Source organism: Lepus europaeus, chromosome 17 (genome assembly GCF_033115175.1).
Source record: "Lepus europaeus isolate LE1 chromosome 17, mLepTim1.pri, whole genome shotgun sequence".
NCBI lineage: Eukaryota > Metazoa > Chordata > Mammalia > Lagomorpha > Leporidae > Lepus > Lepus europaeus.
The window spans coordinates 79645343-79715113 of NC_084843.1; the positions used below are offsets into that span (position 1 = coordinate 79645343).

General features: G+C 40.9%; 3 protein-coding genes across 3 annotated transcripts; all 3 read left to right on the forward strand.

Moving 5' to 3' along the window:
* The first annotated feature begins 9837 nt into the window (after positions 1 to 9837).
* Positions 9838 to 30591, forward strand: LOC133775834 (olfactory receptor 6C4-like). The gene is given in 3 exon segments (XM_062214318.1): positions 9838 to 9893; positions 23871 to 24842; positions 30462 to 30591. Coding segments are annotated over 3 exon segments (1158 nt in total).
* A 6872-nt stretch (positions 30592 to 37463) lies between these two features.
* On the forward strand, positions 37464 to 38486 carry LOC133775835 (olfactory receptor 2AP1-like). Its single transcript, XM_062214320.1, has one exon. It carries the CDS (start codon positions 37464 to 37466, stop codon positions 38484 to 38486), a length of 1023 nt encoding a protein of 340 aa, XP_062070304.1.
* A 21613-nt stretch (positions 38487 to 60099) lies between these two features.
* On the forward strand, positions 60100 to 61047 carry LOC133775836 (olfactory receptor 6C4-like). The gene has a single exon (XM_062214321.1). It carries the CDS (start codon positions 60100 to 60102, stop codon positions 61045 to 61047), a length of 948 nt encoding a protein of 315 aa, XP_062070305.1.
* Positions 61048 to 69771: the final 8724 nt, after the last annotated feature.

Genomic DNA, 69771 nt, shown 5'->3' on the forward strand with positions numbered 1-69771 from the left:
TGCTGCAGGTAGAGGCTTAACCTTCTACGCCACAATATGCCCCCTGGAGTCACTTTCAACCCGGAAGCATCATGGAGGAAAGGGGCTAAGAATCAGGACTTTGTTAGGAAGAGCATCATTGCCAGAGAGAAATCACCAGGAACTCTAGAGATATTCTTGAGTGGAACAGGAAAAATTGAAGAGCCAAGATTTAAGAGAGAAGGAAAAGAAAAAAGAATAAGCCAGATGCATGGACAATTTTCCTTTTAAGATATTTGAATTCTGAAGCTTCACAGAAAAGGGGGTGGGACAACTGAAAAGTAGGTAAATATTTTCAGCAAGCTCAACTAGGAGAAAGGGCCCAGTGGTGCATTCCCTGGATACCCTGGGCTCTCAGCCGGAATTACTGCAGAACACTGACCAAGGAACATGTGTTAACCACAAGAAGACGAAGCCTTTTTTAATTACTTTTTTTTTATTTGAAAGGCAGAGTAACTGAAAAAGGAAGAAACAAAGAGAGCTCGTTCCTCCACTGGTTTACTATCCGAATGAGAAATGGAGTAGCTGGGACTCGAACTGGCACTGAGATGCCAGTGTCGCAGGTGGCAGCTTAACTCACTGCACCACACATTGGCCCCCAGATGGATCTTTCTAAAACTGTAGGTATATTTGACTCAGACAAGTGCCTGCTCAGAATAAAGTAGGCATCCAACACCCACCTTCTCACGTAAGAAAAGTAAGTTTTATTATTTTATACACAATGTGTGCCACTCAATCAACACTTCTGAGGATGAAACAATCAATAACCTTGGGAGAGAGACCACAATAAATTAAAAAGATCCAGAGGTGAAACACCTCCTGGAGTGGGCAAAGGTTCTAAGATGGGCTAATTAGGGGCTGCTGTTGCTGTTCAAGTCTCTGCCTGTGATGCTGGCATCCCATCCCAGAATGTTGCTCCGAGTCCAAGCTGCTTCACTTCCAATCCAGTTCCCTGCTAATGCCCCTGGGAAGTCAGCAGATGGTGGCCCAAGTGCTTATGTTTCTGCCCCCAGTTTGGGAGACCTGGATGGATTTCCTGACTTCTGACTTCAGTGAGGTCCAGCCCTGGCTGTTGTGGCCATTTGGGAAGCAAGTTAGCACATGGCAGATCTCTCTCTCTCTCTCTCTCTCTCTCTCTCTCTCTTGCTCTCACTCTCGTTCTCTCTGTTTCTCTCCCCTCTCTGTCTCTCTACCTCTGTCTATAAAGTAAACAAATAAATCTTTAAACAGTAGGCTACTTAAAAGGATTAACATGCCCAGGGTATATAGAAGACAATGAAGGATTTTCACAAGATAATTTTGATTTAATAGATAATCTAGGGCGGAGCCAAGATGGCGGATAGTGAGGACGTGCGCCTTAGTTTGGGAAAATAAAGTTTCATAAAAGTGGAATTACTGTAGCCTAGGGAAAGACTCAAGAAAAAAACTGCAGAGGAAACGCTTCCAGATCTAGTGGATGTGACACAGAGGACCTACAGGGAGCCCACCGCGTGGAAACCCAACCGCGGGAGACGAGCCGAGCCGCAGGAGACAAGCCACAGAATCTCGCTAGCGCGGGAACCAACGGGAGGTAAGAAAAAGACCTCAGAAACCCGAGACATTGCGGGGGGGAACAGAGGCCTCTCCCTTCACTCACCAAGCAAAACAAAGAGCACCGCCATTTTACATATGTAAAGCGCAGCCAAACTCAGTAACTTTAGCGAAAGGAAACTCCAGAACACATTGAGGGCTGCATAAACTCTTTGTGTGGTCCCAGGGGTAGATCAAACGAATACTCACAGAGGCCAGATTTCAACTACCCTCAATTCCACTCCCAACTGAGTCAAAAAAATAAGAGAGAGAGAGAGAGAGCGATCCAGCAAGGAGCAAGGGAGTGAACAATCTGGGAGAGTCACTCTTTGCACAGCCTTAAACCTGAAGAATCAAGCATAGCTCTCTGGCCACACCCATCACAGCCCCTAAGGATCCAACAAAGCAGACAGCCCACTTAGAGGCATAGTATAACGAGAAAAAAAACACCACAGCAAAAAATAAATAAATAAAAAATAAATTATCTCCAACATGCCAAACAACAAACATAGAAGCCGAGGTAACAAGAGCAAGGAAGACACTATGATGCCCCCAAATGAACAAGACACCCCAATGCAAGATTATGAAGATGATGAGATCGAAGAAATGCAAGAAGCAGATCTCAAAAAAATTGATAAGAACATTAAGAAGTTCTCAAAAACAAATTCTTGAACTACAGAAATCCTTAATGGACAAGATAGAAAATCTCTCGCGTGAAAATGAAATATTAAGGAGGAATCAAAATGAAATGAAACAACTAGTAGAACATGAAACTGTGATAGTGACAAAAAACCACAATGAAATGAAGAACTCAATAGGTCAAATGATTAGACAGCCTTAAAAACAGAATGGGTGAAGCAGAAGAGAGAATATCAGACTTAGAAGACAGAGAACAGGAAAGGAAACAGTCAAATCAAAGAAAAGAAGAAGAAATCAGAAATCTAAAAAATACTGTCAGGAATCTACAGGATACTATTAAAAAACCCAACAGTCGGGTTCTAGGAGTTCCTGAAGGCATGGAGAGGGAGAAAGGATTAGAAGGCATTTTCAGTGAGATACTAGCAGAAAATTTCCCAGGTTTGGAGAAGGACAGAGACATCCTAGTACAGGAAGCTCATAGAACCCCTAATAAACATGATCAAAAGAGATCCTCACCACGACACGTCGTAATCAAACTCACCACAATGAAACACAAAGAAAAGATCCTAAAATGTGCAAGAGAGAAACGCCAGATTACTCTCAGAGGATCTCCAATTAGACTCACAGCTGACTTCTCATCAGAAACCCTACAAGCGAGGAGGGAATGGTGAGATATAGCCCAGGTACTAAGAGAGAAAAACTGGGAGTCCAGAATAGTATATCCTGCAAAGCTCTCATTTATGAATGAAGGTGAAATAAAGACCTTTCACAGCAAACAGAAATTGAAAGAATTTGTTGCCACTCGTCCAGCCCTGCAAAAGATGCTTAAAGATGTGTTACATACAGAAACACAGAAACATGGTAACCAATATGAAAGAAGATAAAGGAAGGAAACCTCACAGCAAAAGATCACAGGAATCTCAAACCATATATTAGAAAATATCTTTGGCAAATGGCAGGGCAAAGTTACTCCTTCTCAATAGTCACATTGAATGTTAATGGCTTGAACTGTCCAGTTAAAAGACACCGATTGGCTAATTGGGTTAAGGAACAAAACCCAGTATTTGCTGCTTACAAGAAACTCATCTTTCCAACAATGATCCATACAGGCTGAAAGTGAAAGGCTGGAAAAAGATATACCATGCCAACAGAAATGAAAAAAGAGCGGGCGTAGCCATCTTAATATCAGACAACATAAACTTTACCACAAAAACTGTCAGGAGAGACAAAGAGGGGCACTATATAATGATTAAGGGATCCATTCAACAGGAAGATATAACAATTATCAATGTATATGCACCTAATAACAGGGCACCAGCTTATTTAAAAGACTTATTAAGAGAATTAAAGGGAGACTTAGACACCAATACAATAGTACTGGGGGACTTCAATACTCCACTCTCAGAGATAGACAGATCAACAGGACAGAAGATCAACAAGGAGACAGCAGATTTAAATGACACTATAGCCCAAATGGATCTAACAGATAACTACAGAACATTTTATCCTACACCTAAGGACTTTACATTCTTCTAAGCAGTACATGGAACCTTCTCTAGGATTGACCACATACTAGGCCATGAAGCAAGTCTCAGCAAATTCAAGAGAATTAGAATCATACCATGCAGCTTCTCAGACCACAAAGGAATGAAATTGGAAATTAGCAACTTGGGAATCTCCAGAGCACGTGCAAACACATGGAGACTGAACAACATGCTCCTGAATGAACAATGGGTCATAGAAGAAATTAAAAGAGAAATCAAAAATTTTCTGGAAGTGAATGAGGATAACAGCACAACATACCAAAACCTATGGGATACAGCAAAAGCAGTGTTAAGAGGAAAATTTATATCAATAGGTACCTACATCAAGAAATTGGAAAGGCACCAAATAGATGAGCTTTCAAGTCATCTCAAGGATCTAGAAAATCTGCAGCAAACCAAACCCAAACCCAGAGGGAGAAGAGAAATAATTAAAATCAAAGAAGAAATCAACAGGATTGAATCCAAAAAAAAAAACATTACAAAAAATCAGCCAAAAGAGGAGCTGGTTTTTTGAAAAAATAAACAAAATTGACACCCCATTGGCCCAACTAACTAAAAAAAGAAGAGAAAAGACCCAAATCAATAGGATCATAGATGAAAAGGGAAACATAACAACAGACACCACAGAAATAAAAAGAATCATCAGAAATTACTACAAGGACTTGTATGCCAGCAAACAGGGAAATCTATCAGAAATGGACAGATTCTTGGACACATACAACCTACCTAAATTGAGCCAGGAAGACATAGAAAACCTAAGCAGACCCATAACTGACACAGAAATTGAAACAGTAATAAAGGCCCTCCCAACAAAGAAAAGCCCAGGACCAGATGGATTCACTGCTGAGTTCTACCAGACATTTAGAGAAGAACTAACTCCAATTCTTCTCAAACTATTCAGGGCAATCAAAAAAGAGGGAATCCTCCCAAACTCTTTCTATGAAGCCAGCATCACCTTAATTCCTAAGCCAGAAAAAGATGCAGCATTGAAAGAGAATTACAGACCAATATCCCTGATGAACATAGATGCAAAAATACTCAATAAACTTCTGGCCAATAGAATGCAACAACACATCAGAAAGATCATCCACCCAGACCAAGTGGGATTTATCCCTGGTATGTAGGGATGGTTCAACATTCACAAAACAATCAATGTAATACACTACATTTACAGACTGCAGAAGAAAAACCATATGATTCTCTCAATAGATGCAGAGAAAGCATTTGATAAAATACAACACCCTTTCATGATGAAAACTCTAAGCAAACTGGGTATGGAAGGAACATTCCTCAATACAATCAAAGCAATATATGAAAAACCCACGGCCAACATCCTATTGAATGGGGAAAAGTTGGAAGCATTTCCACTGAGATCTGGTAGCAGACAGGGATGCCCACTCTCACCACTGCTCTTCAATATAGTTCTGGAAGTTTTAGCCAGAGCTATTAGGCAAGAAAAAGAAATTAAAGGGATGCAAATTGGGAAGGAAGAACTCAAACTATCCCTCTTTGCAGATGATATGATTCTTTATTTAGGGTACCCAAAGAACTCTACTAAGAGACTACTGGAACTCATCGAAGAGTTTGGCAAAGTAGCAGGATATAAAATCAATGAACAAAAATCAACAGCCTTTGTATACACAGGCAATGCCACAGCTGAGGAAGAATTTCAAAGATCAATTCCATTCACAATAGCTACAAAAACAATCAAATACCTTGGAATAAACTTAACCAAGGACGTTAAAGATCTCTACGATGAAAACTACAAAACCTTAAAGAAAGAAATAGAAGAGGATACCAAAAAATGGAGGAATCTTCCATGCTCATGGATTCAAGAATCCACATCATCAAAATGTGAATTCTCCCAAAAGCAATTTATACATTCAATGCAATACCAATCAAGATACCAAAGGCATTCTTCTCAGATATGGAAAAAATGATGCTGAAATTCATATGGAGACACAGAAGACCGCGAATAGCCAAAGCAATCTTGTACAACAAAAACAAAGCCGGAGGCATCACAATACCAGATTTCAGGACATACTACAGGGCAGTTGTTATCAAAACAGCATGGTACTGGTACGGAAACAGATGGATAGACCAATGGAACAGAATAGAAACACCAGAAATCAATCCAAACATCTACAGCCAACTTATATTTGATCAAAGATCCAAAACTAATCCCTGGAATAAGGACAGCCTATTCAATAAATGGTGCTGGGAAAATTGGATTTCCACGTGCAGAAGCTTGAAGCAAGATCCCTACCTTTCACCTTACACAAAAATTCACTCAACATGGATTAAAGACTTAAATCTACAACCAGACACCATCAAATTATTAGAGAGCATTGGAGAATCCCTGCAAGATATAGGTACAGGCAAAATTTCTTGGAAAAGACCCCAGGAGCACAGGCAGTCAAAACCAAAATTAACATTTGGGATTGCATCAAATTGAGAAGTTTCTGTACTTCAAAAGAAACAGTCAGGAAAGTGAAGAGGCAACCGACAGAATGGGAAAAAATATTTGCAAACTATACTACAGATAAAGGGTTGATAACCAGAATCTACAAAGAAATCAAGAAACTCCACAACAACAGAACAAACAACCCACTTAAGAGATGGGCCAAGGACCTCAATAGACATTTTTTGAAAGAGGAAATCCAAATGGCCAACAGACACATGAAAAAATGTTCAATATCACTAGCAATCAGAGAAATGCAAATCAAAACCACAATGAGGTTTCACATCACCCCTGTGAGAATGGCTCACATCCAGAAATCTACCAACAATTGATGCTGGAGAGGATGTGGGGAAAAAGGGACACTAACCCACTGTTGGTGGGAATGCAAACTGGTTAAGCCACTATGGAAGTCAGTCTGGAGATTCCTCAGAAACCTGAACATAACCCTACCATACAACCCAGCCATCCCACTCCTTGGAATTTACCCAAAGGAAATTAATTTGGCTAATAAAAAAGCCATCTGCACATTAATGTTTATTGCAGCTCAATTCACAATAGCTAAGACCTGGAACCAACCCAAATGCCCATCAACAGTAACCTGGATAAAGAAATTATGGGACATGTACTCCATAGAATACTATACAGCAGTAAGGAACAATGAAACCTAGTCATTTGCAGTAAGATGGAGGAATCTGGAAAACATCATGTTGAGTGAATTAAGCCAGTCCCAAAGAGACAAATATCATTTGTTTTCCCTAATCGGCGACAACTGAACACCAAAGGGGAAACCTGTTGAAGTGAAATGGACACTATAAGAAACAATGACCTGATCATCTCTTGTCCTGACTTTAGATGTACAATGTAATACTTTATCCTTTTTAGTATTTTTGTTGTTGTTGTTGTTCTAGTACTAGTGGTTGAACTCTGTAATTAACACACAATTATTCTTAGGTGTTTAAATTTTAACTGAAAAGTGATCCCTGTTAAATTTAAGAGTGGAAAAAGAGAGGGAGGAGATGTACAATTTGGGACATGCACAATCAGACTTGCCCCAAATGATGGAGTTAGAAATGTGCCAGGGGATTCCAATACAATCCCATCAAGGTGGCATGTACCAATGCCATCTCACTAGTCCAAGTGATCAATTTCAGTTCACATTCGATGGCTCGGATAGGTCTAAGAATCAAAGGGATCACACAAACAAGACAAGTGTCTGCTAATACTAACTGATAGAATCAAAAAGGGAGAGAAAGATCCAACATGGGAAGTGGGATACACAGCAGACTCATAGAATGGCAGACGTCCTAAACAACACTCTGGCCTCAGAATCAGCCCTTAAGGCATTCGGATCTGGCTGAAGAGCCCATGAGAGTATTGTAGGCATGGAAAGCCATGATACCATGGAAAAGAAAAAAAAAAGAAGACCTAAATGAAAGATCTCTGTGAGTGAGATCCCAATGGAAAGAACGGGGCCATCAAAGAAGGAGGTACCTTTCTCCAAAGGGAGGAGAGAACTTCCACTTTGACTATGACCCTATCGGTATAAGATCAAAGTCAGCGAACTCTAAAGGCTTCCATAGCCCTGGCAACTCGTGACTAGAGCCTAGGGAGATTACTGACGCCATGAACAGGAGTGTCAAATTGTTAAGTCAGCAACAGAAGTCACTGTGTACTTACATCCCATGTGGGAACTGTCCTTAATGTGTTGTCTAATGTGCAGTGATGCTATAACTAGTACTGAAACAGTATTTTTACACTTTGTGTTTCTGCGTGGGTACAAACTGATGAGATCTTTACTAATTATATACTGAATCAATCTTCTGTATATAAAGATAATTGGAAATGAAAAAAAAAACCTGGTGTTAAATTGGAAATGGCATAGAAAATTAATTAATTTTTTAAAAAATATTATGTAGGATCTCTGTCTTTAATGTGCTGTACACTCTTATTTAATGCTATAACTAGTACTCCAACAGTATTTTTTTTTCACTTTGTGTTGCTATATGGGGGCAAACTGTTGAAATCGTTACCTAATATATACTAAACTGATCTTTTGTATATAAAGAGAATTGAAAATGAATCATGATGTGCTTGGAAAGGGAGAGGGAGCGGGAAAGTGGAGGGTTGTTGGTGGGAGGGAAGTTTTGGGAGGGGGAAGCCATTGTAACCCATAAGCTGTACTTTGGAAATTTATATTCATTAAATAAAAGTTTAATTAAAAAAATAGATAATCTAGTTGCTACTTTAAGACAGAAATACACAATATTCAAAATTCATAACTGAAAACAATGTATTTAACAACCAGATTAGACACAGTAGGAGAAAAGTTTGGAGATTAGGAGGCACAGCAACAGAATATATTCAAACTGAAGCCCAGAAGAAAATCAAAGAGTGTAAGAAATATGAAGCTCACAGTGAACAAAACATGTAATTAGAGACATGGAAACAAACAAAACAGAAGAAATAAAACAGGGAAGAAATATTTGGGGAAAAAAGTGAAAAAATTATCCAGTCTGATGAAGAGATGAACCTGTAGACTGAGGAAGCTCTGTGAGGATAGGGCATCTGGCCTGTCAGGTAAGACACCAGGGAGGAGGGCAGATCCCATGTCAGATTCATGCCTGGCTCCAGCTCCTGGCTCCTGCTTCCTGCATGGACCCCAGGAGGCAGTGGTGATGACTCAGGTGGTTGGGGGTCTGCCACCCACATGGGAACCTGCAGTGAGTTCTGGTGGGCATCTGGGCAGTAGACAAGCAGAGGGGAGCTCTCTTGCTCTCTCTGTATCTGAAATAAAGAAAATTTTACATAAATAAGAAGCTCTGTGAATGACAAGTAGGTGAAAAAGAAATAAAAATACACCTAAATATATCATACTGAAACTTCAGAAATGCAAAGGTGACCATAAAATGTGAAGAGCAACAAGAGAAAATTAACTTTAAAGAAGAACAAACAAATTGACATTTAGTTCTGGATAGAAAGGAAGAAATATAAATGACAGTACAATGGTCTCTAAAGTGCTGAAAGTAACTGTCAACTTAGGATAATGCACTGAGCAACACTTGTCTATCCCTCAGAAACATAGATAAAAATCAAGATATTTCCAGACACCAAAAAACTGTCATCAACAACTGTGCACAAAGGAACAGCAAAGGGGTATCTTTAGGTGGAGGACAAATGATGCTAGATGGAAACGCAGAACACAGCGGGGAATAAAGGGACACAGGACTCTGACACAGCCCCTTGTTATGGGTCTTCTCCTACACATCACTTTCTGTTCATCGGCAACGTCCCAGCTCGGTCCGACATGGCAGCCCTGCCCTTCTCTCACCCCTCACGCACAGTCACAGTGGTGTCCAGGCAAGTCATGCCCTTGGAGCTCACTCATCTTCACAGCTTCTGGGCTCATTCATCCTTTTCTGTCTGTACCCACTGCTGCACATGCTTGTTGGGAAGTCGTTCAGTGCACAAGGATTCTCGTTGAAGGATGATGGGATTGAATCCCCCTTCTCCTTGGCTCTGGATGCTGGTTGTGCTGGGAAGGGTCTTGTTGACTGGGAAGAAAGGACTTCCTCCTGAATTTAGCAACCTCTGATCCATGCACTATCCATGGGGCCACACTGTGGCACTGCAGATGAAGCTGCCATCTATGAGGCTCACATCCTGTATTGGCGTGCCAGTTCATGCCCCAACTGTGCTGCTTCCCGTCATGCTCCCTGCCAATGCACCGAGGAAAGGCAGCAGTAGACGCAAGTGCTTAGGCCCTTGCCACCCCTGTGGGAGATCAGACAAAGTTTTTGGACCCTGGCTCTGGCCTGGCCCAGTCCGAACGTCCTGACCTGGCTGTTTTGGGAGTGAACCAGTGGAAAGAACCTTGCTCTCCTGCTCCTCCCACCCTGCCCATCACTCTGCCTTTCAAATAAACAGTCAATCTTTTAAAAAAGAATACAAAATTTATTATCTATTGGGGCCAGTGCTGTGGCGCAGTGGGTTAGCACCTTGACCTGAGGTGCCAGCTCCCTTATGGGCACCAGTCCAAGGCCCAGCTGCTCCACTTCTGATCCAACTCTCCTCTATGGCTTTGGTAAGCAGTAGAAGATGGTCCAAGTCCTTGGGCCCCTGGACCCACGTGAGAGACCCGGAGGAAGCTCCTGGCTCCTGGCTTTGGATCAGCTCATTTCCTGCCGTTGCAGCCGATTGGGGAGTTAACCAGTGGATGGAAGATATCTCTCTCTCTCTCTCTCTCTCTCTCTCTCTCTCTCTCTCTCCCTTCCTCTCTCTCTCTGCCTCTCTTCTCTCTGTGTAACTCTGACTTTCAAATAAATAAAAATATGTTATCTATAACCTTATTTCACATAAAAAGCCCACAAAGTTATTTGATTCCTGCTTCATATTCTGTCCTCCAACAGTGCTAACCCCTGGAATGTCCCAAAATGTGATATGCTATTTACAATTTTCACACCTTTTAGAAACTGCTCTCTCTCCACCTGGAATCCCCTTCCTCTGCCCCGAGCCAGGTGGACTTCAAGATCATTCCCAGTCATCTCATGTTCACATCCTGGTGTGTCTCCTTCCTGGAGCGAGGCAGGGGCTATGAGGGGATTCTAACCAATACACAAAGCCAGCAAGAGATAGGTTAGTAGCAAGACAAAAGTGAGAATCTTATGTAAAGTAGGCCTGGAAGCCATGCTCTTGCTGGCTTTGTGTGAGGCAAACTGATGTGGTGATCTGTTATGTGAAGAGACCCACAAGGCAAGAAGCTAAGGGGGGAGGGACAAGAAACTAGGCCTGGGCAAATATCAGGAGCTTCTTAAGAGGTTAGATGTTCCCCGGAGTCCAGCGGGCAGGACGTTCTCTGGGAAGGAAAAGTCAATCCCCTTCAGAGAATCTCTAGGCACGCCCAGAGCAGAGCTGCCCCTCCCCTCCAGGAAACCTCTGGGCGCGCCCAGAGCAGAGCTGCCCCTCCCCTTCGGAGAGTCTCTAGGCGCGCACTTATGATGTCACTGCGATCGGCCAATCCTGTAACACCTCAGCACTCTCCCTCAGCACTCTCCCTCAGCATTCTCCGGTATGCTAATTGTCCCTCCAAACTAGCCAATCCCGTGCCACCTCTGCATTTTCCACCAGCACTCTCCACCAGCATTCTTCACCAGCGTTCTCCCATATGCTAATGGTCCCTCTGAACTGACCAATCCTATGCATGCGCATTAGGAATATGCTAATTCGTTGCCTATATAACCTGTGTGAAACTGCCGCTCAGGGCTCCTCACTGCCTGAGGTGGGGGCCCGTTTGCGCAAACGTTCAATAAAAACCTCGTGCTTTTTGCATCAACTCATCTGGAGTCTGGATCTTTGGGCGTCCTCCCGAGCAAGTGGGCATCTCTGCAACTGAGAGGTCCAACAGCTTCTGGCCAACAGACACCTGAAATCAAAGGGCCTCCATCTGACAAACACCAAGGTACTGGATTCCATCTGTAGACATGTCCTCTTGGAAGGGTGTCCAGTCCCAGCTGAGCCTGAGATGAGGTTGCAAGCTGGTAAACTACTTGACTGCAGCCTGGTGGAAGACTGAAGCAGAGGGCCTTGGTCAGCCGTGTCTGAACTCAACTCCCAGATATTGTGAGACGACACATCTGTGTTGTTCTAGCCGCTAAGCTTATAGTGATTTGTCATTAGTACAGCCCCTAAATTCAGAAAATTGCTGGTATCACAATTTGGGATGTTCCTTCCTCCTGATTTCAATTCACCGTGAGCATCTCCCATCATAGCAACCAGAGAAAACAATGCACATCACATTCTTTCTTCTTTGTGTAGCTTTATTCTTTTTCTCTACACTCTGGAAGGGCTTCTTAAGCTTGCTTTCACTTCACTCTGTCGTCTACACTATCTGTATTTCTCTCTGCTGCCTTCAACATGAACTTCAATGGCTTGAATTTCAATTTTAGATTTAGGTACTTTCTATTTTGGGATGTCCTTGCCACCACAGACTGCAGCTCACTGTCAAGTACATAGAATATTCATAGTCTAGAAGTGTGTCAGTGTTGGGCAGCATCTAGTCAGATCTGATGGACAAAGGTCTCTCCTTGTCAGTACCTGGAAGACAACTGGGAGCCATGTTGCACAGGATCCCTTGAAGGTCCTGATGGGATTGGGTTCTTTTGCTCTCAGCCTTTCTATCTTTTCTAAGCCTCCCAAAGGCCTCCCTTCCACTCTCTGAGATTTCCTTCCAAGCCAATTACCAAGATAAATTGTCTTGCTTGGCTTTTGCTTAGCATCCTAAGCTAAGTATACTCATCCATTTTAATTTCACAATAGTGTTTCCTGCCCATTGCTCTTGAGTATTTGGCAACAACCTGGACAACTTGAAAGTATATTCTTGCCCAGGGGCTCCAGAAAAGAACCAGCCTGCATAGCACCTTGACTTTGGTCTTGTAAGACCCCAAGCAGAAGACCTAGTGGATTCAGACTTTTGACCAAGAAAACTGTATTGCTTCAAGTTACTTTCTGATATCTGGTTTTATTATTGATCATGAGCCACAGGAGCAGACCAAGACAGGAGGGGAGAAGAGAGGGGGAAAGGAGAGAAGAGAAAAGGGTAGGGGAGGGGAAGGGATGGAGGGAGGGGGAGAGGGAGAAGGAGAGATGAGGGGAGGGAAAGGGAGGGGAGAACAGGAGGAAAGGGCGGAGAGGGGAGAGGAAAGGGGGTAAGGAGAGGAGAGGGGAAGGGAGGGGAGGGGGGAAGAAGAGAGGGGAAGCAAGGGGAGGGGAGAGAAGAGAGGGAAAGGAGAGAGAGGAGAGGAGGGGAGGGGAGAGGGGGAAAGAAGAGGAGAGTGGAGGGGAGGCAAGGTGAGGTGAGGGAAGGGAAAGGGAGGGGAGGAGCCAAGAGGGAAGGGGAGGAGAGGCAAGGCCAGGAGAGTGGAGGGAGGGAAGAGGAGCTGAGAGGGGAAGGGAGGGGAGGAGGGAAGAATCTAAAGGCACTCACAGGCCCAAATCATAGGAAAGTGCATCCATAATGGATCACTGAGGACTGGTATCAGACGTGCAGAAAATTGGCTGGGCAGAGAGACAAGCTGAGGCTGTCAGTATCCATCACCTGGAAGGAACTGCTTGGTCCTAGTGGCCTGTGCTGTAGAAGACACTGGCATCTTTTGTCACAGAGGGAACCAAGAGGCATTCCTGTTGGGGACGCCCAGGGAGAGAAATTTTGATGAACACAGCTACCCCCGAAGAAGGAGCCATTGTTGTATAACTCTGGGACTGGAATTGTCTCGTACTCCATCCGTGGGTGCCCCAGACCCAGGGTCTTGGCTTCTTGCATGCTCCTGCTCGATGGCTGTGCTGCATGCACCCATACCTCAGACTCTGGAGTCCCCCCCACAGTAGGTAGCTTGTACCCTGGGCCGTGGACCAAGGTCTCTCTGTGCCTGTGGCTTGCAGGGCTGGCTCAGCTGCATTGGAGAACTAGGCTCCGCCTGTGACAGAGGCAGTGCAGCACTGTACAACCCATGCTTACATCCTGCTGCCTGGCTGTTCCCCAGGCACCTGGCACTTGCATACCTCACTACCTGGAAGTGTGTGTAACTCTGCCCTGGGCATTGGTCCGGTTACCTTCCCAAACCCAAAATTGCAGTTCTCATGCTACATGCCTCAGATCAGTGTCTCCTCTCTGAGTGCCACTCATCAGCCCACAGGGCCACTGCCACCACGAGAAGGCCTGAGAACCACACAATGACAAGAAGGAAGCCCTTAAACAACGTCCCCCGTGGAGTAGAAGAGGTTATGAAACCTTTGGAGGCATTGCAATAGATACCACAGCAACTCCTATTGCCACTGTGGACGTCCAAAGTGTTGGTTTCTAAGGACCCAGGCATGTGTTGTGAATACCAATATCAGCAGGCAGAGCTGTTTAGGCTACACGGCTGCAGCCTCAGTGGTGCAGAACTGCTGAGATCCCTCTTGAGTGCTCTTCCACTCCACCTTTCTCTAGGGGAAGACTTCTCCTCACCAAAACCAGTCTAACAGCACAGCTTACTGACTCAGCAAATGCAGGACATCAGTGTGAGGCCACAAAGCAAGGAGAAACTTGACCAGTCTTGAACGTAATATTCCAGTAAGTGACCCCAAAGAACTGGACATTTATAAGCTAACTGATAATGAATTCAGAAGCATTACTTTAGGAAAGCTTGGGTAATGTTAGGAAAATGCAGAGAAACAATTTAATATATCAGGAAAACAAGAAATCACCCAGAAATAAGTTTAACAAGAGAGTGAAATCATAGAACCAACACAAATTCTGTCATGGAGAAGTACAATGAATGTAATGAAAAAAGTGCCACAGAGTATCAATAGCAGACCAGATTGTACTGAAGAAAATTATGAACTTGAACACAGGTTATTTGAAAACATGAAATCAGAAGAGAAAATAAGAATACTCCAGAAGCAGTGAAAATCCCACAGGAGATTCAGACAGCATTGAAAGACACAAGTATTTTTATCTAGAAAGTATTGAAGACCAGAAATAGAAATGAACATGAAGATCAAAGTGCTCCAATCTGATTGAATCTAAAAATACGTTAAAGTATATGATAATCAAATTCAAAAACCCAAGACAAAGAGAGGACCCCTAGAGCAGTAGAATAAAGAAGCATATTACATACTAGGGAGCTCTAATAAGTCTAGTGACAGGTTTACAGCTGGGTTCTCACAGGTCAGAGAGAGTCAGGTGGTAGAGTAAACATGACTGAGAAGAAGGCTTCTGATCAAGAACATTGTACCTGGGGCAGCCGTCCTTCAGAGATGCATGGGAAGCAGAGAAAATCTGTGGGATTCACTCCTACAGAGCTTCCTTAAGTGAAATGCTAAGGGCACTCTGCAAGCTAAGAGAACAGACACTAAGCAACAACATCAGAACACAGAGACAGAAAACTCACAGGAAAAACAAGTAGAGTCAATTTGGAGCACCTTAGTACTGTAATCTAGATGTGTGAGTCAGTTATGTTTTGGCATAAAGATTAAAAGGCAAAACTATGCAAATATTGCCAATAATATGTAAAGAGCCATAAAATAATAAAAGGCAATCATGAGATAAAAACCAACAAAATGCAGGGAGAATGGAATATGTGATCAAAGTTAGGTAAGCTTAAAATACCTTGTTACACTATTGTATATTTTGTCTAAGGCTCATGGTAGCTGAAAAACAGCAAAATCCTAAAATAAATAAAAAAATAAAAAGAAGACTGAAACAATGTCACCTTAAGACATCGTCTCATCACAAATGCATAGGAGGAAAGATCCAATACAGCAAGATACCAGCTAATGGATTGGGTTCTCCAGTGAGGGATGGGCATCTGGTAAAATGCTTACGTCCCTGCTTGGGATGCCAGCATCTCTGGTGAGTGTCCAGGCTGAGTTCCAGCTTTGATTCTGACAGCTTCCTGGTAATGCTCAGGGGCAGAAGACAGCAGGTGATGGTTTTGTGTCCCTGTCACCCATGTGGGGTGCCTGGACTGAGTTCTTCTCTGATTGTCAACCTCTCCTAACCTCAGCTGTTGTGAGCTCTTGAGGGTTTACCCGTGGGTGGATAAACAATTTGAGCCATCCTCTGCTGCTTTCCCCAGGTCATCCACAGGGAGATGGCCTGGAAATGGAGCAGCCAGGACAGGGACCAGTGCCCATGTGGCATAGCATTGCAGGCAGTGGCTTTACCCTCTTCGCCACAATGACCTCTCCCAGAGGACGTTTTATAGTGATAAACATTTTTATCAAAAGAAAAGACAAAAACCAAATAAAAGAATGAACGTTATATCTCAAGGAAATAGAAAAAGAAGACTAAATCAAGCTCAAAATTATTCAAAGAAAGGAAATGAAAAATGTCAGAGCAAAAACAGGTGAGAAGTGAGAAAATGAGAGGTGAGAAAAATAACAGAAAATGTCCACAAAATTGATTAGTAGTATGAAATGATGAAAAATCAATAAAATTTAGATGGACTGTAAACATAGAGAGAAGGTTCTCATAAATAAAACTAGAATTCAAGTAGGAAGGAAAATAAGTGATTCCAACATTGCAAAGTAAAATCATAGGTTACTGTGAACAAATTTTCACCATAAATGGATAATCTAGAAGAAATGGACAAACTCCTAGACATATATAACCCACTTTGCTGAATCTGAAGAAATAAAACTAAGACTGATCCTATATTAGTATAAGATTGAAGCAGTCTGTGATCAAAGACCTCTCAGTGGGGTAAAGTGGGACCTAGGGCTTTACTGGTGAATTGTACCAATCATTTGTGCTCAAGAACAATTAATAGCAACTCCCCTCAAGCTCTTCCAAAAAATAATAAATGTTGAAGTAAGACTTCTGAATTCCCTCTGCAAGGCCAGCATTACCTTGATATCAAACCAGATAAGGACAGCACAAAATTAAATGATAGGTCAGTATCAACACTGGACATGGCATAGATTTCTGAAGAAAATTCTTAGTAAACTAGGTTCATCAGCACACTAAAAGGGTCATTTACCATGATCAAGCAGGTTTCATTCCAAGATATTTCACATGCACAAATCAGTACTTGTGACATACCACATTAACAAAGATCAGATGATCACCTCCGTAGCTGTAGAAAAGTATGTTGGTAAAATTCAAACTATATTCATGATAAAAAATCTCAACCAACTGCATGGAAAAAATGTACCTCAGTATGCCTGTGAGTGCTTTTCAATGGCGAACGCTCCTGGGCTTTTCCAAATGTAGATGGATGATTGACGACCTAAGAACTGATGACCCCTCCTCCCTTGGCATATGTAAATCAGTTTGCTATGCAGGTGAAATGTTTTATTTTCTTTCACCCACAAAAGATGTATAAATCCTGATATAATGCAAGCAGTGACATCAGAAAAGGCCAGTTTTAACAGTATCTTGTTCTCATATTTCATCAGGTACCTGGTTATAAGAAATCATCTAATTGATTGACAGAGGAACTAATTCAGGTGAGGTTGTGGAGCAGGGGGAATGCTTACACACTCAATCTTGGTGGGAATATAAATTAGTGCCTCCACTGTGGAAAACAGTATGGAGATCATTTTTAAAAGTAGAAGCAGACTTCCCGTATGATCCAGGAATTCCACTACTGGGTATGTGCACAAAAGACACCAACTGGTTGTATCAAAGAGATACTTGCACCACAATGTTTATAGTAACAGTATTCTCAGGAATCAAAATATGGAATCAACCAAGCTGTCCATCTGATGAATAAATAATGAAAATGTATACATTTATACGCATATCACAGTATTATATTATTCAGCTATAAAGATAATGGAGTTCTCCCATTTGTATCACCATGAATACAACTGGAGGACATCATGTAAAGTGAAATAAGCCAGACACAAAGTGACAAATCCCACAAGTTCTCCCTTAGATGTGAGAGCTAAAATTAAAAAAAAAAAAAGTATAAAAAATAAAACAAAGAAGAAGCAAATGCCTGTCTCAGTATTGCTGCAAATAGAGCTTTGTCAAACTTTGTTTTACGTCTTTGTCAAACCAATGGTAAATCATGTTATTCTATAATTATAGTGTATTATGATCTCTGATTATGTCAGCATGTATTTCATATGGGGTACATGGTCATCTTTCCAATTATTACTTAGAAGCCCTTGCCTACATTCCCACTGAACTGGAGTCTGTTTACTTGTTGAACTATCTCATGGAGCACTAAGCCCTTGACTGTAATATAAATAAAAATATGTTATCTCAAAAAGAAAGAAAAAACAGAGGGAAAGAAGAGAGAAATAAAGGGGGCAAGGAGAAGGGTGGAGGAATTGTATCTATGAACGATCTTGAATCTGTCCTCTTTGTCTTAACACCACATTAATGTGAAAACATGAAGTAAAAATAAATTCCCATCACAAGAAATATCCTTCATGTTGCCTCTTAGAGCTACATATATTTCTATCTTGATATTTTTTCATGCAATAACTTCAAGCTGCCTATATTTTCATATTCTGCATTTCAGTAGACATCACATAGTTGTTCTAAGTTTCTTAATCCATTTATTCAACTTGTTTTTAATTGGTATATGTAGACCATTCACAGTTAATGTAATCACATGGTTTGATGCTTTATGGCTTAAATACCATAACATTGTTTTTGTTTTCTGTTTTCTGCTTGCATTTTCCTGTTTTGTTTTTCCTGCCTTCACTATGTGGCTTTATTAACTTGTTTCTTTAAGACTCCCAACTTGATTAATCTAAAACACTATTCAGTGTATCTGCTAGCACAACACTCTTAGCAATTCCTCTAAAGATCATTTACTTTCTGTTCAGAGAGCTTCATTTGAACCTTTATTTAGGAAGAATATTCTTGTGATAAATTCTTGGTCTTCCTTCATCTTAGATGATTTTATTTTCTCTTTATTTCTATGATATTTAGAGTTTTGTATACTCACAGTGTTTTTTAAGCACTTGAAAAATATTGTGTCATTTCTTCCTATGCTCTCTGATGAGAAATGCACTTTCATTTAGTTATTTTTTCTCATAGGTACTGTATTGTTTGTCTTTTTCTGCTTTTACATTTTTATTTTTGTCTCCCATTACCAGAAGTTTGCCTACACTGTGCCTGTGTGTGGATTTACTGAGTTTACCCTATTTGGAGTTCATCTTTTCCTTGAGTCTATAGGGTGTGCTTTTTTCCACATGTGGCAATCACTGTCCCCTCTTTCTGCTGTGCGCAGGACCCCAGAGAAACGAGTGATCTGTTCCCCTGTCTGTAGACCCACAAGGTCTGCTCACTTTGTATCACTCTACTTTCTTCTGATGAGCTGGTGATTAATTTATCCTATATTACAGTTCACTAATGTTTTCCTCTGTACCATCCTTCTGCTGTTGAGCTCATCACTGAGTTCTTAAATCTTCAGGTACGGTATTTTTCAGCTCCAGAATTTTTGTTTGACACTTCTTGGTGTCTCTAGTTTCTTGAGTTAAACTTTCTATATTTTTGCTATATTTTCAATTTTTCAAAACTTACTTTAAGCTCTTTAGTAATGCTGATTGAAGCATTTTAATGATGCCTCCTTTAAACTCTCCTGTGTCATTCAAATCTCTTCACCCTGATGTTAACATCTGTTGAATGACTTTTTAAATTCAAATTGAGACTTTTTAGTTTTGATATAGGAAGTGATTTTCAATGAAACCCAGACATATATTTTGGTTATTTTCTTATTAATCTTTAAATTTCAATTTTAATAGATTCAGTATGACTTCTAGATATAAGTCCAAGAGCACAAAGATACTCCCTTTTTCCCTCTCTTCCTTCCACCCTCTCGAACCTCTTTTTTTGTTTGTTTGTTTTTGACATAACATATATCAAATTTACTTTGCAGTAAAAAGGCTTGATATTTCATTGAATAAGAAGCTTAACAAGCAAAAGGCAAAAAGACCTTGGTTTAGTGGGATCAATGGTGATAAACAATTATTGAATGGAAAAATGGATTTTATCTGACGTGGCACGGCTGTTGCAGAGTTAGGGGGAGTTCCATCTCATTGTTGCCGGGAGAGCATCGGTGTTTCCTATAGGACCTCCCCAGCACCAGCTTAGGAACATAACATACTTCAGGCACTTTACCTAAAATATTTCCATGAGGCATAACTCAGAATGAGCCGACATTACTATATTTGCAATAACATGGAGAGGCAACTATGATGTTTGTGAAACACTTATCTATTTCCAACAGTGCCAATTAACTGCCACCAGGGATTCTAGAGAGAAATTGGTCTCTAGATGTCTTTGTTCCATCTTCTAAGGATCCTGCATCAAATTAGCCTGATGGCTCTTGATTGGTGTCAAGAGACAGTCCAATGCAAAACAAAGCATTGGACAAGTCCATGTAACTTTGACTTCTGCTGTCAGCATCATGGTATCCACCACAGTGTGCACAGGTGAAGAGCAGCTAGCCTAGAGTCCTGGAACGCATTTTAGAGACACAGTCGATGTTGAAGGCACTGGGGTAAATGAGGCTGTATTTCTCATGTCCCTGCTGCCAATTATTTTTCCCCATGAAGTAGGGTCTTTGCTGGGGATGGTAGGTTCAGGACAGGATCAATTTTAGGAACTCTGAGACATGCGACCTTCAAGGAGACTGTGAGATTCCTTAGGGAGAGCCAGTGGACTCACAGGCTCTTTCTGGAAGACAGAAAAAGGATCTGCTCCCTCTCCTTATCCCAATTGCACATTTGCCACTGAATTATCATTTTTGTTTCCCCTAGTTTGGAAAGCTCTGAATAATTAGCAGACAGGATGCACATGTTGACATATTCTCTGGGACAGATTGGGCACATCTGAGGCTCAAGTGTTTCTTTTGTTACATTTCCAACTACCTAGCACAGCATCTTGATTTGCAGAAGAGTGAAGAGTTGAAGTCAGATCTTTGGTGACCCGTGGCTACATGTGGGTGAGTATGTGGGCTTACTGTGAGTGAGTCAACTCATCATTTATTTTTTGTAAACCAAAGCAGAGTTTGTTCCTCTTGGGCAGATCTCATACAGTAAAAGGCTTGGGGCTCTTGAATTTGATGAAATTAGAGAATAGTTCAGCCATGTGAGAGTTGACCAATGTGACAAAGACTCTCCCAAGAGAAGTCTGTGGATTTAAACGTAAAAGGCCAGCGCCGCGGCTCACTAGCCTAATCCTCTGCCTGCGGCACCTATACCCCAGGTTCAAGTCACGGTTGGGGCACCGGACTCTATCCTGTTTGCTCCTCTTGCAGTCCAGCTGTTTGCTATGGCCCGAGAAGGCAGTGGAGGATGGCCAAGTACTTGGGCCCTGCACCCCCATGGGAGACCAGGAGGAAGCACCTGGCTCCTGGCTTCAGATCGGCTCAGTGCACCACCCGTAGCGGCCATTTGGGGGTGAACCAATGGAAGGAAGACCTTTCTCTCTGTCTCTCTCTCTCTCTCTGTCTAACTCTGTCAAAAAACAAAAAACAATGAAAGTAAATATTGGTTCTACAATATTGGTTCTACATAGGTAGACAGCAGGAGAGATAAGAAAACAGAAATGGATTGTTGGAGTCAAGCCAAGTCACATTATTGCCTTTTCTATTTTATAGGGACTGGGAAGTTTGGAAGACAAAGATTCTTCCTGGATGATCACTTGGCATGGGATTTGGGAAAAGCCACCTATCTCACTGACTGATTCCAGTCTTAGATCAATAAAGTCTGGGCTGAGTTTCAACATTCTATGTAGTGCGGGTCTGTGACTTTACTAATGTAACTCATTTCAACCAGCTGCTATTTGGCCACAGATGTTTGTCTCCATGATATTACATCCTCAACTTTTGAAACTAACTCTAAACATGATAAGAGTTTCTTGTATGTGGGAGTACAGAATTCCATGGCCATAATATTTTTAGGGTACAATTTTTGTTTTGCAGTATTCATCATGTGTCTTTCCAATTGATTGTTTTCTTACCAGGAATAAGTGGCATGATGAGACACATTGACAAATAAGTAATTTTTCTCAGTTTTGCAGTACACTATATAGAAAATTTATCAATTTTATTAAAATTATCATTTAATTAAACATAAGTATTTATTTGAAAGGCAGGGCAAAAGAGAGAGAGAGAGAGGAAGGGGGGGTGCACACACATACACTCAGAGAAAGAGACAGAGCAATAGAAAGACAGAGAGAGCTCTATCATGCTTTTGTTTGTTCACTGCCAAAATGGCTTCAATAGTCAAGGTCGATTAGGAGGAAATGGAGCCAGAACTCCATCCAGGTCTCCCACATGCTGGCCAGGTTCCTCAGCAACTGCTTTATTATTATCTGCTTCCCTAGGCATTAGCAGAAAGGTGGGTTTGAAGGGGAGTAGCCAGGCCTTGAATATCACTCTGACATGTGGTGCCAGTAACATAACTGGAGGTTTGTCTGTTGTGCAACAGTGCTGGCTCCTACATCATTCTTTATTAAGATTATGAATTACAAGCACAGTAGCACAGTTCTAAATCATCTAGGCTTTTAGCTTACATGTATTATACTCATAGATAAAATAACCTATTTTTATTTAACAATGAGAAGAAGCTATATAAAATACAAGGTTTTAAAAAATGAAATGTTGGGGCCAGCATTGTGGTGTAGAATGCTAAGCCTCTGCCTGCTGCGCCAGCATCCCATGTGGATCCCATATGTGTCAGGAGTGCTCCTTATCCATCCCAGCTCTCTGCTTTGCCTTGGGAAAGCAGTAGAAGATGGCCCAAGTGCTTGGGCCCCTGCACTAACATGGAAGATGTGGAAGAAGGTCCTTACTCCTGGCTTTGGATTGGCCCAGCTCTGTCCATTGTGGCCATTTGGAGAGTGAATCAGTGGATGAAACACATCTCTGTCTCCCTCTCTCTATAATTCTACCTCAAAAATAAATAGAACTAAAAATAAAAAAGACAATGAAAGCTCTATCAGCGAATTGACTGAAAAATTACTACAGGTTGAGCATTTGGCTTAATGGTTAACATGTGAGTTGGAATGCCAAGTTCCCATAAATGGGTTCCTACTTCAAGTCCTGGCTACACTGTGAATTCCAGCTCTCTGCTAGTGTGCACCTGAGGAGGCAGTAGGTGAAGGCTCAAGTAATTGTGTCCCTGTCATCCATGTGGAATAACTGAATGAGTTCATATCACTGGACTGGGCCAGTTCCAGCTGCTACAGACATCTGGGGGTTGGGTGATCAATGGATAACACCTCTCCCACTGTTGGGGCATATATACACAATGGGATATTATTCCTCTATAAAAAGAATGAAATTCTACCAATTCAGCAAAATGGATACAACTGGAGGATATCAAGTTGACTTCAATAACCCAGGCACAGGAAAACAAATACTGAATGTTCTCCCTCATACGTGGAGGTAAAATTAAAAGGAAAAAAAATCAAAAAAAGAAAAAAAAATTCCAGTTTGTATCAATATTGATGTTAATACAGTTTTGTCAATCTTTGTTTCATGCTTTTGTCAGAAAGTGGTTAAACATGTTATACTACTAAAGTTTTAATGATCTGTGAGTAAGTTAACATTTATTGGATATGGGTGCATTGTTTGTCTTTCCTTTCAATTACTATTTATAGCCCTTCCCTCTTTTCCTGCTGAACTAGGGTCTCTTTGCTTTTTACTTGTTGAAGGCATTATTTGGTGGAGTATAAGCTGTAGAGCATATTGTAAATTAAAACACATAATCTCAAAAATGAGAGGGAGGAAGGAAGGAAGGAAGGAAGGAAGGAAGGAAGGGAGGGAGGGAGGAAGGAAGGAAGGAAGAAAGAAAGAAAGAAAGAAAGAAAGAAAGAAAGAAAGAAAGAAAGAAAGAAAGAAAGAAAGAAAGAAAGAAAGAGGAGGAAGGAAGGGAAGGAGGGGGAGAGGGAGGAAGGAAGGAAGGAAGGTTAGAAGGAAAGAAGAAAGGAAGGAAGGGGATAGAAGAGATGGAGAGGAAAGGAGAATATTTTTATAATCTTAGAATTGCATCCATGAATGATATTGAAACTATTAACAACTAATAACCAAAAATAAATAAACAAGTAAATAATAAAGTAAGTATATTTGGGAAAAAAGTCCAATTGAACAAGCCGTCATTTGATTAATGAAATGAAGTTCTCCGTTATGCAGTTGTGACACAGCAGATGGCTCAGTGAGAGCTGAAGAAGAAACTGAGAAGCTGGTGATGTGGGATGCAGGGAACAGGACTGAAGTCCAGGAGTTCATCCTGGAGGGCTTCCCCGCTGTCCAACACCTGGGGAAAATCTTATTCCTGGTGAACCTGCTGGCGTACCTGGCCTCCATCATGGGAAACACGCTCATCATCAGCATCACCTGGGCTGACCATCGCCTCCACACACCCATGTACTTCTTCCTCAGCACTTTCTCCTTTGTGGAATGCTGCTTCATAACCACGGTGATTCCTAAACTGCTGGCCATCTTCCTGTCAGGGAGGCAAGTGATTTCCTTTGCTGCCTGCTTCACACAAGCATTTTTCTTTTTTTTCCTGGGGTCAACAACTTTCTTCCTTATGGGAGTGCTGTCTCTGGATCGGTACCTGGCCATTTGCAGACCTCTGCGTTACTCCAGCATCATGAGCCCCAGGGTGTGCTCCCTCCTGGTCACTGCCTGCTTCACTTTGGGATTTGTCTTAGCAGTGACTCCAGTTGTCCATCTTTCCCAGTTGTCCTTCTGTGGTCCCAATGTCATCCCCCACTTCTTCTGTGATTTTGGGCCCTTGGCTAAGCTCTCCTGTTCTGACAGCAGATCTACTGAGATGTTGTTCTTCAATGTTGCATTTTTGGCTATTTTTATACCCATCCTTTTCACTGTCATCGCATACTGCAACATCGTGGTCACCATTGTGAGGCTCCCGTCAGCCAAGGAGCGACAGAAAGCTTTCTCCACCTGCTCGTCTCACCTCATCGTCCTCTCTCTCATGTACGGCAGCTGTCTTTTCATCTATGTGAAACCAAAGCAGACGAGCAGGGTGGACTTCAACAGACAAGCTGCTCTGGTGAACACGGTGCTGACCCCAGTGCTGAACCCTGTCATCTACACCCTGCGCAACAAGCAGGTACACCGGGCTCTCAGGGGTGCTCTGTGCAGGGGGAATTAGAACCATTGGCTCTCAGTGGAGGGTGCAGCTTTTCACCAATTGAATCCAGAATTTCCTCAATGTATCCAATCTTCTACACACTTGCCAATTTTGTATGTGTTACTTTTTTCATGTTTGATTGTTTATGTTAAATTAAGGGCTAACCTGTTAATCATTTCTGGAAACTCTAAACATATTCCTTTTATTGAGATAAATATATTATCCATCATCTGTTTTCATTTGTTGTAAATCATTAAGATAAACGACTTTAATGAAGATCCTTTAATACACAAATCTATTTGATGCTGGTGGAATCTCAAAGCTGACAAGCTATGGATTCCTGTATCTATTTGTGGTAGTTGTAAGGAAGTAGAGAATAACATTCCTGGTAGTAAGAATATCAGTTCATTCAAGGATAGCTGACCAGGGTCATGATACTGAATGGTGAATACCAACACACTCACACAAACACAAACACACACACTCACACATTGACGTCTGACTGTCCTTCAATCTGTAACTCATTGAAGAGGCTCAATGCTGTTCTTTTTAATGTTGAAAATCTGTATATAAAAAGAATATAACATTTACATAATTATAAACATATATATATATAATATTTACAATTCTAGTTCTCCCTCTCTTGCCTCTGGTTGAAGTGAAGTCATTGTTGACTTCAACTTCATTGGTTTGCCAGGTTGGTTTCATAAGCAAATGACTGAAGTTGAATTGCCTCAAGTAAAGATATATTGTAAACTGTGAAGTACAGAACTGAAGAGTTAAGATTTTTTTCCCTACCATACAAAAGTTTGTTTAAGATTGGGGGAAATCTAATGAGGTGGAAGAAGTCTGCTTGTGGCTGTGATGCTGTCCAAATGCACATATGACTAAGTGTGTCAGTTGTGTAGTAAGAGGTTAGGTGGTGATCACCTTTAGGCATCATTTTAGTACCACTGTGAGTGACAGTAGTGATGCTTTGTGTGACATGACACTTTTTAAAAAGCAGAACGTGAGCATGGCACAGGGAGAATGGTGAGATGATTTAATGGTAAAATTAATATTATAATTGTCACTTAGTTACTCAAGGCTTTGATCAGAAATGATAGATTAGAGGAAAAACACAGTATCTACAGTTCATATGTTATAGTTGTTTAATGACAATGGCCATGCTTTTCTTTTTTTCATAGAAAGGTTTTATTTAATAAATATAAATTTCGTAAGTACAACTGTTGTATTATAGTGGTTTTTCTCCCTACACCCACCTTCCTACCTCCAAACAATCCCACTTCCTATTCCCTCTCCCATCCCATTCTTCATTAAGAATCATTTTAATTATCTTCGTACACAGAAGATCAACTCTCTACTAAGTAAAGATTTCAACAGTTCGCACCCCCCACGCACACAAAGAAGAAAGTACTGTTTGAAGGCTAGTTTTACCATTAAGTCTCACAGTACAACACATTAAGGTCAGAGGTCCTATATGGGGAGCAAGTGTACAGTGACTCCTGTTGTTGATTTAACAGTTGACAATCTTATTTATGATGTCAATAATCTCCTGAGGCTCTTGTCATGAGCTGCCAAGGCTATGAAAGCCTCTTGAGTCCACAAACTCAGACATTATTTAGACAAGGCCATAATCAAAGTGGAAATTCTCTCTTCCCTTCAGAGAAAGGCACCCCCTTCTTTGATGGCCCATTCTTTCCGCTGGGATCTCACTCACAGAGATCTTTCATGTAAGTCATTTTTTGCCACAGTGTCTTGGCTTTTGATGCCTGAAATGCTCTCATGGGATTTTAGCCAGATCCGATGCCTTAAGGGCTGATTCTGAGGCCATAGTGCTGTTTAGGGCATTTGGCATGTTATGAGTTTGCTGTATGCCCTGCTTCCCATGTTAGATTGTTCTCTCGTTTTTAATTCTTCTTTTTTTTTTTTTTTTTTGGCCAGGCAGAGTTATACATTGTGATAGAGACAGAGAGAGAGAGAGAGAGAGAGAGAGAGAGAGTTATTGACAATGAGAGAGACAGAGAGAAAAGTCTTCCTTCCATTGGTTCACTCCCCTAATGGCTGCTACTGCCAGCACTGTGCCGATCTGAAGCCATGAACAGTAGACTGGATAAAGAAGTTATGGCACTCGTACTCTATAGAATACTATACAGCTGTAAAAAACAATGAAATCTGGTCATTTGCAACAAAATGGAGGAATCTGGAACACATTATGCTGAGTGAATTAAGCCAGTCCCAAAGGGACAAATATCATATGTTCTCCCTGATCAGTGACAACTAACCGAGCACCAAAAAGGAAACCTGTTGAAGTGAAATGGACACTATGAGAAACAGTGACTTGATCAGCCCTTGTCCTGACTGTTGATGAAAAACTTAATACTTTATCCCTTTTAGTATTTTTTGGTTCTATTAATACTATTGGTTGAACTCTGTAATTAACACACAATTATTCTTAGGTGTTTAAATTTAACTGAAAAGGGATCCCTGTTAAATATAAGAGTGGAAATAAGAGAAGGAGGAGATGTACAATTTGGGACATGCTCAATCAGACTTGCTCCAAACAGTAGAGTTAGACACGTGCCAGGGAATTCCAATTCAATCCTGTCAAGGTGGCATGTACCAATGCCATCTCACTAGTCCAGGTGATCAATTTCAGTTCACAATAGATCATAATGATAGGTCTAAGAGTCAAAGGGATCACATAAACAAGACTAGTGTCGGCTAATACTAACTGATAGAATAAAAAAGGGAGAGAATGATCCAACATGGGAATTGGATACACAGCAGACTCATAGAATGGCAGATGTCCTAAACAGCACTGTGGCCTCAGAATCAGCCCTTAAGGTATTCGGATCTGACTTAACAGCCCATGAGAGTATTTCAGGCATGGAAAGCCAAGACACTCTGGCAAAAAAAAAAAAAACCACACCTAAATGAAAGAGTGGAAAAAACAGGCCATCAAAGAAGGAGGTACCTTTCTCTGAAAGAAGGAGAGAACTTCCACTTTGACTATGGCCTTGTCTAAATAAGATTGGAGTTGGCAAACTCAAGAGGATTCCATAGCCTTGGCAACTCATGACAAGAGCCTAGGGTGATTACTGATGCCTGAATTTAGATGGTTCAGACCTGGCTGGCAGTGGCCATCTGGGGAGGAACCTATGCATGGAAGTTCTCTCTTTCTCTGTCTCTTTCCTTTTCTTTATTCCTCTGCCTTTCCAAATAAATAAATAAACCTTGAAAAAAGACAGATTTGAACAAACCCAATTATATGCAGACTAAAAGTAACTTGTTTTAATTTCAGGGCACGTAAAGTCATCAAGTGAAGGAAAAGAAAAAGATATTCCATGCACATGGTAACAAAAAAAGGCAATGGAAATCACTCTATCTAATCATATGAAGAATAATTCAAATCAAAAACTAAAATAAGAGAAAGTCATGATAAAGATGTATGCACTCTACATTTAGAGTACTTAAATTTATAAATGAAATATTAATAATTTGAAGAGTGAGATAAAGTATGAAAGAATAATGATGTGGAAACAATAGGAGACTTCAATACTTCATATTCAGTGATAGACACAAAATCAATAAGGGCTTATTGAACCTGAAGTAAGCTTCAGACCTAATGGACACACAGGTTATTTGCAAAATATTCCATGCAGTGGTCACTCAGCACACAATCTTCTCCAGTGTACATTCAATTTTTGTTTTCAGGATAGGTCATGTTAGGCTACAAACCACATCTTAACAAATGTAAGAAAACTGGAATCATACTAGTTTTCTTTTCTAATCACCATGGTATCAAGATAGAAATTAACAGTAGGGGGAACTTTTGAAAATTCACAAGTATGTTGACATTCATCAACCTGCTTCTAAGCAACAAGTGAATTGAAGATCAATTTTTTTAAAGATTTTATTTTATTTTATTTTATTTTTTTGACAGGCAGAGTGGACAGTGAGAGAGAGACAGAGAGAAAGGTCTTTCTTTTGCCGTTGGTTCACCCTCCAATGGCCACCGCGGTAGGCGCGCTGCGGCCGGCGCACCGCGCTGTGAAGATCAAATTTTTTAAAAATTGAATAATATCTATGACAAATGAAAACAAGCACAATCTAGCAAAATTTATGGATCCATAAAGACAGAGCTAAGAGGCAGTTTAAAAAAATTGTTTGGAAATCAGAATTATAGAGAGAAGTAGGAGATAGAGTGAGAATGAGAGAGAGCGTGAGAAGGAGAGTTCAAGAGCAAGAGAGAGAAAGAGAGAGAGATTTTCCATTGGCTGCTGCATTTCCCAGATGTTTGCAAAAAGCTGGGGCTGGGCCAGGCCAAAGCCATGCTCCAGGAGATTCTTCCTGGTCTCCCACATGGTTGGCAAGGGACAAAGAACTTGAGCTATCCTCCACTGCTTTCCACAGGTCATCAACAGGGAGATGGCCTGGAAATGGAGCATCCAGGACAGGACCCTGTGCCCACATGGCATACTATTGCAGGCAGTGGCTTTACCCTCTTCACCACAATGACCTCTCCCATAGGACATTTTATAGTGAGAAATATTTGTATCAAACGAGAATACAAAAACCAAATAAAAAAGAATGAATATTATATCTCAAGGAAATAGAAAAAGAAGACTAAACCAAGCTTAAAATTATTATTATTATTATTGACAGGCAGAGTGGACAGTGAGAAAGAGATAGAGAGAAAGGTCCTCCCCCTTGCCATTGGTTCACCCTCCAATGGCCGCCACAGTAGGCGTGCAGCGGCTGGTGCACCGCGCTGATCCGATGGCAGGAGCCAGGTGCTTCTCCTGGTCTCCCACGGGGTGCAGGACCCAAGCACTTGGGCCATCCTCCACTGCACTCCCGGGCCACAGCAGAGAGCTGGCCTGGAAGAGGGGCAACCGGGACAGGATCGGTGCCCCGACCGGGACTAGAACCTAGTGTGCCGGCGCCACAAGGCGGAAGATTAGCCTATTGAGCACGGTGCCAGCCAAGCTTAAAATTATTCAAAGAAAGTTAATGACAAATATCAGAGCAAAAACAGGTGAGAGATGGGAAAATGAGAGGTGAGAAAAATAACAGAAAATGTCCACAAAATTGATTAGTATTATGAAATGATGGAAAGTCAATAAAATTTACATGGACTATAAACACAGAGAGAAGGTCCTCATAAAGGAAATTAGAATTCAAACAGGAAGGAAAAAAATTTCAAAAATACAGAGTAAAATAATAGATTATTTTGAACAATTTTTCACCATAAATGGATAATCTAGAAGTAATGGATAAACTCCTAGAAACATAGAATCCAGTCTGCTGAATCATAAAGAAATAAAAACACAAATGATGCACTCACTAGTAAGAGATTGAAGCGATCTGTGCTCAAAGACCTCTCAAGGACGTGAAGTGGGACCATATTCCTTTACTGGTGAATTGTACCCATCATCTGTGCTTAAAGAACAATTAATAACAATTTCACTCAAGACCTTACAGTAAAAAACAGTGATAAAGTAACAGTTCTGAATTCATTCTGCAAGGCCAGCATTACCTTGATATCAAACCAGATAAGGACAGTACAAAATTAAATGATAGGTCAATATCAACACTGGACACGGTGTATATTTTTCAAGAAAATACTTAGTAAACTAAATTCATCAGCACATCAAAAGTCATTTACCATCATTAAGTGGGTTTCATTCCCAGGTATTTCACATGCACAAATCAGTACTTGTGACATACCACATTAACAAAGACCAATGATCATCTCACTAGGTGTAGAAAATTAAGTTTGGTAAAATTCAAACTGTATTCATGATAACAATTCTCACCAAATTATGCATGGAAAGAATGCACCTCAATACGTCCATGAGTGCTTTTCCATGGCGAACACTCCTGGGCTTTTCCAAATGTAGATGGATGATTGATGACCTAAGAACTGATGACCCCTCCTCCCTTGGCATATGTAAATCAGTTTGCTATGCAGGTGAAATGTTTTATTTTCTTTCACCCACAAAAGATGTATAAATCCTGATATAATGCAAGCAGTGACATCAGAAAAGGCCAGTTTTAACAGTATCTTGTTCTCATATTTCAACATGTACCCAGTTATAAGAAAATCATCTAATTGATTGACAGAGGAACTAATGCAGGTGAGGTTGTGGAGCAGGGAGAATGCTTACACACTCAATCTTGGTGGGAATATAAATTAGTGCCTCCACTGTGGAAAACAGTATGGCGATCATTTTAAAAAGTTGAAATAGACTTCCTGTATGATCCAGCCATTCCACTAGTATTTTTTTTTACTTTTTGACAGGCAGAGGGGACAGTGAGAGAGAGAGAGACAGAGAGAAAGGTCTTCCTTTTGCCGCTGGTTCACCCTCCAATGGCCGCCGTGGCCAGCGCGCTGCGGCCGGCGCACCGCGCTGATCCAAAGCCAGGAGCCAGGTGCTTCTCCTGGTCTCCCATGGGGTGCAGGGCCCAAACACTTGGGCCATCCTCCACTGCACTCCCGGGCCATAGCAGAAAGCTGGCCTGGAAGAGGAGCAACCGGGACAGACTCCGGCGCCCTGACAGGGACTAGAACCCGGTGTGCCGGCGCCGCTAGGTGGAGGATTAGCCTGTTGAGCCACAGCACCGGCTATAGTAACAGTATTCTCAGGAGTCAAAATATGGAATCAACCAAGATGTCTGTCATCAGATGAATGAATAATGAAAATATATACATATATACAAACATACACAATATTATATTATTCATCTATAAAGAGAATGGAATTCTCTCTTTTGTGTCACAGTGGATGCAACTAAGGACATCATGTTAAGCCAGACAGAAAAAGACAAATCCCACAAGTTCTCCCTTATATGTGGGAGCTAAAATTTAAAAAATATATAAAAAATCAAAAAAGAAAAACAAAGAAGAAAAGAAGCAAATGCCTGTGTGTCTTAGTATTGCTGCAAATACAGCTTTTTCAAACTTGGTTTTACATATTTATCAAACCAATGGTAAAGGATATTATAATACTATAGTATAGTAGAGTGCACTATGATTTCTGATTATGCTAATATTTATTGTATAAGGGTGAAATGGTCATCTTTTCTGTTGATTATTTTATAGTCTTTGCCTATATTCCCCCTGAACTAGTCTGTTTATTGTTGAATTCTTTATCTAATGGAGCATTAAGGCTTTGACTGTAATATAAATAAAAATATGTTCTCCAAGAAAGAAAGAAAGAAATTAAGGAAGGAAGAAAGGAAGGAAGAAAGGGAGGGAGGAAGGAAGGAAGGAGGGAAGGAGGGAAGGAGGGAGGGAGGGAAGGAAGGAAGGAGCGAAGGAAGAGAGAAAGCAGGGGGGGGCAGGAAGGAGGGTGCAAGAACTGTACCTACGAACTACCTTGAATCTGTCCTCTTTGTCTTAACACCACATTAATGTGGGAACATAAAGTAGGAGAAAAACATTTCCATCAGCAGAACTTATTTCTCGTTGCCTCCTAGATCCTCCTACACTTCTATTTTGATATTTTTCCATGCAATAACTTTCAAGTTGCAATTATTTTATATTCAACGTGTCTGTAGACATCACATAGTTGTTCTAAGTTTCTTAATCCATTTATTCAACTTGTTTTAATTGGTATATCTAGACCATTCACAGATAATGTAATCATGTAGTTTGAAGGTTTAGGGTTTAACTATCATTTTTTGTTTTCTGTTTTCTGCTTCTCATTTTCTTGTTTTGTTTTTCTTGCCTAGACCATGCAGTGCCATGAACTTCTTTCTTTTAGACTCCCAGTTTGATTCATCTGAAACACTTGTCAGTGTATCTGCTAGTGTGGCACTCTTATCAATTCTAGAGATCATTTACTTTCTGTTCAGAGAGCTTCACTTGAACCTTCTTTTAGGAAGAATACTCTTGTGATAAATGCTTGGTTTTCTTTCATCTGAAAATGCCTTTATTTTCTCTTTATTACTATGGTATTTAGAGTTCTGTATACTGACAGTTCTTGACCACTTGAAAGATATTGCGACATTTCTTCCTAAGTTCTCTGATGAGAAATGCACTCTTGCTTAGTTATTTTTCCTCCTAGGTACTATATTATTTCTCTGTTTCTGTTTTCCCACCTTTATCTTTGCCTTTCATTACCAGACGTTTGCCTACACTGTGCCTGGGTGTGGATTTACTGAGTTTACCCTATTTGGAATTCATCTTTCTCCTTAAGTCTATAGGGTGTGCTTTTTTCCAGATGTGGCAACCACTGTCCCCTCTTTCTGCTGTACACAGGTCTCCAGAGAAATGAGTGATCTGTTCCCCTATCTCAAGGATGCATGAGGTTCTGCTCACTTTTTATCACTCTACTTTCTTCTGATGAGATGGTGATTAATTTATCCTGTATTACAGTTCACTAATGTTTTCTTTTGTACCATCCTTCTGCTGTTCAGCTCATCACTGAATGCTTAAATCTTCAGTTAATGCATTTTCAGCTCCAAAATTTTTCTTTGATACTTCTTTGTGTCTCCAGTTTCATTGCTTAACCTATTTTTTTTACTTTCTATTTTTCAAAACTTATTGCAAACACATGTGTAATGCTGGTTGAAGCATTTTCATGATGCCTACTTTAAACTCTTGGCTGTGTCATTCAAATCTCTTCACCTTGATGCTGATATCTGTTGAATGCTTTTTTAAATTCAAATAGACACTTTTTAGTTTTTGGTATAACAAGTGGTTTTTAATAAAACCTGGACATTTATTTTGGCTATTATGTTTTAATTTCAGTTTTAATAGGTTCAGTATGACTTGTAGATACAAGTCCAAGGGCACAAAGATAGCCCCTTCCTCCCTGCATTCCTTGCATCCTCTACTCCCTCTGTCTTTTGCTTAGTTTTTGTTGTATTTCATCTCTACACTGCAGTAAAAAGGCTTAGAAGCTCCTGGCTCCTGGCTTTGGATCAGCTCAGCTCTGGTCGTTGCGAAATTTTGGGAGTGAACCAGCAGATGGAGGACATTTATCTCTGTCTCTCCTTCTCACTGTCTGTAACTCTGCCTCTCAAATAAATAAATAAAATATTTTTTAAAAAGGCTTAATACTTCACTGAATAAGAAGTTTAACAATAAAAAGTGAAAAGACCCTAGTTTAGTGGGAACAATGGCTATAAAAATAATTGAATGGAAGAATGGGTTTTATCTGACTTGGCACTGCTGTTGCAGATTTAGGGGGTATACCATGTCATTGTTGCCAGGAGAGGTTCTGTGTTCCCTATGTGATCTACCCACCACCAGCTTAGTACCATAACATACTTCATGCACTCTACCCAAAATATTTTCGTGAGGGATAACTCAGACAGAAGGAGTCCACATTTCTATATTTGCCAACATATGGAGAGGCAACTGTGATGCTTGTGAAACACTTCTTTATTTCCAACAGTGCCCAATTAACAGCCTCTAGGGATTCTAGAGAGAAATTGGTCTCTAGATGTCTTTGTTTGATCTTCTTTAATGATCCTGCAGCTAATGGGTCTGGTGGCTCCTGATTGGTATCAAGAGACAGTCCAATGCAAAACAATGGATGGGACAAGTCCATGTAACTTTGACTTCTGCTCTCAACATCATGGTATCCACCACAGTGTGCACAGGGAAAGGGTGGCTAGCCTACCTTCCTGGAACACATTTTAGAGACACACGGTCGATGTTGAAGGCACTGGGGTAAATGAGGACTCTATTTCTCATGTCCTTGCTGTGCTGATATTTTTCCCTCATGAAGTAGGGTCTTTGATGGGACTGTTAGGTCCAGGACAGGAGCAGTTTAAGCAGCTGTGAGAGCTGGGACCTTCAAGGAAGCTATGAGACCTTTTGGGAGAGCCAGTGGACTCATAGCCAATTTCAGGAAGACAGAAACAGATGTGTCCCCTTTCCTTTCCCATTAACACGTTTGCCACTGAATTATCATCTCGGTTTCCCCTTATTATGAAAGCTCTGGATTCATTGAAGATGGATGAATAGCAGACAGGATGCACATGTTGATTTTTCTCTGGGACACATTGGGCACATCTGAGGCTCAAGTGTTCCTTTTCTTACATTTCCAACTACCTAGCACAGCATTTGCTTTTGCAGAAGAATGAAGAGCTGCCGATAGATCTTTGGTGACCCGTGGCTACCTGTGGGTGAGTATGTGGTCTTAGTGTGACTGGGTCAACTCATCATTTACTTTATGTAAAATAAGCCGAGTATGTTCCTCTTTGGGCAGATCTAATACAGTAAAAGGATTGAGGCTGTTGACTTTGACTAAATTGAAGAACTGGTTCAGAGATCTGAGAGTTGACCAATGTGACAAAGACTCTCCCAAGAGAAGTCTGTGGATTTAAAGGTAAAAGAGAATATCGATTCTAGATAGGTAGATTGCAGGAGGGACAAGGAATCAGAAATTGATTGTTGCAGTCAAGCCAAGTCATGATATTTCCTTTCTATCTCACTTTCCTTGAGCATATGGAATGGGAAGATTGGAAGATAAAGATCTCCCTAGATGATCGCCTAACATGGGATTTGGGAAAAGCCATCTCCCTCACTGACTGATGTCAGTCTTAGGTCAATAAAGTCTGGGCTGAGTTTCCAACGTTCTCGGTAGTGTTGGTCTGTGACTTTTGTAATTTAACTCATTTCAATCAGCTTCCAATTATTTCATCTTCAACTTTTAAAACTAATCCTGAGATATGATGAAAGATTCTTTTGTGTGTGGGAATACAGAATTCCATGGCCATAATATTCTTAGGATACAATTTTAATTTTGCAGTATTCCTCATGTGTCTTCCCAATTTGATTGTTTCTTACCAGAAATAAGTGGCATTATTAGACACATTGGTAAGAGAAGGGAATTCTTTTCAGCTTTGCAGTAGACTATATAGAAAAATTATCAATACTATTAAAAATTATATGTTAATTCTGATTATGTATTTATTTGAAAGGCAGGAAGAAAGAGACACACACACAGTACGCTTAGAGAAAGAGAAAGAGACAAAGACAGAGAGATCGATTATTCATCTTCTTGTTTTTTCCCAAATTAGCTTCAATAACCAGGGTTAATTAGGATGAAACTGGGAGCCAAGAACTCCATTCAGGTCTCCCACATGGGTGGCTGAGTTCCCCAGGCACTGGTTCAGCATTTACTGCTTCCCTAGGCATTAGTAGGAAGGTAGATTTGAAGGGGAGTAGCTGGGACTTGAATAGCACTCTGACATGGGGTGCCAGTAATCTAACTGAAGGTTTATCTGTTGTACAACAGTGCTAGCTCCAACATCATTCTTTATTAAAAGTGCTAGTTACAAGCACAGTACTAATTCATCCAGGTTTTTAGCCTATCTGTACTATATTCATAGAAAAATAATTTATTTTCTTTAACAATGGGCAAAAGCTATGAAAATATTTTTTTAACAGTGGGCTAAGTCTTGGCTTCAGTGCTCATATCCCATATTGGAGCCCATATGGTATGGGTACTGGATGTTCCTCTTCTGTTCCAGCTTTCCAATATGGCCTGGGAAAGCAGTGGAAGACAGCCCAAGCACTTCAGTCCCTGCACCCGTGTGGGATCAACCTAGTTCTGGACGTTGTGGCCATTTGGAGAGAGAACCAGTGGACAGAAGACTTCTCTCTGTATCTCCCTCTCTCTCTGTAACACTACCTCTAAAATAAATATAAATAAATAAATACATCTTTTTAAAAATGAAAGTTCTACCAGAATAATGACTTAAAAAATACTATAGGTTGAGCATTTAGTTTAATGGTTAAGATACTAGCTGGAATGCCAGGTTCCCATATTGGAGTGCCTGCTTCATGTCCTGGCTACACTGTAAATTAAACCACTCTGCTAAGGTTCACTGTAGGAGGCTGTAATTGATGGCTCAAGTAATTGTGTCCTTGTCATCCACATGGAATGCCTGATTGAATTCATACCTCTGGACCTTAAACTTGCCCAGCTCCAGCTGTTGTAGAATTCCGGAAGGTGGGTGATTAGTGGAAAAAATCTCCCACTGTTGTGATATATATACATAGTGGGACATTATTCTGCTATAAAGAGAATGAAATTCCACAATTTGCTGCAAAATACATGCAACTGGAGGACTTCATGTTGAGTTAAACAACCCAGACACAGAAAAACAAATATCAAATGTTCTCCCTCCTATGTGGAAGACAAAATTAAGGAAAAAGAAATTGAAAAAACATACCTGCTTGTATCAGTATTGACGTAAATATAGTTCTGTCAATCTTTGTTTCATAAATTTGTCATTCCAGTGTTTAAGAATGTTATACTACTAAACTTTAAATGAATCATAACTAAATTAACATTTACTGTATATGGGTGAATTGTTCATCTTTCCATTTGACTACTGTTTATAGCATTTCCTTCTTTCCCTGCTGAAGTAGAGTCTCTTTGCTTATTACTTGTTGGAGTCTTTATTTGGGGGTGCATAAGCTCTCGATTACTGTGTAAATTAAAATACGTTATCTCAAAAAGAAAGAAAGAAGAGAGAGAGAATAGAAGTGTGGGAGTGAGGAATATTTAAAAAAAAATAAAAATCAAAAAGTAAATAATTTACTAAACAGAAAAGTAGTTTCACTTGAAAATAAGTCCAACTTCCAAAGCCATCACATGATTAATGAAAAAAATGTTCTCCTTTATGCAGTTCCAACATGGCAAGATTGCTCAGTGAGAGCTGAAGAAGGAATTGAGAAGCTGGTGATGTGGGATGCAGGGAACAGGACTGTGGTCCAGGAGTTCATCCTGGAGGGCTTCCCTGCTGTCCAGCACCTGGGGAACATCTTGTTCCTGGTGCACCTGCTGGCGTACCTGGCCTCCATCATGGGAAACATGCTCATCATCACCATCACCTGGGCTGACCATCGCCTCCACACACCCATGTACTTCTTCCTCAGCACTTTCTCCTTTGTGGAATGCTGCTTCATAACCACGGTGATTCCTAAACTGCTGGCCATCTTCCTGTCAGGGACGCAAGTGATTTCCTTTGCTGCCTGCTTCACACAAGCATTTTTCTTTCTTTTCCTGGGGTCAGCAGCTTTCTTCCTTATGGGAGTGCTGTCTCTGGATCAGTACCTGGCCATTTGCAGACCTCTGCGTTACTCCAGCATCATGAGCCCCAGGGTGTGCTCCCTCCTAGTTACTTTCTGCTTCACTTTGGGATTCCTCTTTGCAGTGGCTCCAGTTGTCCATCTTTCCCAGTTGTCCTTCTGTGGCCCCAATGTCATCCCCCACTTCTTCTGTGATTTTGGGCCCTTGGCTAAGCTCTCCTGTTCTGATACCAGGTCTGTTGAAATGTTGTTCTTCAGTGTTGCTTTTTTGGCTATTTTTATACCCATCCTGGTAACCGTCATCACATACAGCCACATCGTAGTCACCATCGTGAGGCTCCCATCAGCCAAAGAACGGCAGAAAGCTTTTTCTACCTGCTTATCTCACCTCATCGTCTTGTCTTTGATATATGGCAGCTGTCTTTTCATCTATGTGAAGCCAAAGCAGACGAGCAGGGTGGACTTCAACAGACAGGCTGCTCTGGTGAACACGGTGCTGTCCCCAGTGCTGAACCCTGTCATCTACACCCTTCGCAACAAGCAGGTGCACCAGGCTCTCAGGGGTGCTCTGTGCAGGGGGAAGTAGACCACAGCTTCTCAGTGAGGGGAGCACATTCTCCTTGATTGAATCCAGTTTCCCCTCAGTGTAAAGAACCTTTACGTATGTTATTTGTAAACCTGCTTACAGTTTATGAAATTCAGAAATGTGTTACTTTTTCAAGTTTGATGGGTAAAATATTATCTATTTTATTTTCATTAGCTTTAAATCAGTAAGATTCAAAAAAATTAATGATGAGACTCCAATACATGAATCTCTTTGTTGCATCTGGAATCTGAAAGCTGGATTATTGTGTTTTCAAGGATCTATGTATGATAATTTTAAGGAGACAGAGAATAAAATTCCAAAGTATGGAGAATATCATTGATCAAGGATGGATGTACATGGACATGATACTGAATTCTGAAGAGCACACACACATACAGAAGTATATACGACTAGCATTCTATCAGTAAACTATTCAAGGTGACTCAATACAATTGTTTTCAATATTGAACATTCTGCATATCAATGGAATATTATGTATATAATTGTATAGTTTGCTTAAAATAACTTTACAATCATATTTTATTCCCTCTTATGATGCAACTACATAAATGCCCCTGATTGGAAGTCCTTATTGATTTCACAGATTTATCAGATTGATTTTAGTACTCAGAGTCCTGGCATTGTAGGACGTGGAGCTGAGGCACATTAGGAGTTCTGGAACAAGGAACTGGAAGTTAAGGATTTTTCTGTGACAGAAAATTTAAAGAATTCAAGGGATCTCTAATAAGAGATGGGAAGAAACTTGATTGTGGAGGTAACTCTTTCCACATGCGTCTCTTCATTGTGGAACAGGAGGTTAAGATGCAGTCAGCTTTAGGTGTCTATTTTACAACTAAGGAGAACGATGTTATCGACACATTGTGTGACGTGGGACATAATGTTATAACAGGCATAGGAAAGATGATTGGATATTTTGAATGGACGATTCCTGTTAAAACAGTAACTTAGTTATTCAAAATGTTGATCAGAACTGATGGATTGTAGATAAAACCCTACAGTTGGAATTGGCTTGGTATACTTGGTTAAGATAAATTGATTATGTTTTGCTTTGGCTGCATTGTTCTGTGGTTGTGAGGAGAACAAGTGATTACCCTGTGAAGATTTTAGGCACATAATAACAGAAGAATTTAAAGCATAGACTTGACTCAACTAACCATGCAAAATTGTTAGGGCCTTATCAATTTGAGGGGTGAACTTTTGATTGGATCATCTCTCTCTTTCTCTCTCTCTCTCAAGTAAAATAAATAAATAAAAATTCACAGTTGTAGAGGGGACAAGGATAGCATTGTGGTACAGTGGGCTAAGTAGTAGCTTTTAAAACAGTATAAGAGGCAGGTTAGAGTGCTACATGTTTGTGTTTAAATTTTTATTAATGTTAAGAGAAGAGATTTCATGTATTTCATAGATAAAAGTCTAAGAAGATAACCATACTCCCCTCTCTCCCTCATTCCCCACTGCTTTCTTCCTTTCTTCTTTTCCTTTAATTTTTGCAATGATATTATTTCACTTTACTTTATAACCACAGGGTTAATGTATTACTGGCCATCCTGTTCAACAAGTAAACATAGAAAGATAATCATGATACAATTTTTTTACCAAAATAGAAGAAGGATCCCAAATAAATAACACATTGTTCCTAAAGGAACTATAAAAAGGTTACTTAAGGTCAAAATTATTCAAAGAAATGAAATGACAAATATCAGAGCAAAAACAAGCGGGAAGTGAGAAAAAGAACAGAACATATGAACAATCTAAGAAGTATGTTATAAAATGATAAAAGCAAGAAAATTTTCGATAGACTAAAAGCAGAGAAGATACAAATAAATTAATCAGAAATAAAAAAAGAAAGAATACTGCTAATGCTCACCAAACCTAATTATTATCATAAATTCTTTTTTTTTGACAGGTAGAGTTAGACAGTGACAGAGAGAGAGACAGAGAAAGGTCTTCCTTCCATTGGTTCACCCCCCAAATGGTTGCTACGGCGAGTGCACTGCACATATCTGAAGCCAGGAGCTAGGTGCTTCTTCCTGGTCTCCATTGCGGGTGCAGGGCTCAAGTACCCAGGCAAATATCCACTGCCTTCCTGGGCCACAGCAGAGAGCTGGACTGGAAGAGGAGCACACAGAACAGAACCAGCACCCCAACTGGGACTAGAACCTGGAGTACTGGTGCCACAGGCAGAGGATTAGCCTAGTGAGCCACCATAGATTCTTTTGAACAATTATTTTCTGACAATGGATAATCCAGAATAAGTGTACAATTTTCTAGAAATGTACAATTTATAGCTACTCTGAATGAATCATGAAGAAAAAAATCAAAACATGAATGAATCAATAACTAGTAACTAGATGAAGCTGTCTTTGAGGCCTCTTGACAAAGTAAAAGTCACCACATGGCTTTACTGGTCAATTGTACCAAACAGGTGAGTGTAAAGAACAAATTACAGGCTTCCCTTCAAATTTTTCCCAAAAAATCAAAGATGAGATAATAATTTGGAACTCATTGTAGAACTCCAGCATTAGCTTGAACCAAAGTGGGTAAGGGCAATGCAAGAAAAGAAATTATATGTCAAGAGAGAGCGGCAAGATGGTGGAATAGAAAGGGAGCACACTGATAGTCCGAGGAGAGACAGTTTAATAAAAGTAGAGATACTGCAGGTTCAAGGAAGAGTAGGGGAGGAAACAGCAGAGGAAACTCTTCCAGAACTAGTGATTCACAGTGGACCTGCGTGCAGAGTGTTGGAGCCCAAGTTCGGGACACAAGCAGCAGACTCTACACACCAGCGCTGGAATGCGAGGTGAGCTGAACCTCAATAGCCCGAGACACCAGCAGGAAAGCAGAAAGAGGAAACTAGAGGGAACGAGGGTTGAAACTCCATGGGGAAAAGTTCACCAGGCTAACTAGAAGAGAGAGATAAATAATAAAAAAAAAGTGACCGATATGGACACGAGTTTCTCTCTCTCTGCTCACCACTCAAAGGCGAGCAACACAAAGAGCAGATGCCATTTTGGACATATGTGACCACTGCAGCTGAAGGTATGGTCTAGTAAGGTCAGAAACATTGCAGGCAGAACTGTAAATTTCTTGTTAGAGATGCCACCTGCCTTTACCTGGCCAGCTCTCCTCCCAGCCCAGCCAAGTAATGAAAGTCAACAGAGTGCCTTCCCCTAGGAGGTTCACACCTCCCTTAGGATATACCCCATGTGAAGAGATAGATAGGTCTGGGGCTCTTAACTTACAAGGCCTAAAGCCCAACAGATTATTATCAAGCCCCTTCTATCAGGTTCTATTTGCCTCTCAATCAGAAAACTTAATTGTAGCCTAGAGAGCACCTTTCTTAGCTCCTCTAATAATGACTCTGTCCTTTGTTCTAGACCCTGTCTAGCACACTTGGGCCTCATTCCTTTGTAATCATAACCTCTACTCTACCACCAATGGCTCTACTCCCAACCTGTGTGTACTGATGGTCCTCTTCCCCACTTCATGCTGTATAATTGTTCAAACCTGGTAAATGCCACTCTTAGGATCATTGGTTACTATCCTCACTCTGTCTTTTATGACCTTGTCTAAATATGATCAGAGTCGGCAAATTTGGAAGTCTTCCATAGCCTTGGCAACTCGTGATGAGAGCCTAGGTTGGTTACTGGCACCATAAACTAGAGTGTCAATTTGTTGGGTCAACAACAGGAGCCACTGTGCACTTGCTCCTCATGTGGGATCTCTGTCCTTAATGTGCTGTACGTTGTGATTTAATGCTATAACTAGTACTCAAACAGTATGTTTCACTTTGTGTTTCTATGTGGGTGCAAACTGTTGAAATCTTTATACTAAATTGATCTTCTGTATATAAAGAGAATTGAAAATGAATCTTGATGTGAATGGAAGGGGAGAGGGAGCGGGAGAGGGGCGGGTTGCGGGTGGGAGGTAAGTTATGGGAGGGGGAAGACATTGTAATCCATAAGCTGTACACTGGAAATTTATATTCATTAAATAAAAGTTAAAAAAAAAGAAGGGCGACCTCAGGTCTGCACCGGCCCTGAGCCTAGTAGAAAAACCTGACTCGGGGGGGGGGGGTGAAATAACAGGAGATTCACGTGAGTGCTCTCCAGAAACACTACAGTTCGGTGGCCTTGGCAACCCAATGGGAGACTGCAGGAGAATTTGAGCCCAATTTGAGGGCAGCACAGATTCCCTGTGTGGTCCTTGGGAAAGAGCTTCCAATCTCTGGCTCCTGTGGGTATATCATTCACCTGCTGACTACCTCCAATTCTGTTCAGCTGTGGGAATTACTTCCCATTTGAATAAAAAGAAAAAGAAAGAAAGAAAGAGAGAGAGAGAGAGAGAAAGAAAGAAAGGAAGGAAGGAAGGAAGGAAGGAAGGAAGGAAGGAAGGAAGGAAGGAAGAAAAAGAAAGAAAGAAAGAGAGAGATTTACCATGCCTAACCTGGGAGTGTCATCTTTTGCACACCCTCAACCCTGAGGAACCAAACAGAGCTCTCAGGCCACACCCATCTCAAGCCTCTAAGGCTCCATGGAAAGCAGACAGTCCACTTAATCTAGAAAAGTATAAAAAGAAAAAAACACCACAGTGAAGAAACCAAAGAATATATCCAATATGCCAAACAAACGCAAAAACTGAGGTAACAAGAACAAGGAAGATATTATGATGCCCCCAAATGAAAAAGACACCCCAATTCAAGATTATGAAGATGATGAGATCGAAGAAATGCAAGAAGCAGATCTCAAAAAATTCATAAGAACAATAAGAAGTTCTCAAAAACAAATTCTTGAACTACAGAAATCCTTAATGGACAAGATAGAAAATCTCTCTCATGAAAATGAAATATTAAGGGGGAATCAAAATGAAATGAAACAACTAGTGGAACAAGAAACTGTGATAGTGATGATAAATCATAATGAAATGAAGAATTCAATAGATCAAATGACAAACACATTAGAGAGCCTTAAAAACAGAATGGGCGAAGCAGAAGAGAGAATATCAGACATAGAAGACAGAGAATAGGAAAGTATACAGTCAAACCAAAGAAAAGAATAAAAAATTAGAAATCTAAAAAATATTGTTGGGAATCTACAGGATACTATTTAAAAAAACCAACATTCGGGTTCTAGGAGTTCCTGAAGGCATGGAGAGAGAGAAAGGATTAGAAGGCCTTTCTAGTGAGATACTTGCAGAGAACTTCCCGGGTCTGCAGAAGAACAGAGTCGTCCTAGTACAGGAAGCTTATAGAACCCCTAGTAAACATGACCAAAAGAGATCCTCACCACGACATGTTGTAATCAAACTCACCACAGTGAAACATAAAGATTCTAAAATGTGCAAGAGAGAAACGTCAGATTACTCTCAGAGGATCTCCAATTAGACTCACAGCAGACTTCTCATCAGAAACCCTACAAGCTAGAAGGGAATGGCGAGACATAGCTCAGGTACTAAGAGAGAAAAACTGCCAGCCCACAATATTATATCCTGCAAAGCTCTCATTTGTGAATGAAGGTGAAATTAAGACTTTTCATAGCAAACAGAAATTGAAAGAATTTGTTGCCACTTGTCCAGCCCTGCAAAAGATGCTTAAAGATGTGTTACACACAGAAACACAGAAACATGGTCATCAATATGAAAGAAGGTAAAGCAAAAGATCACAGGAAGCTCAATTTCTTTTTGACATAGAATTAAACTCTGATGCTCTGTTACAGCAATGTATTAAAGTAATCTATTATGTTCTCTTGATGTCTGTTAAATTTTAAGTGTTCAAAAACAGCTGAATTTTTATTAAGAGCTATGGGTTATTTAAATATGTGCTTATTTTCAAAGATTTGAATAATCATCTTGTAACACTGATCAAATTGGTCTATATTATGTCATGATTTTAAGGAATCTTATTTCAACCAGATATTTTGGATTTTGAGCCTTCTTGGCATTCTTGACAGGCATTCAAAAAATCAAAGTTCCAAGTAATCTGGACTCTAAAATTTCCAGTAAATCTTGGACTTTGGTTTTTCCAGTTTGGGCCCAACTGAAAAAAATAGAAGGACCTATGTCTCTTATCTTACGGAGACATCAACTAATCAGGTTATTTGGATTATATAAGAAGTACTGTCCAGATGTGATGTGGTACTAAATTTTAAGTTTCTATAATGTAAAATGCTATTAATACAAATGCTTGAGAATTTAAAAGTCTAATGATCTTGTGTTACTAGACATGATAGTTATCTTAATGAGAAAGCCCCAAAGGCCTAAAGGGTTAAATACTTGTAAAATCCTACAGGTGCTTTCAAAAATACTGTGAAGTAAGCAAGTGCCTCTTGTTGGTTGATGAGTTTATAATTTTATTTTTTTTAAATTTTATTTAATGAATATAAATTTCCAGTGTACAGCTTATGGATTACAATGGCTTCCCCCTCCCATAACTTACCTCCCACCCAAAACCCTCCCCTCTCCCGCTCCCTCTCCCCTTCCATTCATATCAAGATTCATTTTCAATTCTCTTTATATACAGAAGATCAATTTAGTATAAAGATTTCAACAGTTTGCACCCACATAGAAACACAAAGTGAAACATACTGTTTGAGTACTAGTTATAGCATTAAATCACAATGTACAGCACATTAAGGACAGAGATCCTACATGAGGAGCAAGTGCACAGTGACTCCTGTTGTTGACCCAACAAATTGGCACTCTAGTTTAAGGCGCCAGTAACCACCCTAGGCTGTCGTCATGAGTTGCCAAGGCTATGGAAGCCTTCCAAGTTTGCCGACTCTGATCATATTTAGACAAGGTCATAAAAGACAGAGTGAGGATAGTAACCAATGATCCTAAGAGTGGCATTTACAAGGTCTGAACAATTATACAGCATGAAGTGGGGAAGAGGACCATCAGTACACACAGGTTGGGAGTAGAGCCATTGGTGGTAGAGTAGAGGTTATGATTACAAAGGAATGAGGCCCAAGTGTGCTAGACAGGGTCTAGAACTAAGGACAGAGTCATTATTAGAGGAGCTAAGAAAGGAGCTGTCTAGGCTACAATTAAGTTTTCTGATTGAGAGGCAAATAGAACCTGATAGAAGGGGCTTGAAAATAATCTGGTGGGCTTTAGGCCTTGTGAGTTAAGAGCCCCAGACCTATCTATCTCTTCACATGGGGTATATCCTAAGGGAGGTGTGAACCTCCTAGGGGAAGGCACTCTGTTGACTTTCATTACTTGGCTGGGCTGGGAGGAGAGCTGGCCAGGTAAAGGCAGGTGGCATCTCTAACAAATTTACAGTTCTGCCTGCAATGTTGCTGACCCTACTTGACCATCCCCTCAGCTGCAGTGGTCACTTTGGAAGTTGGGCTGAGTGAAGGGCTTTTCAGCTTAGAGCCAATAAGATCTGTGGCTCTGACCTGGGCATCCTTCGACTCCAGGGCAGGTCCATTTCCAGGGATCCAACTCTTGGCAGAGCTGCCAGGGCTCTTCACAAGCTGACTTCTGCTGAAGCCCAGGCTTACCACATTGAAAGCCATGGCAGTAGAGTGGCCTGTTCGGTCTCCTTGAGGGCAGATCACTGTACAGATCAGCCAGTAATAGGCCTGCCACCCATTGCTTCTAATGCTGAGCTTTCTTTTCCTCCTGGTTTGTGTTAAAGCAGACCAGAGGATGCAAGTCAAGGGAGTGCCCATGTCCCATCTCTAATCTTCGGTGGCCTGAACTACAAGTCTATAGTCACAGGCATGTTCTGTAGTAGTTTTTCTAAGGTAGACAATGCCCATGAGGAAAATTATATTCTCACTTAAAAATTTTCTTTCCCTTTGGTCTGAAAGGGAGGTTTTTTCTACTTACTGTATACTTCGCTGATGGCGAAGTGAATCTAGCTGTGAGATTATTATTTAAGTTCTTATTTTGGCTATGCTATTACAGAAAAATGTTAGCCATCTCTTTTATAAGGTCTAAAGATTAAATTGTGCGTCCTACAGATTCCTTCATAATAGAATTAGTTTCCTACCTTGAAGAGAATAGAGAAATGAAAGAACAAGTTGGGCTTAGAATAGAGAAATGAGGGAGCAAGTCCTAGATCGCTTGCTGACAATAGCTATATTACATGAATACTTAGCAAACCGTTTCAACCATTAGATAACAACTTAAGAAAACATTTACCAGAAGGTCCAATGCCTTCTATAAATTTTAAGAATCATGTATTTGGAAACACCTCTTAAATATCTAACATGGTGTAGTTTGTTTAACCAGTAAACTTAAGCACAACCATATAAAATGTTTTTAGTTTCTTTCTACCAACAAGTTTAAAACATGATACACAGAGTCAGGTCACACAAATTAAAATGTATCTTTGATTGATTTTAGCAGCTTAAATTTATGGACAATCTTATCTATAAGCCATTTAAAATAAAACTCTTAATAAAATTTCCTATGTGGACATACAATATGTACACACATATAACATAGCATAATAGACCAATATAGCAATTTTAATAATAGCTTTTAAAAAATTTAACTCTTTTTGTAGATTGCCAATTGATTTGAATTGCTTTTTGTTTTTAGATTACTTTAACACATTGCTGTAACAGAGCATCAGAGTTTAATTCTATGTCAAAAAGAAATTGAGCTTCCTGTGATCTTTTGCTGTGACGTTTCCTTCCTTTACCTTCTTTCATATTGGTGACCATGTTTCTGTGTTTCTGTGTGTAACACATCTTTAAGCATCTTTTGCAGGGCAGGATGAGTGGCAACAAATTCTTTCAGTTTCTGTTTGCTATGAAAAGTCTTAATTTCACCTTCATTCACAAATGAGAGCTTTGCAGGATATAACATTCTGGGCTGGCAGTTTCTCTCTCTTAGTACCTGGGCTGTGGCTCGCCATTCCCTTCTAGCTTGTAGGGTTTCTGATGAGAAGTCTGCTGTGAGTCTAATTGGAGATCCTCTGAGAGTAATCTGACGTTTCTCTCTTGCACATTTTAGGATCTTTTCTTTATGTTTCACTGTGGTGAGTTTGATTACAACATGTCGTGGTGAGGATCTCTTTTGGTCATGTTTATTAGGGGTTCTATAAGCTTCCTGTACTAAGATGCCTCTGTCCTTCTCCAAACCTGGGAAATTTTCTGCTAGTATCTCACTGAAAATGCCTTCTAATCCTTTCTCCCTCTCCATGCCTTCAGGAACTCCTAGAACCCGAATATTAGGTTTTTTAATAGTATCCTGTAGATTCCCGACAATATTTTTTAGATTTCTAATTTCCTCTTCTTTTCTTTGGTTTGCCTGTTTCCTTTCCTGGTCTCTGTCTTCTAAGTCTGATATTCTCTCTTCTGCTTCGCCCATTCTGTTTTTAAGGCTCTCTAATGTGTTTGTCATTTGATCTATTGAATTCTTCATTTCATTATGATTTATCATCACTATCACAGTTTCTTGTTCCACTAGTTGTTTCATTTCATTTTGATTCCTTCTTAATATTTCATTTTCACGAGAGAGATTTTCTATCTTGTCCATTAAGGATTTCTGTAGTTCAAGAATTTGTTTTTGAGAACTTCTTAATGTTCTTATGAATTTTTTGAGATCGGCTTCTTGCATTTCTTCGATCTCATCATCTTCATAATCTTGAATTGGGGTGTCTTTTTCATTTGGGGGCATCATAGTGTCTTCCTTGTTCTTGTTACCTTGGTTTTTGCGTTTGTTGTATGGCATGTTGGAAATATTTGGTTTCTTCACTGTGGTGTTTTTTCTTGTTGTACTATGGCTCTATATTAAGTGGACTGTCTGCTTTCAGTGGAGCCTTAGAGGCTTGAGATGAGTGTGGACTGAGAGCTCTGTTTGGTTCCTCAGGGTTGAGGGTGTGTCAAAGATGACACTCCCAGGTTAGGCGTGGTAAATCTCTTTTTTTTTTTTTGATTCAAAAGGGAAGTAATTCCGCACAGCTGAACGTAATTGGAGGTAGTTAGCAGGCAAATGATATACCCACAGCAGCCAGAGATCGGAAGCTCTTTCCCAAGGACCACACAGGGAATCTCTGCTGCCCTCAGTGTGGGCTCCAATTCTCCTGCAGTCTCCCACTGGATTGCCAAGTTAGATCCTAATCACCTGTTATTTCACCCCTCCCCCCAGAGTCAGGTTTTTCTGCTAGGCTCAGGGCTGGTGCAGACCTGAGGTCGCCCTGCTTATGACGTATGTCCAAAATGGCGCCTGCTCTTTGTCTTGCTCGCCTTTGAGGGGTGAGCAGAGAGAGAGAAACTAGTGTCCGTATCGGTCACTTTTTTTTTTTCCTCTGTCTCTTCTAGTTAGCCTGGTGAATCTTTCCCCACGGAGTTTCAAGCCTCGTTCCCTCTAGTCTCCTCTTTCCACTTGCCCGCTGGTGTCTCGGGCTATTGAGGTTTCGCTCACCTCGCGTTCCAGCGCTGGTGCATTGATTCTGCCGCTGGTGTCCCGAACTTGGGCTCCCACGCTCTCCACGCAGGTCCACTGTGAATCACTAGTTCCGGAAGTGTTTCCACTACTGTTTCTTCCCCTACTCTTCCTTGACCCTGCAGTATCTCCACTTTTATTAACCTGTGTGTCTTGCTGAACTATCAATGTGCTCCCTTCCTATTCCGCCATCTTGCCGCTCCTGAGTTTATAATTTTAAACATGGCGACTTAAAGTCTTTTGTCATCCAGAGTTATATATGATTTCCTGCTCATAAAACGAAAGCGTTGTTGGTTCTGTGTTTAGCTGTCCTCCTGTAGATTCCTATGGACTTTTTGCAGCCACTTCTATTGTATTCAGTACTTTGGGATGGCTCTGTAAACAGATGAAGCCAATAATGTGTTAACAGTACCAACTGAGAGAAAGTATGGTTAACTGAGGTTACTAAAAACAAAACGCAAATCAAATCAATTGGCAATTTACGAAAAAGAGTTAAAGATTTTAAAAGGTATTATTAAAATTGCTATATTGGTCTATTATGTTATGTTATATGTGTGTACATATTGTATGTCCACATAGGAAAATTTTATTAAGAATTTTATTTTAATTGGCTTATAGATAAGATTGTCCATAAATTTAAGCTGCTAAATTTAATCAAAGATACATTTTAATTCATGTGACCTGAATCTCTGTATCATATGTTTTATACTTGTTGGTAGAAAGAAACTAAAAATATTTTATGTTTGTGCTTAAGTTCACTGGTTAAACAAACTACACCATGTTAGATATTTAAGAGGTGTTTCCAAATACATGATTCTTAAAATTTATAGAAGGCATTGGACCTTCTGGTAAATGTTTTCTTAAGTTGTTATCTAATGGTTGAAACGGTTTGCTAAGTATCCATGTAATATAGCTATTGTCAGCAAGCGATCTAGAACTTGCTCCCTCATTTCTCTATTCTAAGCCCAACTTGTTCTTTCATTTCTCTATTCTCTTCAAGGTAGGAAACTAATTCTATTATGAAGGAATCTGTAGGACGCACAATTTAATCTTTAGACCTTATAAAAGAGATGGCTAACATTTTTCTTTAATAACATAGCCAAAATAAGAACTTAAATAATAATCTCACAGCTAGATTCACTTCGCCATCAGCAAAGTGAACAGTAAGTAGAAAAAACCTCCCTTTCAGACCAAAGGGAAAGAAAGTTTTTAAGTGAGAATATAATTTTCCTCATGGGCATTATCTACCTTAGAGAAACTACTACAGAACATGCCTGTGACTATAGACTTGTAGTTCAGGCCACCGAAGATTAGAGATGGGATTTGGGCACTCCCTTGACTTGCATCCTCTGATCTGCTTTAACACAAACCAGGAGGAAAAGAAAGCTCGGCATCAGAAGCAATGGGTAGCAGGCCTATTAATGGCTGATCTGTACAGTGATCTGCCCTCAAGGAGACCCAACAGGCCAGTCCACTGCAGTGGCTTTCAATGTGGTAAGCCTGGGCTTCAGCAGAAGTCAGCTTGTGAAGAGCCCTGGCAGCTCTGCCAAGAGTTGGAACACTGCAAATGGACCTGCCCTGGAGTCGAAGGATGCCCAGGTCAGAGCCACAGATCTTATTGGCTCTAAGCTGAAAAGCCCTTCACTCAGCCCAACTTCCAAAGTGACCACTGCAGCTGAGGGGATGGCCAAGTAGGGTCAGCATCATTGAAGGCAGAACTGTAAATTTCTTGTTAGAGATGCCACCTGCCTTTACCTGGCCAGCTCTCCTCCCAGCCCAGCCAAGTAATGAAAGTCAACAGAGTGCCTTCCCCTAGGAGGTTCACACCTCCCTTAGGATATACCCCATGTGAAGAGATAGATAGGTCTGGGGCTCTTAACTTACAAGGCCTAAAGCCCAACAGATTATTATCAAGCCCCTTCTGTCAGGTTCTATTTGCCTCTCAATCAGAAAACTTAATTGTAGCCTAGACAGCTCCTTTCTTAGCTCCTCTAATAATGACTCTGTCCTTAGTTCTAGACCCTGTCTAGCACACTTGGGCCTCATTCCTTTGTAATCATAACCTCTACTCTACCACCAATGGCTCTACTCCCAACCTGTGTGTACTGATGGTCCTCTTCCCCACTTCATGCTGTATAATTGTTCAGACCTTGTAAATGCCACTCTTAGGATCATTGGTTACTATCCTCACCCTGTCTTTTATGACCTTGTCTAAATATGATCAGAGTCGGCAAACTTGGAAGGCTTCCATAGCCTTGGCAACTCATGACGACAGCCTAGGTTGGTTACTGGTGCCTTAAACTAGAGTGCCAATTTGTTGGGTCAACAACAGGAGTCACTGTGCACTTGCTCCTCATGTAGGATCTCTGTCCTTAATGTGCTGTACATTGTGATTTAATGCTATAACTAGTACTCAAACAGTATGTTTCACTTTGTGTTTCTATGTGGGTGCAAACTGTTGAAATCTTAATATATACTAAATTGATCTTCTGTATATAAAGAGAATTGAAAATGAATCTTGATTGGAGGAGAGGGTTGTGGGTGGGAGGTAAGTTATGGGAGGGGGAAGCCATTGTAATCCATAAGCTGTACATTGGAAATTTATATTCATTAAACAGAAGTTAAAAGAATAAAAAAAAGGAGTAAAAAAACTATTTAATTAAATATTTAAATAAAGTGAAGTTAAACTTTCAAAAAAAAGTTGAATGTCAGTTAAAAAGATTGTATTCTTGAAGATAAATAAATAAATGCTAACTAAAAAAAGTTTATTTTTATAGGAGCAAAAAAAAAGAAAGAATTGTTTTATCTCACGGTGAAATAAAAATCACCTTTGACCTTGTTATGTGACTCCCCCATATTTATAATTTAGATTTATTTATTTTTTAATTAAACTTTTATTTAATGAATATAAATTTCCAAAGTACAGCTTATGGGTTACAATGGCTTCCCCCTCCCAAAACTTCCCTCCCACCCACAACCCTCCCCTTTCCTGCTCCCTCTCCCCTTCCAATCACATCATGATTCATTTTCAATTCTCTTTATATACAAAAGATCAGTTTAGTATATATTAGGTAATGATTTCAACAGTTTGCCCCCATATAGCAACACAAAGTGAAAAAAAAAATACTGTTGGAGTACTAGTTATATCATTAAATAAGAGTGTATAGCACATTAAAGACAGAGATCCTACATAATATTTTTTTAAAAAATTAATTAATTTTCTATGCCATTTCCAATTTAACACCAGGGTTTTTTTTTTCATTTCCAATTATCTTTATATACAGAAGATCGATTCAGTATATAATTAGTAAAGATCTCATCAGTTTGTACCCACGCAGAAACACAAAGTGTAAAAATAGTGTTTCAGTACTAGTTATAGCATCACTGCACATTAGACAACACATTAAGGACAGTTCCCACATGGGATATTGTTGCAGTTGATTTCTCCACAATGTTGCAGTGGGTTCGTTTCTGAGAAGAGCAGCGTGGTGGGGGCAAGAGGCGCGGAGTCAACACACAGACCCCGGGAGTCCGGTGAGAGCAGGCTTGAGGCGAGCAGCCCGCAGACTCATTTATTACAGTTGGTACAACAGCTTATATAGCCAAGACCAGCCAATCTGGTCAAGGGGCGGTCTATACCCCAACCAATCACAGCCTGTTGCCAGGCAGTTTCCACAGCCATCCAATCACAGCCTGTCGCCAGGCAGTTTCAAATCCATCCAATCACAGCCTGTCGCCAGGCAGTTTCCAGAGCCATCCAATCACAGCCTGTTGCTAGGCAGTTTCAAAACCATTCCTGACTAACTGACGCTCGCTTGCCAGTGGCCACCTTGGCATGGCCTTCTCATTCCACTACAGGATATAAGTACACAGAAACTTCTGTTGCTGACTTAACAATTTGACACTCCTGTTCATGGCGTCAGTAATCTCCCTAGGCTCTAGTCATGAGTTGCCAGGGCTATGGAAGCCTTTAGAGTTCGCTGACTTTGATCTTATTCCTATAGGGTCATAGTCAAAGTGGAAGTTCTCTCCTCCCTTCAGAGAAAGGTACCTCCTTCTTTGATGGCCCCGTTCTTTCCACTGGGATCTCACTCACAGAGATCTTTCATTTAGGTCTTCTTCTTTTTTTCTTTTCCATGGTATCTTGGCTTTCCATGCCTACAATACTAACATTGTTTATAGAACTTGTATTTTTCACTTAGCATTATTGAGTGAGCATTTCTTTTAAAGTCGTCTTCACAATTTTGTATTTTAGTAGGTTCATGGCAACTCCTTTGACAAATGTACCAAAGTAAGCCTTGTTCCTGTTATTATCTACATTTTTCAACTTTATGAGATATTAATAATAGGGTAAGAGAGGCAAGGAGTATAGAAGAACTCTGTATTACCACTTCCCAATTTTTGTTTTGTAAATTTAAAACTTCTGAAATAAAATATTAAAATATGCAGAAAGAAAAAAAAGAAATTATATGTCAATATCCTGCTGGGTGTAGTACAAGATATTAGTAAACTAAATGCATCAGCATATTAAAAGGATTGATCACCATAATCAAGAGGTTTTATCCTTGTGATTCTAAGGTAATAAAACATACACAAAACAATACATAATGATGTACAACATTAACAAAAAATGTGATCATATCATTAGGTACAGAAAAATAATTTGACAAAATTCAAAACCCTTTCATGACAAAAATGGTCACCAATATGTGTATGGAAGGATGTACCTCAATATGTCTTGAATGCTTTTCAGTAGTAAACATTTTTGAGCTTCAAATATGGAAGAATTATTGAGACTTGTAAATGTTGACTTCTTTCTTCCTTGGTGTGTTCAAAATCACTAGAGAGGCCATGGCTATACCTGATACGAGAGTGACCTGAGGTATAGTAGGAACCTGGAGGTCAGAAACTCCCCTACAGAGAGATTAGACCTCACAGCAGTCCCCACAGCCATCCCTGAGCTGTTACCACTGTCTCCCTGGCAAGATCCACCTTAGAGTTCGTGGTTTACAACTTGGTATCTATTGAATGCCTGTTCAAGTTCTATTGAGATTTAGTTAGTTCTTCATTTAACAAGTGATTTTTCAATGAAATGTGGACATTTTGGATATTAGGTTATGAGATTCTTGGTTTTTTATACCTTGAGTCTTATCTGAATTTGCACTGCTCTGGCAGAGTTAGAGGGAACTCCAACTCATTATTGCCAGGAGACATTCTAAGTTCCCTATCTGAACTATCCATGCCATCTTAATAACATAATGCAATTTTAAACTTTATAAACCCAGGGGCCATTATAGGTGTTCTATTTTACAGTATTTTCATGCAAGACAATTCAGACATCTATGAGTACATATTATTTATTATATTTGCAAACCTAATGAAAGAGTAAGAACAACGTATTTCCTATTTCTATCAGTGCCAAATCAGCAGCCACCAGGGATTCTACAGGGACACTGGTCTCTAGGTGACTTTGTTCCATTTTCTCCTAATGATGTCTGCTTCCTCCTGGTCCTGCTGGCCCCAGCTTGGTGTCAAGAGGCAGTCCATTGCAAGTCATATGATAGGACAAATCAATATCATCTTTGTTTCTGCTCTCCGTAGTGTGAGTATCTCCCCAGTGTGTAGAGGTGAAGGAGTGGGAAACGTAGCACCGTGCAATGCCTTTTTGAGGGACATGATCTATGCCCAATGCACCAGGTTAAGTGGGGAGGCTGTTTCTTGTCTCCTTGAATGCTGGACTATTTTTCCAGGAAGTTGGGTCTTTTGCTGGAGCCAGATGGTTCAGGAGTAGGAGCAGTTGGGGCTTCAGGAGGCTGTGGAAGCCCTTTGGAAAAGCGAGTGGACTCACACCCAATTTCCAGAGCACTGAAAAAGGCTGTGTTCCACTTTGACTTCACCTCTGGAAAGCTCTAGACTCCTTGAAGATGGATGACTAGCAGAAATGATACACATGTTGAACTTTTCTCTGGGACAGATTAGACATCTCAGGAGCAAGTGTTTCTTACATTTCCAACTGCTTAGCCCAACATTTTGATTTTCCGGAAGAGTGAAGAGCTGTAGATTGAGCACTGGTGATTGGGAGCTGCATGTGGGTGAGTAGGTGGCCTTGGTGTGACTGGGCCATCACATCAATCATTTGTTGTAAATGGAAGCAGAATCTAGTCTGCTTCATGCATATCTGTCACAGTAAAGGATTAGGGTCATTGATGTTGGGTAAATCAGAGAGCTAGGTGGAGATCTGACAGGAACACTAGTTGACCAATGTGAAAAAAAAATGTCACCCAAAAGAAATCTGAGGATTTAATGGAAAAGGGACAATATTTATTCAACATGGGTAGACAGTAGGAGAGAGAAGGAATCAGAAAATAATTGTTGGAGCCGCATCATACCATTGTTCTTTCTGTTTCTTGGTAGGTAGTTCTTAATCATATGGACCAGGGGGCATAGGAACAGCAAGATTCTCCCTGGATGATCACTTATCATGGGACGAATGGAAAACACATCTCTTCCTTACTGATGTCAGCATAGGATCAAAAGGGGCTGGGCTGAGTCACCAACATTCTAGTCAGTGCTTCTTTGTGCCTGATCCAACCTACTTCAGTTGCAGTGGAGCCACAGAAAATTTTTCCTCCAATGCTATTATGTCCTGAAATCCTGCAAATAAGCCCTAAGAAATGATGAAGGAGTATTTTTGTGGGATTACAGACTCCATGGCCATAAGATTTGTTTTTAACTTTTATTTAATGAATATAAATTTCCAGTGTACAGCTTATGGATTACAATGGCTTCCCCCTCCCATAACTTACCTCCCACCCACAACCCTCCCCTCTCCTGCTCCCTCTCCCCTTCCATTCACATCAAGATTCATTTTCAATTCTCTTTATATACAGAAGATCAATTTAGTATAAAGATTTCAACAGTTTGCACCCACATAGAAACACAAAGTGAAACATACTGTTTGAGTACTAGTTATAGCATTAAATCACAATGTACAGCACATTAAGGACAGAGATCCCACATGAGGAGCAAGTGCACAGTGGCTCCTGTTGTTGACCCAACAAATTGGCACTCTAGTTTATGGCGCCAGTAACCACCCTGGGCTCTCATCACGAGTTGCCAAGGCTATGGAAGCCTTCCAAGTTTGCCAACTCTGATCATATTTTGACAGTACTTCTAATATAATCCAAATAGCCTGATTAGTTGGTGTCTCCATAAGATGAGAGACATAGGTGCTTCGATTTTTTCAGTTGGGCCAAACTGGAAAAACCAAAGTCCAGGATTTATTGGATATTTTAGAGACAGATTGTTTGAAACTTTGATTTTTGGAATGCCTGTCAAGAATGCCAAGAAGGCTCAAAATCCAAAATATCTGGTTGAAATACGATTCCTTAAAATCATGACATAACATAGACCAAATTTGTTACAAGGTGATTATTCAAATCTTTGAAAATAAGCACATATTTAAATAACCCATAGCTCTTAATAAAAATTCAGCTGTTTTTGAACAATTAGAATTTAACAGACATCAAGAGAACATAATAGATTACTTTAACACATTGCTTTAACAGAGCATCAGAGTTTAATTCTATGTCAAAAAGAAATTGAGCTTCCTGTGATCTTTTGCTGTGACGTTTCCTTCCTTTACCTTCTTTCATATTGGTGACCATGTTTCTGTGTTTCTGTGTGTAACACATCTTTAAGCATCTTTTGCAGGGCAGGATGAGTGGCAACAAATTCTTTCAGTTTCTGTTTGCTATGAAAAGTCTTAATTTCACCTTCATTCACAAATGAGAGCTTTGCAGGATATAACATTCTGGGCTGGCAGTTTCTCTCTCTTAGTACCTGGGCTGTGGCTCGCCATTCCCTTCTAGCTTGTAGGGTTTCTGATGAGAAGTCTGCTGTGAGTCTAATTGGAGATCCTCTGAGAGTAATCTGACGTTTCTCTCTTGCACATTTTAGGATCTTTTCTTTATGTTTCACTGTGGTGAGTTTGATTACAACATGTCGTGGTGAGGATCTCTTTTGGTCATGTTTATTAGGGGTTCTATAAGCTTCCTGTACTAAGATGCCTCTGTCCTTCTCCAAACCTGGGAAATTTTCTGCTAGTATCTCACTGAAAATGCCTTCTAATCCTTTCTCCCTCTCCATGCCTTCAGGAACTCCTAGAACCCGAATATTAGGTTTTTTAATAGTATCCTGTAGATTCCCGACAATATTTTTTAGATTTCTAATTTCCTCTTCTTTTCTTTGGTTTGCCTGTTTCCTTTCCTGGTCTCTGTCTTCTAAGTCTGATATTCTCTCTTCTGCTTCGCCCATTCTGTTTTTAAGGCTCTCTAATGTGTTTGTCATTTGATCTATTGAATTCTTCATTTCATTATGATTTATCATCACTATCACAGTTTCTTGTTCCACTAGTTGTTTCATTTCATTTTGATTCCTTCTTAATATTTCATTTTCACGAGAGAGATTTTCTATCTTGTCCATTAAGGATTTCTGTAGTTCAAGAATTTGTTTTTGAGAACTTCTTAATGTTCTTATGAATTTTTTGAGATCTGCTTCTTGCATTTCTTCGATCTCATCATCTTCATAATCTTGAATTGGGGTGTCTTTTTCATTTGGGGGCATCATAGTGTCTTCCTTGTTCTTGTTACCTCGGTTTTTGCGTTTGTTGTTTGGCATGTTGGAAATATTTGGTTTCTTCACTGTGGTGTTTTTTCTTGTTATACTATGGCTCTATATTAAGTGGACTGTCTGCTTTCGGTGGATCCTTAGAGGCTTGAGATGCGTGTGGACTGAGAGCTCTGTTTGGTTCCTCAGGGTTGAGGGTGTGTCAAAGATGACACTCCCAGGTTAGGCGTGGTAAATCTCTTTCTTTCTTTTTTTGATTCAAAAGGGAAGTAATTCCACACAGCTGAATGTAATTGGAGGTAGTTAGCAGGCAAATGATATACCCACAGGAGCCAGAGATCGGAAGCTCTTTCCCAAGGACCACACAGGGAATCTCTGCTGCCCTCAGTGTGGGCTCCAATTCTCCTGCAGTCTCCCACTGGGTTGCCAAGTTAGATGCTTATCACCTGTTATTTCACCCCTCCCCCCAGAGTCAGGTTTTTCTGCTAGGCTCAGGGCCAGTGCAGACCTGAGGTCGCCCTGCTTATGATGTATGTCCAAAATGGCACCTGCTCTTTGTCTTGCTCGCCTTTGAGAGGTGAGGTGAGCAGAGAGAGAGAAACTCGTGTCCATATCGGTCACTTTTTTTTTTCCTCTCTCTCTCTTCTAGTTAGCCTGGTGAACTTTTCCCCACTTTCAAGCCTCGTTCCCTCTAGTCTCCTCTTTCCGCTTGCCCGCTGGTGTCTCGGGCTATTGAGGTTCGGCTCACCTCACGTTCCAGCGCTGGTGCATTGATTCTGCCGCTGGTGTCCCGAACTTGGGCTCCCACGCTCTCCACGCAGGTCCACTGTGAATCACTAGTTCCGGAAGAGTTTCCTCTGCTGTTTCTTCCCCTACTCTTCCTTGACCCTGCAGTATCTCCACTTTTATTAAACTGTCTCTCCCCCCGGACTAATAGTGTGCTCCCTTCCTATTCCGCCATCTTGCCGCTCTCCAAGATTTTTTTATAAGTTAAATTTTCCATTTGCAATATTCATTTTGTGGCTATAGAATCTGAGTGTTTTCTTATCAGTAATATGGTATGATCAGATAACATTACTAAAGATCTTTTTTTTCAGCTTGTCAATGTAATATATAGGAAAATGACCAATACTATAAATATTCCACCTTTGTATTTTTAAAAATATTCATTAGAAAAGCAGAGCATCAGAGATAAAGGGAGATATGCTACCCCCTAAACAGAGGCAAACACACACACACACACATACACATAGAGAGAGAGAGAGAGAGAGACCATCCATCTGCTCATTCACACCCCAAAGGCCCACATAGTCAGGGCTTGGTTAGGATGAAACCAGAGGTCAGGAACACTTTTCAGCTCTCCCACATTTTTGGCAGTGTTCCCCATCACTTGGGCCATCATCCGTAGCTTCCCCAGCATTATCAGGAAACTGTACTGGAAGCAGAGTTGCCAGAATTAGAACTGACACCCTGACATAGGACGCTGGCCTCATACTTGGCGGCCTTCCAGCTGTGCCTCAGCCTAACTTCTCTACCATTCATAGGAACAATGGAAGCTCTAAGCACAGTTCTTATTTATCCATGTTGATGGCTACATATTCATAGATAAAATTACTGATTTTCAATTAGCAATGGGAAAAAGCCATGTGTAAAATATAGTGTTTTCAGTATTAGGGGTGAGTATGTTGGTTTGAATCCCTGCTTCCCATACTGGGGTGCCTGCTTCAGTTTTTGGTACTATCCCAATTCCAGTTTCCTGTTTATGCGCAGCCTAGGAGACAGTAGGTGATGGCTCAAGTAGTTGGGTCCCAGCTGTCCAAATAGGAGATCTGATTGGGCTAACACCATTTGGCCTTGGACTGGTCCAAACCCAAAAGTTGTGGGCATTTGGTGGGTGGATTTTGTGGTGTTTCAGTGGATAGCAATTTTTTCATTTTCAAATAAATAGCATAATCAATTGAAAAAGCATAATAAGTAAACTCTATTCTCGCCTGCCTTTTGCAGCAAACTGTATGCAACTGGAAACCATTATGCTTAGTGAAATAAGCAAGTAGCCAAAAGACAAATACAATGTTTTCCCAGATTTATGCTAACTTTTAAACAGAGCACAAAAGATGAAACATATATGAGTAAAATTGACATTTTGAGATTTGATTATTGCCAGAGGTTTGATTATTGTTAAGAGCCCTTGTCAATTCTCTTGAGGAACAGTGGTTTTTCTACTTACTAGTTGTTGAATTCTTTATTTAATGGAGGGTTATGAAATAAGCTGAAGTACACCATTGAAAACCAAAAGAAAAATAAGAAAGCAAGTAGGACGGAGGGTGGGAACATGGGCTGGATGGAAGGAGAGTAGTGGGAAGTATCATTAAGTTCTTAAATCAGTATATATGAAATGCATGAAATTTGTTCTCCTTATATAAACAAAAATTTTAAAAAAATAGCCTCACTTTAAAAATAAGAAAGTGTGACTGCCCTGGCTATTGTAAGTTTGATGAAATAAGATTCTCCCTTCTTCTGTTGTGAGACTTCAAACAGCTCAGTGAGGGCTGACGAAGGAATGAAGAAGCTGATGATGTGGTATTCAAGGAATAGGACAACAGTTCAGGAGTTCATCCTCGAGGGCTTCCCTGCTGTCCAGCACCTGGGGAACATCTTGTTCCTGATGCACCTGCTGGCGTACCTGGCCTCCATCATGGGAAACACGCTCATCATCAGCATCACCTGGGCTGACCATCGCCTCCACACACCCATGTACTTCTTCCTCAGCACTTTCTCCTTTATGGAAAACTGCTGCATTTCCACGGTTATTCCTAAACTGTTGACCATTTTCCTGTCAGGGAAGCAAGCTATTTCCTTTGCTACCTGTTTCACGCAAGCCTTTTTCTTCCTTTCCGTAGGGACAAGTATTTTATTCCTTATGGCAGTGCTGTCACTGGATCGGTACCTGGCCATTTGCAAACCTCTGCATTACTCCAGCATCATGAGCCCCAGGGTGTGTTCCCTCCTAGTCACTGCCTGCTTCACTTTGGGATTCCTCTTCATGGTGGTCCCAGTTGTCCATCTTTCCCAGTTCTCCTTCTGTGGCCCCAATGTCATCCCCCACTTCTTCTGTGATTTTGGGCCTTTGGCTAAGCTCTCCTGTTCTGATACCAGGTCTGTTGAAATGCTGTTCTTCGATATTGCTTTTTTGGTTATTTTTATATCCCTCCTTGTAACTGCCATCGCATACAGCCACATTGTAGTCACCATCGTGCAGCTGCCATCAGCCAAGGAGCGGCAGAAAGCTTTCTCCACCTGCTCGTCTCACCTCATCGTCCTCTCTCTCATGTACGGCAGCTGTCTTTTCATCTATGTGAAGCCAAAGCAGACAAGCAGGGTGGACTTCAACAGTCAGGCTGCTCTGGTGAACACGGTGCTGACCCCAGTGCTGAACCCTGTCATCTACACCCTGCGCAACAAGCAGGTACACCGGGCTCTCAGGGATGCTCTGTGCAGGGGGAAGTAGAACCACAGCTCCTCAGTGGTGGGTGTAGCTTCTCCTTGATTGATTCTAGTCCCTTTTCAATGTACACAATCTTCTGTATACCTTACAATTTGTGAATGTATTACTTTGTTCATGTTCTTTTCTTTATAAAGATCTTATTTTATTCATTTGTGAGGTAGAGCAGCCGGGTCTTGAACCATCGCCCATATGGGATGCTGGTGTCCCAGGTCAGGGCATTAATCTGCTGAGCCACAGCACCAGCCCCTATTCATGTTCTAATTATTTACCTTAGCGGTTAACTGACCTAATAATCCATTCTGTTTGCTGTGATAGTCTTTCTTTTTTTTTTTATTTTTGACATGCAGAGTGGACAGTGAGAGAGACAGAGAGAAAGGTCTTCCTTTGCCATTGGTTCACCCTCCAATGGCCACCACTGCTGGTGTGCTGCGACCGGTGCACCGCGCTGATCTGAAGGCAGGAGCCAGGTGCTTCTCCTAGTCTCCCACGGGGTGCAGGGTCCAAGCACTTGGGCCATCCTCCACTGCACTCCCTGGCCACAGCAGAGAGCTGGCTTGGAAGAGGGGTAACCGGGACAGAATCCGGAGCCCCAACGGGGACTAGAACCTGGTGTGCCAGTGCCACAACATGGAGGATTAGCCTATTGAGCCACGGCGCCGGCCATGGTAGTCTTTCTTATATTGAGATAAACATATTACCTGGTATCTTCTTTTAGTTAGTTTTAAATCAATACAGTTCAAAACATTTTAGTGGAGAGCCTCAAATATATAAATCTATTTGGTTCATGTGAATCTCAAAGTTGGGAAACTGTTGTTTCAAAGATTTTCTTCTGGTAACTCTAAGGAGATACAGAATGTTATTTCTAGGTACTAAGAACCCCATAGAATGGTAGATGTCCTAAACAGCACTCTGGCCTCAGAATCAGCCCTTAAGGTATTCGGATATGGCTAAAAAGCCCATGAGAGTATTTCAGGCATGGAAAGCCAAGACACTCTGGAAAAGAAAAAGACTTAAGTGAAAGATCACTGCGAGTGAGATCCCAGTGGAAAGAACGAGCCATCAAGGAAAGAGGTAACTTTCTCTGAAGGGAGGACAGAACTTCCACTTTGACTATGGCCTTGTCTAAATAAGATCGTAGTTGGCAAACTCAAGAGGATTCCATAGCCTTGGCAACTCATGACAAGAGCCTAGGGTGATTACTGATGCCATAAGCAAGAGTGTCAATTGTTAAACAACAACAGGAGTCACTGTGCACTTACTCCCCATGTAGGATCTCTGTCCTTGTGTTGTACTATGTGAATCAATGGTATAACTAGTAATCAAATAGTACTTTACATTTTGTGTTTCTGTGTGAGTGCAAGCTGTTGAAATCTTTACTTAATATATACTAAATCAATCTTCTGTATATAAAGAGAATTGAAAATGAATCTTGATGTGAATGGGATGGGAGAGAGTGTGGGAGATGGGAGGGTTGTGGGTGGGAGGGAAGTTATGGGGGGCGGGAGCCACTGTAATCCAAAAGCTGTACTTTGGAAATTTATATTTATTAAATAAAAGTTTAAAAAAAAAAAAGAACACTGTTGGGGCCAGCACCATGGCGCAGTAGGTTAATTCTCTGCCCGTGGTGCCAGGATCCCATTTGGGTGCCGATTCTTATCTCAGCTGTCCCTCTTCCAATCCAGTTCTCTCCTGTGGCCTGGAAAAGCAGTGGAAGATGGCCAAGAGGTTGGGTCTCTGGACCGCAGGGAAGAGGCTCCTGGCTCCTGGCTTCTGATCAGTGCAGCTCTGACCGTTGTGGCCAGCTGGGGAGTGAACTAATGGGAAGAAAGACCCTTCTCTCTGTCTCTCGCTCTCACTGTCTGTAATACTACCTCTGAAATAAATAAATAAAACATTTTTTAAAAAAAAGAACATTATGGATTCTGTGATGGATAAACATGGTCCTGATACTGGATTTTGAAGTACACATATACATACACATTTACATATTATATGACTGGCATTCTACTCATAAACTATTCAAATGACACAATAAAAATTTTTCAGGGTTGAATATTCTATATGTAAATGGAATATAATAGCTCATGTAATCATCTAATTTATGTTGTTGAATGTTATTTATAGAAACAGAATACAATAATGCATATATTACATACTATGTCATCATATCTTTATAATCATCTTAAAATTCTATTTATCCCTATGATGAATTGACAAAAATTCCCCTGGTGGAAAGTCCTGTTGATTTCATTGATTTCCCAGGTGTTTAGAACTCAAAGTCCAGAAGTTGAAGGCACTAAAACCTAGACACATTATGAAGTCTGGAACAAAGAACAGGAAAGTTAAAGTTTTCCCCCCCCTACAGATAATTTAAATTGAGGGAACTATAAACAGAGGTGGAAAGAAGCCTGATTGTGGCTCTAAGTCTTTCCAGATGCACCTAGAAAAGTGTCTGCATTGGTAAACAAGAGATCAAGATGTGATCACCTTTGGCTGTCCATTTTAGAACTAACATGAAAAAAACTATTGACACGTTGTGTGGCATGAGACATGATGTTATAATAGTCCATTGGAGCATTGCACAGGAAAGGAGATGGGGTATTTTAATTGTAGAATTCATGTTCCAAGTTAGTTATTCAAGATGCTGATCTGAAAGGATGGATTGTGGAGAAAACCCTGTAGTTGGTGATGGTTTGATATAGTTGGTTAAGGGAAGTTGATTATGTTTTTGCTTTGGCCGCATTGTCCTGTGGTTGTGAAAATATCAAATGACATGTTGTGATGATTTTATAAATATAATGACAAACAATTTAAAGAATAGACCTTGACTCAAGTAACAATTCAAATTTTTGCTTACCCCACATGTGTAAAAATTTCCACACAATTTTATTTCTTTTACTCAGATGTGGTAAATGTATTGTTTTGCTAATAATTTTTCCAAGAATGACATGTGAACTACATTGTTATTGCATTTTTTTCATCTCTAAAGTTTGAAAATATTGGTGTTATATAGTGAATCCTCTTTGGTAATCTACTCTGAAATAAATGGAACAAATCTAGAATATTTTCATTTTACCTTTTCCTACAAATGTAAAGTCCATGGTTTAAATTACATTGTGGCTGGCGCCGTGGCTCAACAGGCTAATCCTCCACCTAGTGGCGCCAGCATACCAGGTTCTAGTCCCAGTCGGGGTGCCAGATTCTGTCCCGGTTGCCCCTCTTCCAGGCCAGCTGCTATGGCCCGGGAGTGCAGAGGAGGATGGCCCAAGTGCTTGGGCCCTGCACCCCATGGGAGACCAGGAGAAGCACCTGGCTCCTGCCTTCGGATCAGTGCGGTGCGCCGGCTGCAGTGCGCTGTTTGCAGCGGCCATTGGAGGGTGAACCAACGGCAAAGGAAGACCTTTCTCTCTGTCTCTCTCTCTCTCTCACTGTCCACTTTGCCTGTCAAAAAAAATTACATTGTGATTAACACAATTTGTTTGCCACAGTTTGATGCACCATAGATGTACCTCAATTTCTCCAATTTTTCCATCCCTATGTCCAAAACCAAAGTAGCCCTGTGTGGACTTGAGGGCCCATTGATGAATCTTCACCAACACAGAGAACAAAAATCACAGAGGATATCCCCCCAGAAGGATCAATGCTCAGAGGAGCATATGAGATGGGCCAGACGATGGCTGAGAACAGAAAAGGGAGGACGAGGCTCTATCAGTCACCTAGAAGGAACCACTGTGGTCCAACGGGGTTGCCTACAGAAGACATTTCCTCCCACTGAAGGAACCAACAGCCATTCCTTCTGTGGAGTTCCAGAGAGGGAAATGTCACTGCACACACCTGTCCCTAGAGATAGCTACTGCTGTTTCATTCTGGGACCCAAATAGCTACTGCTGTTTCATTCTGGGACCCAAGCTGCCTCTTCCTCCACCCCGAACCCTGAGTCTTGCCTTCTCTATGAGTGCTCACAGGCTCGATCTCAACTCACAGTATGCCCCATACATTGGAGCCATTGTGATGGCGAGATAGTTCTCACCCTGAGCTCCAGACCCAAGGTCTGTCTGTCCATTCCCACACTTCTTAATAGCAGCTTTAGATGACATTGAGAGATAGTCCATACTCTGGTCCAATTCTAAGACTGTGCTTCATGCACTCATACTTTCAACACTAGAGCCACCAGCACAGTAGGTATGTAGTTTCCTGGGCTCTGGGTTCAAGGTCTGCTTGGGTGTCTGTGACCTGGAGTATCAGCTGAGCTGCAATAGAAAGTTAGGCCAACCCTTACTACAGGGGGACTGAAGCTCTGGATGTCCCCATGTTTGGATCCCTGCTCCCCATCTCCTACAGAAGCACTTGCGTCTTACATACTGTTCCTGACTTTGAAGTCTGGACACCTGTGCCCCAGGCATTGGTAATTTTGCTTCCCTATCCCCCAAAAGTGTATTTCTTGCAGATGTGTCCATGTTACTTGCTAGGGATCATACATTATAAAAAGATGCAAGTCATGGCATAAAAGTTACATATGGGGAAAGAAGTAAGTAAAAATGTTCTTATGTGAAAAAAGTTAAGTTAATATGAGCTCAAACTAGCTTGTTACAGCTGTAATATAGTTTCTGTGGCTCATGGTAACTGAAGAAGAAACCTAAATACATACAAAATGTTTTAAACTAGGAATCAAGCCATATCCTTACTGAAAACAATCTCCTCAAATATAAAGCCAGAAAGACAAAAAGGATTCACAAAGGAAGAACAACTAGTAGAAACAAACAAGATGGAAGTCAAATGGATTAAATTGCCCAATCAAAAACATGGAGTGCTGGGCATATGGAACAATGATTTAAGCCATTTCTTGGGATTCTAGCTACTCATGGGTGTCTGCATTGAGTTCTTTTTTTTGACAGGCAGAGTGGATAGTGAGAGAGACAGACAGAGAGAAAGGTCTTCCTTTTTGCCATTGGTTCACCCTCCAATGGCCGCTGTGGCCGGCACATCGTGCTGATCCGAAGCCAGGAGCCAGGCGCTTCTCCTGGTCTCCTATGCGGGTGCAGGGCCCAAACACTTGGGCCATCCTCCACTGCTTTCCCGGGCCATAGCAGAGAGCTGGCCTGGAAGAGAGGCAACCGGGATAGAATCCTGCGACCCAACCGGGACTAGAACCCAGTGTGCTGGCGCCGCAAGGTGGAGGATTAGCCTGTTAAGCCACGGCGCCGGCCTGCATTGAGTTCTAATTCTGCTTCTGCTCCAACTATTTGCAAGTTTGTTCATTCTGGGAATGGGTGCAGGTGATGGTTTAAATAGCATCCTGGCCACCTATATGGAAGACCTAGATTGAATTCCATACTCCGGTGCCAGACTTACCCAACCCATCTGTTTTGGGTATTTGAGGAGTGAATGGTGGAGACTTTCTCTCTCTCTCTCTCTCTCTCTCTCTCTCTCTCTCTCTCCTCTCTCTCTCTCTCTTTCTCTTTTTCTTTCCCTCCCTCCCTCCTCCCTCCCTCCCTCTTACCCTCCCACTGCCCTCCCCCCTCCCCTTTAATAAGTGAAATAGATAAATAATAATTCAAAGATGTAGGGAGGAGAGGCCAGCATTGTGGTGCAGTGGATTAAGCTGTAGTTTGCAATGCTCAAATTCCATGAGAGTGCTGATTCAAGACCTGGCAGCTGCACTTCTGATTCAGCTTTCTGCTAATGTTCATGAGAAGGCAGCAGATCACCCACGCATTTGTAGTTCTAGGTTGCTACCTTGAGTCTGACCTAGACCTGGCTTTTTGCAGCCATTAGGGGAATGAATCAGTAGATGGCAAATCTCTGTCCCTACCTATCACTCTCCCATTATAAGTAAGTAAGTAAGTAAGTAAGTAAGTAAATGTAAAAGAAGACATAGAGTGGAACAAATACCCAAGTGTGTTGCCTAAAAGAGACTTATTTTGCCTCAAAGGTATAGACAATGACAGAAAGTGGAGGGATGGAAAAACATACTCCAGTGAGAAGAGCAACAGATAGAACAGGAGAAGCTAGCTATGCCTAATCTGATAAAACACAGTTTAAGTAAAAAATGTTAAAGAAGAAAATAAAGTCTAGTAATCAACAATATGTTATCAGGGCTGGCTCTGTGGCACAGTAGGTTAATCCTCTGCTTATGGTGCCGGCATCCCATACGGGCGCCAGTTCAAGTCCTGGCTGCCCTTCTTCCAATGCAGCTCTCTGCTGTGGCCAGGAAAGCAGTGGAAGATGGTCCAAGTCCCTGGGCCCCTGCACCCGATTGGGAGACCTGGAAGAAGCTCCTGGCTCCAGGCTTTGGATCAGCACAATTCTGGCCCACTGCAGCCATTTGGGGTGTGAACCAACATCATCTGTCTCTACCACCACTCTCTATCTGTAATTCTACCTTTCAAATAAATAAATAAATAAAATCTTTTTTAAAAAAGAAACTATATCAACTATAAATACATACTCACCAACATTAGATCTGTAAAATATAAAGAAAATATTAATATAACTGGGGAGAAATAGCCAATGATAACAGGGACTTTAACACTCTGGATTCAATAACAGTCAGACCATCAATAAAGGTAGTTCGAGGGAGCCGAGCGGGTGTGTGGCCAGCGCCGCAGCCCGGTTGGGGCAAGGCTTCCCCTTCTCCGCCCCTCCCGCGCCGTCCAGTCCCTCCCCCGGCGGCTGCGCGGAGCTGCTGGGAGCGCGGCGGCGGCGGCGGCTGCGCTTTCGCGGGCTGGGGCCGGCGCGGGGCTCGGGTGCGCTGGCGGCGGGGTTGTCCGAGCCTCGAGGGCTGGCTGGCGGAAGGGGAGAGGGAGGGACTCGCGGGCTGCAGAGCCTCTCCCTCAGCCCACTCCGCCCGCGCCGGCGGGGCAGCCCCTGGGCTCCCTGCGAGCCGAGCCCGGCCGGGTGGGGCGTGGGTCCGCCGACACCGCTGCCGGCCCCTCGGCTCTGAGCGGCGCGCAAGCGGAGCAGCCCCGGGTCCACGGCCCCGGCCCCGCGCAGCGGACGCAGGGCAGCGCCGAGGGAAGGAAGCGAGAGGGGCCGCTAAAGAAAATAAATAAAATAATGAAAATTTAAAAAAAATAAAGGTAGTTTGAAGTTAAACTGCACAAGAGACCAAATGGACCCTACAGGTATTTGCAAAACAACTGTACAATAACAGCTGAGTATAAAACCTTCTAAAGTGTGCATATAACGGTTTTTCATTATAGAACATGGTAGATCAAAAACAAGACTTAAGAATTTGAAGAAATTTTGAATCATTTCAAGTCTCTTTTCAGATCACACTTGTATGAAGCTCCAAGTCATCATCAGAGATAATTTTAGGAAATTCATAAATATGTGGAAATTAGAAAATAAGCTTCTGAAAAACCAATGAATTGCAGAAGAAATTAAAATAAAGCTAAAAAGAATAGCTTGTGAGAAATCAAAATGGACACATGACCTAACAAAATGTATGGATGTAGCAAAAGCTATTCTAATAGGTAGCTTATAGTGATAAACATTTACACCAAAAAGAAGAACCCAAATGAGCAACCCAACATATATCTCAAGGAACTAGAAAAAGAAAGCCTATACTAATCTAACACTCATTCAATGAAAGGAAATGAAAAATATTAGAGCAAAAAATGATGAGAGGTAAAGAACTTAGAGGTGCAAAAAATAAAATGTCACCCGGCTAAGTGTTAGTTTTATAACATGATAAAAGAAAAAGCAAAAAACACAGAGAGAAGTCTCAACCTGAAAGAGGAGGGATTCCAGCTGATACCAAGAATCACAAGGAATATTAACAGATTACTAAGAACTCTTCACCAAAATGCATAATCTAGAAGCAATGCACAAATTCCTAGAAACACACAACCCACACTCACCAAATCATGAAGAAGTTCAAAATATGAATAAACCAACTGACAATAAGACTGAGACAATATTTGATTACAGGCCTTTCAACACAGTAAACTAGGAGCATATGGCTTTAGTTCTGAATTGCTCCAAGCCTATGCACATAAAGAACAACTGATAGCAATCAATCTCAAGCTCCTACAAAAGAAATCAAAGATGAGCTAATATTTCTGACCCCATTACATAAGGCCAGCATTACCCTGATACCAAACCAGATAAGGGTACTAAAAGAAAAAAAAAAACTGTAGGTCAATATTCCTGCAGGATGTAGTACAATACTACTCAATAAAATAATGGTATGACCATTTTGATGATATTAATTTGTCCAATCAATGAACATGCAGTGTTTTCCATTTTTTCTGTCTTCTTCTATTTCTTTCCTCAATGCTTTATAATTTCCATTGTAGAGATCTTTCATATACTTGGTTAAATTTACCCCAACGTATTTAATTTTTTTGTAGCCATTATGATTGGGACTGATCTTATAAGTTCTTTTTCATACAGAACATTGTTGCTGTATCCAAATTCTATAGATTTTTGTGTGTTTATTTTATGTCTCAAAAGTTTAATGAATTCTCTTTTGGTTCCCCTATATGAAGGATCATGTCATCTGCAAACAGGGAGAAGTTGACTGCCTCCTATCCAACTTGTATTCACTTTGATTTCTTTTACTTCCAGATCTATATTGAATAATAATGGTGAGACTGGGCATCCTTGTCTGGGTGGAAATGCTTCCAACTTTTCACCATTCAATATGAGTTGGCTATGAGTTTATCATACATCGCTTTGGTATTTGAGATATTCAATTTTAAAAATATTTTATCATAAAGATGT

Excerpts from the sequence above, each read along its gene's own strand:
- LOC133775835 (XM_062214320.1), top strand. The coding sequence starts at position 37,464 with ATGATTAATGAAAAAAATGTTCTCCTTTATGCAGTTCCAACATGGCAA.
- LOC133775836 (XM_062214321.1), top strand. The coding sequence starts at position 60,100 with ATGAAGAAGCTGATGATGTGGTATTCAAGGAATAGGACAACAGTTCAG.